Source organism: Sapajus apella, unplaced genomic scaffold, assembly GCF_009761245.1.
Source record: "Sapajus apella isolate SASKATOON/1434 unplaced genomic scaffold, GSC_monkey_1.0 scaffold62, whole genome shotgun sequence".
NCBI lineage: Eukaryota > Metazoa > Chordata > Mammalia > Primates > Cebidae > Sapajus > Sapajus apella.
The window spans coordinates 2754271-2823604 of record NW_022437002.1 but is presented as its reverse complement, the minus strand read 5'-3'; the positions used below and the strand labels follow the sequence as shown (position 1 = coordinate 2823604).

Below are 69334 nucleotides of genomic sequence, written 5' to 3'. Positions count from 1 at the left end.
CATCCCTGAGAGGTTGGTGGAGAGGAACGGGAGACCGAGAAGATCTATTCTCATTTTACGTATCTCAGAATTCTGTTCAGTCCTGTGCAGCATCAGGAGGTCATGTGGTGTGGTGGGAAGTACACAGCATTTCATGCCTGAGCCCGATGTCTAAATACTCTCAGCAATCCTCAGTTTCTTAGGCTGTAAAATGGGGCAACACAGTGCCTCATTCACAGGGTTACATTCATGCTTTGTCATGCTGCCCTTCAGCTTTCCCAGGCATCACCATGACCCTCTGCCAGCCCTGGGAACCCCCTCTGGGTCAGGTTCCCTCTCTGCTGCCCCCCCAGACAGGAGACACAACCACATTGCTTAGCAAAGCAGCCGAGGTGGAGTGGAAAATGTCAGCATCAGATAGCACCATGGGAAATGGCATGCTTCTCCAACCGCAAACGCCCCCACGCTTCCCTCCAGTATTTGGGGGAGTAGGGTGGGGCTGAGGCTGGTGAGGCCTTTATACCTTCAGGCCTTGTACCCCTAAGCTTTCTTGGCTGAGGCATCCTTGGGTGGTGGAGAGTGCACAGCAGAGGCTTTGGCCCTCTTGGCTGCCCTGCTCCGTGGGACCCGGGAGAGGAGCTGCATGTGGACTGTGCTTCAAAGCAGGCCTTGGCTTCTCTGGAGAGCTTCAGACAGAGTGCCAGCACCTGATTAGTGGGAATATTCCAAGGCTCAGTTGTCTGGCTATGACTCTGCAGGCCATAGGGAGCCATTGAAAGTTCTTGAGCCAGGCAGAGCTTGTTCCGAACAAGACTTTTGGAGGTATGGTTGGCAAAGGGGAAGGTGACAAGTTGGGGACCACCTGTCCAGTCCAACTTCCTCATGGTTATCTTAATCTTCAAAGTAATTCTGCAAGACGGGCTGACTTATTGTCACCTCCATTTTACAGTTGAGAAATCCGGAGCCGCCGAAGGTGGTGAGGTTGGCTGTTGGTCACACAGCCCGCCAGGGGCACAGCTGGGATGTGAGCCAGGTTTGTCCCCTCAGGGTCTGTGGACTTCCCCTACACCCGATACCTCCGTGGAGAGGGGCTCGCTATTTTTAGCCCACTGGTGTCATCTCGATCGTGCTTTTGACTAAGAGAAGGCATTGCTACCCGGCTTCTCTTGTGACGCTGTCACTCACGTTGTGACTATTACTGGCCTCTGCCTTCCCCATCTGGAGTCCTTGGGGCTGCCACCTGCGGCCCCAGCCTCACCCAGCCCCAAGGCAGCCTGGACTGGGGAGGGAGTGTGGTTGGAGGACTTCTGGAGCGGGGCACAGGGGATCCGGTGGGCACCCTGTGCAGATGGCAGCCCCTGCAGCAGGGCTGTCTTGGTCACTGCTCTAGGGCCTAGCACAGTGCGTGGCACATAGCAGGCACTAGAGACATTCTCGATGCTGCTTGGGTAAGTGAATGATGCGGTTGCCTGGCAGATGAGCGTATTCACACTGTCTCCCTGGAGGAGGCCAGATCAGACCCAAGCTCCCTGATGACAAGGCTGCTGTGTGCAGGGCCACAGGGTCCCCACACATGCATCCCAGTGGGGGCACCCTCACAAGCACAGGGGGCGGCTCCAGGCACCTTGCAGAGCTGCTCTGCGGGCAGTGAGACCTGTCAGTCGCATGCATGGCCTAGCTGGTCTCCTCATTTGTCAAAAGGCTTTAATTGTTCAAGTACATATATAGCTAGGTGTGGTGGCTCATGCCTGTAATCCCAGAACCTCGGGAGGCTGAGGTGGGAGAATCTCTAAGCCCAGGAGTTCGAGACCAGCCTGGTCAACAAAGTGAGACCCCTATTTCTACAATATAAAAAAATTAGCCAGGCATGGTGAGCCCCCATTTCTACAGAAGATGAAAACCTTAGCTGGGCATGATGGTGCATGCCTGTGGTTTCAGCTACTTGGGAGGCTGAAGAGGGAGGATTGCTTAAGCCTGGGAGGCTGAGGCTGCAGTGAGCTGTGACTGTAGCACAGGACCCTGACTCAGAACAAAGAAAACAATTATATATGTATCTATATTCTGAATTTGCTGGTGGCCTAGACCTCCTGCTCTTTGGCCACTTGTTGGAGGACAGAGGCCCGGAGCCTCAGGTCCGATAGATCCCAGCCCTCCAAGCCCCTGGGCCAAAGAAACCCTTTCCCTGCTGGGTGGAGCAGCGTGGCTGGCCCAGGCAGCAGCCCCTGCAGCCTGGTTGGTCCAGGTCAGGCCTCTCCTTCTGCTCCCCACCTTTCGCCACAGCGAAGTCTCAGGTGTGGAGTGGGGCGGGGGGTTGGACTGGGCATTCGGGGTGGAGGAAGGCAGAAAGATTTGGGAGGTGAGAGGGAAGTGGAATCCACAGGGCTTGGCGGCTGGGAGGAGGTGGAAGTGAGGCTGAGGAGAGAGAGGAGGCTCTGCTGTGGTCTCTGGCTGGGCAATGGGGAGGTTGGGGTCAGTTTGAGATGTATGGTGTGCATGATGGGTGCAGGTGTGTGTGTGTGTGTGTGTGTGTGTGTGTGTGCACGCGTGCATGCCATGCAGGGCTGCTGAGACTCAGTGGCTGATCTGGGCAGGGGCTAGCCACAGCTGGGGTCCCCAGAGTAGGGATGGTGGCCCCAGAACAGCAGGGATGGCCCCCTCATGGCCTGGCCCTTCTGACTGCCCTGTGCCCAGCACTGGCAGGAGAAACCTGAGTCACAATTGGGCTCTTCAGCCTGCAGCCAGCTGAAGATTTACGGGTGTCCCTGAGACGGGTGCAGTCAGGAGGCCTGGCTGGCTGACCAGGGCCGCCCAGCTGTTTACCAGTGCCAAGGAATTCGAGGGCAGTGACACTGGAGGGGGTCCAGCCTCAGTGCAGCTGCTTGGAGTAACCTGCCTGGTGCTGGGGCCTGGCTGAGGGGGGCCAGGCCTCAGACAGCATGGCTTTGGACTCGTCCTTAATGTTACAGACAGGAAAACAGAGGTTAGAGTCGGGAAGTGGCTATCCCGAAGCCCCACAACAACTTTGTGCTCCAATCAAGACCAGAAGCCAGGCTAGGAAGGTAGCAGGGGGACGGGATGGAGAGCTGTCACTTGCTGAGATGCTCTTGTTCACTTGTGTCCTTGTTCACTGCCTCCCCCACTAGGATGTTCCCTCCATGAGACCAGGGACCTTGTCTATCTTGTTCACTGCTATTCCTGAGAACCTAAACAAAGCTCTTGTTGCAGGGATGAAGTCAGTAGGCCTGAGCAGGCCTTTTTTATTTTCACATTATAAGATGTCTGGAGACATGAGGTTCAGGAGTGGTGCAGAGGTTTCCTGATGCCATCTGGGATCCTGGCTCTTCCTCTCTCTCCTCTCCATCTTAGGGTATGGTTTTTGTCCTCATGCTCCCCAAATGGCTGCTGTGCCTCCAGGCATTGCACCTACATTTCCAGAAGGTAGAAGGGAGTTTGGACAATGGGTAGAAGACATGTGCTTATGAAGTCTGCCCCTTTCAAAATAGCAAAGTTGCAGCTTTCCTAGAAGCGACTAAATAGCACATTGGCTGAACCATATGTAGTAGTTCTCTACCTTGCTGCTTCTTTTTTTTTTTTTAACCATCTAGAGCCTGGCCCCAGACTCGGTCCTCAGTGGGGCCTATCGCTGTTGTTTGGTGGTGGTTGTTTTATTTTTTAAAATAAAAATCCCCTAGCTGGGGGAATGCCCTAAGGAGAGATAACGCTTACTTTAATGGCAGACGTGCTATTCTAGCTGCCAACTTCTTAAGGTGCCTGGGTCTCTGAGGTTTTTCCTGAGGATGGAGTCAGCAGCAGGGAGGAGGGGCTCTGGCAGAGGCTGCTGCTTAGGAGGGAATTACCTAGTCCTCACAGCTGTGGATGCGCTATGACAATCCCCACTCTACAGCTTGGAGTGAGGCAGAGGCTGGGTGGAGACCGGAGCCAGGAGGGAGCTGGCATTCCCATCCTCCCATGGACAGCACTGGCTGCACCCGTGATCTGAAATGTTCCATCCTAGGGTGTGCCCAGAGCTGATATTCAGCTGGAGGGTGCTGGCTCAGCTATGCAGGCTTTGCAGCCAGTGCCCCTTCTGCCTGCTGGTCCCATCTCCCTGCAGCCCCCTGCCTGCAGAGCCTGTGGCAGCAATAGACTGGGATGTGGTGTCATGGTGCCCCTGGGTGCAGCCAGGGACCTCCGGACTGCCTGGCTGAGGGAGGCCTCCTTGGGGTGTCTGGCAGACAGCCAGGGTCCCCTGCCTGCCCACTGGACTGAGCAGGTGGTCATCGGAAGGTCTGGTAGTCCCCAGGCCCCAGGCCTGTGGGCTGTCAGGCTGAACCTCCAGGCTGACCCCAAGGCCTAGACCCCTTTCAGAGGCAGGGGAGTAGGGGAGGGACCCTGTGGGTTCATGTGCAGGCCCTGGCCCTGGTGACAGTGCTGGGTTCCGGGCAGGAGACAGGAGAGAATGCTGGGCTGCTTCTTACATTTTTCAGGCCTTTGGCCTTGGGGTTCTAGCCCCAAACCTTCAAGGTAGAAGTGAGATGGGGGTCACAGCCAGGAGGGAGTTACAGGCCAGTGGTCTGGCAGGAAACTGACCGTCAGCCTGGGCAAGCTGCAGGGGGCACCCAGAAGCCCCTCGGGAGAAGAGATCCCTGGAGCTACCTTGCCTGCCACCACTCACATGCCTCCCACGCAGCTGTCCCCAAAGAGGACCCGTGTCCTGGCTCTGCTCTGGACCAGCTGTGTGTCTTGCAGCAGACCACTGCCCCCTCGGGTCTACGGGAGCTGATCAGTGCCTCTCTGCTGCCTTCCTCGGCTAGCTAGGGCTGGGGAGGCTCAGCTGAGAAAGGGTTTAAGGGACAGGAAGACTCATAGTGATAATCCTGATCAAAGTACCTCCCACTGTGCAGTCCTTATCATGACCCAGCCCCTCCTAAGTGCTTCATCTAGGTTAATGGAAAGGACACAAGACTCCCAAACTCTTTGTTTAAATATGACAGCCGGTAGAGTCGTGGGTTTTATTTTTACCTCCAGGCATGTGGGTGAAGAGGGAAGTTCCACTGATGTTCTTTTGACTTAACAAAGAAAGCGTATAAGTAAGTCTGCCTTTGAGGAAACAGAGCTGTCTGTTTAAATATTAATATACCATGGCAACAAATTATTAAGCAGGATAACCAGCCAGAATTATAGGCCTTTGCAGGATTAAAGATGACTCTCTAGGATCTGGGAACCATCAAGAGGGTCTTAGAAGACTTCTTTGCCAGAAATGACATTGACAAGGGCAGTTTTGTAAGTAGATTTGTATCTGCCCTGCTGTGGCTGCGGAAGCATGGAACATTTTCTTTGTCCTTATCTTGATGAGTTCAGAGGGTCTGAAGTTTTTTCAAGAGTTCCGCCACTCAGCAAAGAGAGTATGAAAAGCAATCTGAAGAAGCTCAAAACTTATCGTTTGTAACGGAAAAGAGCAGAGTATAAATAGTGAGCTTACGTGGTGTTACCACCTGCACGTGCAGACAACGAGATGGGCATTACCACGATCTGCACCTTGTGCAGGAGGAAACTGAGGCTCAGGGACGTTCACGGCTTGGCCGGGGTCACACAGCAAGGAAGCAAGGGCTGCATTTGTGCAGATGGGGACTATGGTCTCAGTGGAGTGTGTTGGGCTCCAGCCACAGGGGGCCCAGGCTCTGCTGTGGCCTCCACTGAGCAGCTGTACCCCGCAGTTGCTGTGACAAAGGACCAGAAACACAGTGACTACAGCAACACACATTTATCATCTTATGGTTCTGGAGGCCAGAAGTCAGAAATGGGTTTCACTGAGCTAAAATAAAAGTGATTCCTTTTCTCTAGAGGAGAAGCCATTCCCGTGCCTTTCCAGTTTCCGGATGACGCCTGCACTCGTTGGTGCGTGGTCCTTCCTCCATCTGCAGAGCCGGGAGTGTGGCATCTTCCAGTCTCTCTCCGACTCCGAACTTCCTTCACTTATGGGGACCCATTTGATGACCTCAGGGCCTCCAAATAATCCAGGATAATCTCCCCATCTCAAGATCCTGATTTCATGGCACTTGTGAAGTTCCTTTGCCACGTAAGGCCATGTATGTATGCTCAGGTTCCAGGGATTAGGGTGGATAATTTTTGGGGCATGAGGAGGATTATTCTGCCTATCACAGTGGCTTTGGCCAAAGGGTCTGACCTTTGGGGTGACAGCCATCCTCTCCATAGGGGGTTTGGTGGGAATGAAAATAAAGTGATTCAGGCTTGTATTCCACAGGGAGTGACTGAGGCCTCTGCCAAGGGACCAGTGTGTGCTGGAGGGTGACCTGGTGAGGGACAAATGACTCCATCAGAACTCCTGTTTCTGCCAGGGAGGCAGTGCCCAAGGGGATGCCACTTGTGATTAGTCCCCGACTCAGAATCAGACAGATCAGGGTTTCAGTCCCAGCTCGGCCTCTTCCTGGCAGCCTGAGTGTGGGTGAGATTGGGGAGCAGGGAGGGGCTGGAAGGGAGATAACAGACGCGTTCACGTGACCTCCTTTCTCATTTACCGCAGCCCTGCCAGGCCAGCTTCTGTTCCTCCCAACACTCCCCCTGGCCATTTTGTAGAGGTGGAAACAACAGCTCAGAGAGATCCAGTGCTTTGTCTGAGATCACACAGCTACTAAGTGAGGAGCTGGGATTCCCCATGCCCCGGGATTCCCAAGCTGATGCCGCCCACTCCACCTCCAGGGCTGTCTGCCATGTCTGTGCCCTCCTAGGCTGTGGCTTTCTATTTTTTTTTTTAATTTATCTTTTTGGCTGTGGCTTTCTTTCTTTTTTTTTTGGCAAGCTTTATTTTTTTAATTTTTATTTTTAATTGCATTTTAGGTTTTGGGGTACATGTGAAGAACATGCAAGATTGTTGCATAGGTACACATGTGGCAGTGTGATTTGCTGCCTTCCTCCCCTTCACCTATATCTGGCATTTCTCCCCATGCTATTTCTCCCCAACTCCCCACCCCCTGCCGTCCCTCCCCTATTTCCCCCTGACAGACCCCTGTGTGTGATGCTCCTCTCCCTGTGTCCACGTGTTCTCGTTGTTCAACACCCGCCTATGAATGAGAACATGTGGTGTTTGATTTTCTGTTCTTGTGTCAGTTTGTTGAGAATGATGGTTTCCAGGTTCATCCATGTCCCTACAAAGGACACAAACTCATTCTTTTTTTATGGCTGGGCTGTGGCTTTCTTAATGTGTTAAGTCGACTTACTGCCTTTTTTATTTAAATCCCATCTCTTTTAAAACGAGACTTTATATTACTCCTATAAATGGAAAATCATGGAATTCATGGGCTAGTTATGTATATTTTTATAATGCACATTAAAATGAATTTATCACCATAAAAATGAGAAATGTTCACGCATAGACCACGTACAATTATTCCACGTGCCACCAGTGTGTTTTAGCCCTCTCTTTGGGAGTTGGCTCTGCACCTGCCCTGGTTTCACCAAATCACAATGTTATGAATGGCTGTCATTTATTATGGTGTGAAATCATCAAGTGGCTTCCGTGCACGTTCAAATGCAGACTCCCCAGTGTAGGCCCTAAGGCTATGATCTGGCCTCTGCTTTCCTGATCTCCAGTTCCTCTGGCCTTGCTACTCTTAGACAAAGGAGGACTTCTTTTGTTGCTCTGCCTACCCAGCCAGAAGATCCCAGGCTATGGGCCTGCGGAGCCAAAGCTCTTAACCACTGCACTGTGCTGCCCTTCTATGATGTCAGGCCTCAGCAAGGGTTATAAAGGAACAGAAACAGGCTTGGAAATGAAGTCAGGAAGGGATAGGCCAGGCCTCCCAGGAGCCCCGAGCTTGCAGAGTCCCCTTGGTCTCATTGGCCCATGGAGCATGGCTTGATCAAGTCCACAAGCCAAGTTTTGTGGCTTTAACAGAGCAACTCCTGCCAAGTGGGAGGGGCTTAGGGACTTTTTATAACCTCTCCTGGGGCAGAAATGATGGGCTGCAGCAGTGTCCAATCCTAACTCCATGATCTTCTGGGAGGGCAGGGCTTCGTGGCAGTTCCTGTCTGCTCTTCACTTGGCATCGCAAAGAGGCTCAGCTGTGGGACAAAGCAGGGCTTCTTCCAGAAATGCTGCATGGACTTCCTATTCCCTTCCTTTATTGCCATATGGATAATTTATCATCTGAGGAAGGAGTAGGGATCCCAGGGTAGCTTGCTTAATGGTTGTGGCTTATTAATTCCAACTTTTCCCGAGATCAAGGGGAAATGCCGTCCCTGATTTCGTGTGAGTATAGGAGGGGGTCTTGAGGCCCTCAAAGTGAGGTTTGGGTCTCACAGATTGCTGTGAAGAGTTATTAACCCAGCTGGAAGAGAAGCCTAGCCCAGGGCCTGGCACACAGTTGATGGGTTTGCTTAGTGGTTATTCCTCTGTCCTAGTCTGGAGCCCTGCACACCTCTTCATAGCTTAGGAAGAAATGCTGCTCGTGGCTTGGGGTGGGAAAGTGGGAGAGAACATCAGCTCCAGGACGGCTTCTAGCACCAGTCGGACTCAGTTAAAATCCTCGCAGCTTCATTGACTAGCTGTGTGACCTTGCACCAATCACTACCCCTCTCTGTGCCTCAGTTTCTTCATCTGTAAAATGGGGATCATAATAGTACCTCTCTCAAAGGATTGAGGTGAGGATGAAAGGAGTGAATCCAGGAGCATGGCTAGAAGAGGCAGGGAATGCCTCCTAGACAATAGCTATTTTTGCAGCCGGACAGATCTGGGTTTGGATCCTGCCACCAGTGCTAACTACTGTGTGATTTTGAGCAAGTGCCTTGACCTCTCTGCACAGCTGTTTCCTCATCTGGAAATGGGCTTGGTAACAGTCCTGGCCTCCACAGTTGGCAGTGTGCTTCTAGTAAGCAGGACGTATGAAAGGGCAGAACCCCCGCCCTGGTGCAGAGTAGGGCCTGACGACGGCGTTAGGGTCCGTCCTCCCCAGAGGCCCCTCCTGGGAATGGCAGAGGGTGGGGGGGTGCTCTGAGGCAGGGTGCCGCCCTGCCCCCGCTCCCCCTCCCCAGCTGCCCCGCCCCAGCTGTGACGGCCTTGTCCCTGCCTGTCTAAGGGGCAGGAAGGAAGTGAGGAGGGCAGCCAGCAGCTTCCCCTTTTCTGCCCTGCTCCAGGCCCTGGGCTCTTTCCCCCTCAGAGCCTCAGCGGAGGGGACGACAGCATCATGGCCCCCCGCCCGTCTGCCGTCCGCCAGACCTGCTGCTGCTTCAACGTCCGAATCGCCACCACTGCCCTGGCCATCTACCATGTGGTGAGTGTGTGGGCCCCGGGTGTGCGTGTGTGTGTGCCTCTGTGTGTGTGCATGTGTGTGTGGGTGTGTGTGTGTGCGTGTGCTTGTGTGAGTATGTGTGTCTGCGGTGACCCCTCATCTATGGAGCCCGCAAATGAGAGAACTCCTGCTCCCCACCTCTCTGGGGGACCCTGGGCAGATGCCTGTCCTGCTCTGGGCCTCAGTTTCCTCCTCTGTCAAATGGCTGGGGGACCCTGGGGGACTCCGCAGGAGTGAGCAGTAGGGGAGCAGGAATCCCCTTTCAGGCAAATGTAGCTGACGCTCACTCCGAGGCTGGCTCCGGCTCCGTTTCTGCCTCTGTGAGAGGGACTGCACCAGCTGGAAGGTTATTTGTGAACAAAGCCAATGGCAGACGCGAAAGCGCTTTGGAAGCCAGGGTTCTCGGGAGGAACGTGGGCTGTGACCGTTTGACCACGATGTGAGGTCCGCAGACACAGCCCTGATTCTTCCCTTGGGTCCTGGACAGACCCTGGGCCACTCCGGGGGACGAGAGGCGGGCAGCTCCACTTTGCGCTTCCAGTGGGGAGGCAGGGGCTGAGTCCTCTTAGCTTCCAGCTTAGTCAAACCACGGCCTTCCACCCACTAAAGAGAACTCCAGACCGGTGCTGATAATCAGGGTAACTCGCCCAGCCTGGCTCTCATTGGGCAACTTGAAGTCGCAGCTGTCACTGGCTCCTCCTTTCCTGGTACTCACAGTGTGGTCGTGGGCAAGTCCAGCGTCCTGGGGCCAAGGCTCCCCCTCTGCCTGGGGTGGCTGAGGGTCAGGGTCCTTGTTCTATCCTGCCTAGACCCACCCCGCCCCCAAACTCCTGGCCAACCGGTCCCCTCCAGACTCAGATAACTTCCTCCTGGGGCAGCTCAGGGCCTCTAGTTAACAGTGTTCCCATGAGTCTGGAAGGCTTCCTCAAAATGAGCCTAGATTCACATGCTGCAGTGGCGGCTGTGAACTTAGACCTGCCTGCCTCTGCTTCCTGTCACAGGCAGAGCAGGCAGAGCTGTGGCAAGAGCCTAGCCTTCAAGGGGGTGATGCTGTTCAATGGTTAGCACACGGCCTCTGGATCCCGACTCCTGCATGTAAATCCTGGCTTCCCTGCTTCCCAGCTGTGCAGCCTTGGGTGATTTACTTAACCTCTCTGAGCCTCAGTTTTCTCATTAAAAAAAAAATGGGGATGTGAATAATCATACCCATCTGATAGGGTCTGTTGTGAGGCTCAGGGAGTTGATATACACAGAACATGCAGAACTGTGCCTGACGCACAGGTGAGTGCTTTATTATTCGTTGTGCATCAGACATGGCACCTGCTGTCAGCATTCTTTGAGTCAAGCTGTCAGATTCAAGGACTCTAGTTTTGATGGGAGCAACTCAGAGGTTGTTCTGCCCAGCTCCCACCAGGGCAAGAGCTGAGAGAAGCAAAGTACCCTCTGGGTGTCCATGTACCCTGTCTTTGAGGACTTAAGCTCTGAGACTATGCAGCATTCTTGGGAGGACAGCGTGGCACGCAGGGACATCTCACATGTAGCAAGTTCCTGGGTCCTCACCCCAGCTCTGCCACTAACTGGCTGTGTGGCCTTGGACAAACCTTTCTCTGGGCCTCAGTTTCCCTTTTATAAATTCGGGGTAAGGTGATGTTGACTGGCTCAGAGGTCTCCAACTCTGACGCCTCCAGGGTCGGGGCAGGACGTGTGAGCGACAGCAGGGGGCAGATGGGCCTGCAGTGACCTTGGGAGCCCTTACTTGGCCCACTCTGCAGCTGCTCTCTGTTTTTGCTGATTGTTGCCACGAAGGATTGTGGGTCCTGGTGGCCACTCTTCTGATGTTTAGAGAATAAGGAGCAGGCTTATTATTATTATTATTTTTGAGACAGAGTTTCGCTCTTGTTGCCCAGGCTGGAGTGCGATGGCACAATCTCAGCTCACCACAACCTCCGTCTCCTGGGTTCAAGCAATTCTCCTGCCTCAGCCCCCTGAGTAGCTGGGATTACAGGTGCGTGCCACCACGCCCAGCTAATTTTGTATTTTTAGTAGAGACGGGGTTTCTCCATGTTGGCCAGGCTGGCCTCGCACTCCTGACCTCAGGTGATCCGCCTGTCTCGGCCTCCCAAAATGCTGGGATTACAGGCATGAGCCACTGCACTGGGCTAAGAGCAGGCTTTTGTGTCACATCTTCTGATGTTTCAATGGTAGCGATTGAGGCATGGTAGAAAAAAAATCTCTGTGCTGGCCAAGTTGAATCCATTTGCAGGCAGTGTGGGCCCAGAGGCTGCCCTGCAAACTGCACTGTGAGGCTGTTAGGTTTTCTTGTTGATCGTGCCATCCGATGTCCTCACCCGTAAATAGTGTTGTGAGATACAGTCCCTGCTCACAGAGCTGAAGAATGTGTGGGCCCAAGCAATCAGGGAAGACTTCTTGGAGGTGGTGTGGGAGGGAGAGTTTGGCTGTGGGCAGGATGGAAGGGGAGGAGAAACAGGTGAGCAACGGTATATGTTTTTGGCTTGTACAGGGACATAAATGAGACCAACCTGGAGTTTGGGGAGGAAGTGATAAAGGTTTTAATTGACAGGCTAAGAATTTGGACCTTCCTGTACTGCACCATTGATATTTTGGGCTGCATAATTCTTTGCTGTGGGGGACTAAATAATGCGCTAGAGGAAGTTGAGCAGTATCTTGGTCTCTACCCGCTAGATACGAGCAGCACTGTCCCTCTCCCCACCCTGCCAGTTGTGATAACCAGAAATGTCTCTAGTTATGGGGCCCAGCCTCTCCCAGTTGAGAACCAATGCCTATGAGTGATGAGATGTTCTAGAGCAGGAGAAGGCATAAGAACAGAGGGGTGTCCTGCAAGCTGTGTGCTCAGCCCAGGTTATCTCCAGGCTGTGGTCCTCGGTTGACTCCAGTTGGAGGTTACCTTCCTGCTCTGCCCCCAAAAGAGTCCTCTCTCCTTCCCAGAAAGGGCAGGACCTGGGGGTTTTCCCATAGCCTAGCAGTTGGTAACAGGTGCGCTGACAGGACTTTGAGCATCAAGATGGAAAAAGAAGCTGTGGTCCAGATGTGTCAATAGCGCATGCTGGCTGTCATCTGGACCCAGCCATGGGTGACGACTCTGCACATTATGAGCTATTTGTGGACTTGACACCTCTGGGGAGGGAGGGTTAAATTGGGCCCTTGCCATCCTGAGACAGTGCCACGCTCTCCTGAGTTATGGGGACATTATTACAGGAGGACGCTGTCCTGTCCAATGAAGGAAGCCTGATCCGTGGCTTTGGGCTTGGGAGCCTTCCTTGGGATGTCACTCGGTTTGTGCAGAGGGTTCTCTGGGTCATCCAAACTTGCAAACTTTGGGAAGCCGGCAAACTTTGTTTCTTTTTAAAAAATTTGTCCTTTTTTCCAAAGTTCAGTAACTTGCCCATCTTTTGTTGTTTTTGTTTTGTTTTTAAGATATGGGGTCTTGCTCTGTCACTCAGGCTGGAATGCAGTGGTGCCACCACAGCTCACTGCAGCCTTGAACTCCTGGGTTCAAGGGATCCTCTCCCCTCAGCTTCCTGAGTATCTAAGATCACAGGCGCACGCCACCATGCCCAGCTAATTTTTAATATATTGTTTGTAGAGATGGGGTCTCACTATGCCCAGGTTGGCCTCAAACTCTTGGCCTCAAGTGATCCTCCTGCCTTGGCCTCCCAATGCTTTGGGATTACAGGCATGAGCCACAGAGTCCAGCCTAGAGAAATTTCTTAAATTGGTCTCTTGGATCCTGGCTTTTTGTCAACCTGAAGCATGTCCTAAGTCAATGGCAGAAAGTGGGCACCCCCAGAAGACCCTTTTGCCCAGCAATGTCTCCCTCCCTGACCCCTCTTCCCCAGGGTGCCTGGCATTCCACTGTTAGAAATGCATTGTCTGGATTAAAAAACTTAACACCTGCTATGATTTCACCAGTGTAGAAACAGGATACGTCAGAACAAGGCCAGGAGGAAATGTGGCTGCGTCTGCGTTCTAGGATGGCGAAAGCTCTATTGCTTTTAGTTTTTTGTATTTTCCATATTTGGTACAATGAGCACGTACTCAGAACGGTTTTAGATTTACGAAAACACTGCAAACAGAGTACAGATAGTTCTTGCATCCCCGGTGCCTGGTTCCTCTATTGCTAACATCTCAACGTTAGTGGGGTACGTGTGTCGCAATGGGCCAATGAATATTCGTGGGCTGTTAGGAACCAAAGTCCACGCTCTGCCCCTATTTCCCCAGCTTTCCTCCTACATTCTTTTTCCGTTCCAAGATTGCATCCAAGGTGCCCATGCTTCATGCTTCCTTAGGTTCCCATCGGTATGATAGTTTCTCGGGTCTGTCTTGTTTTTAATAATCTTGACAGTTCGAGGAGTAGGCGTCAGGCATTTTGTCAAATGCTCCTCAGTTGGGACCTCTGGCGGTTTTCTTATGATTAGACTGGGAACGTGCTTTTGGGAAGAAGACCACAGAGGTGACATGCCAGTCTCAGAACATCGTACTAAGAAGGGTTCTGCCAACTTGACTCACCACTGTTGCTGGTAACGCTGAGTCCCGGCTGAGGTTGCTCCCTTGTAAAGTTACTGTTTTTCCTTCCTTTCCGTGCTGTGTATTTCAGGAGGAAGTCACTGTGCTGCTCCATGCAGCCCAAGTTTGATAAATGGGGAGTGCGGCCCACCTCCTTCCGGGCAGCGTAGCTACATAAATTACTTGGAATTTCTCAAGGAGATTTGTCTGTTCTCCCAGTTTATTATATAAATAAATGATTTATTTATGTCACAGGGACTCAGGGACCTTTATTGTATGCTTTTGGTTATAATCCAATGCTACTTTACTTTGTTGCTCAAGTACGCTACTTTTAAATTGGAAAAAAAAGTAAGGCTGGGCATGGTGGCTCACACCTACAATCCCAGCATTTTGGGAGGTTGAGGCAGGTGGATCACTTGAGGTTAGGGGTTCAAGACCAGCCTGGCCAACATGACAAAACCCCGTCTTTACTAAAAATACAAAAAATTAGCCAGGCGTGATAGCGGGAGCCTATAATCCCAGCTACTCAGGAGGCTGAGGCAGGAGAATCACTTGAACCTGGGAGGCGGAGGTTGCAGTAGGCTGAGATCGTGTCCCTGCACTCCAGCCTGACGGAGTGAGATTCTGTCTAAAAAAAGAAAAAAGTAAGGCATTTAAACCATAGTATTTGAAGAAGGGGTCTCTATTGCCTGACACGGTAGAGATACGTACTCCCATGTCTTTCTGTGCTCAGCCCCAGGCCAGGATACAGCCCTGATTCATTCAAGGCATCTGTCCTTGAGGGGTCAGTTTGCCAAGGAAAAACTGTGACAAGGACAACGATGACACTGCTGGCTATGATGGGGCACAGATGTGGGGCTGGAGGTTGGGATTCGGGAACAGCTTCTTGGAGGAGGTCTGAGTCCTAAGGATGAGTAGGGCTTTGCTTGGGGAAAGAGGCCATGCTGGGAAAGAAAGAGGCCACGCGGGCAGGGGGAGTAGCATGAACACCGGCTTGAAGGGGAAGGACCTGCGGTGCTTCAGAGACCTAGGAAGTTTGCCAAGCTGAGCTAGGAGGGGTGGCCCACGTGGTGTGTGGGGGAAGACGGTGGAGTGGTCCCCAGGGGTGAGACCTGCCCAAGTCCTTTGCCTTTTTTTTTTTTTTTTTTGAGACGGAGTTTCACTCTTCTTACCCAGGCTGGAATGCAATGGCATGATCTCGGCTCACCGCAACCTCTGCCTCCTGGGTTCAGGCAATTCTCCTGCCTCAGCCTCCTGAGTGGCTGGGATTACAGGCACACGCCACCATGCCCAGCTGAATTTTTGTATTTTTAGTAGAGACGGGGTTTCACCATGTTGACCAGGATGGTTTCGATCTCTTGACCTCGTGATCCACCCGCCTCGGCCTCCCAAAGTGCTGGGATTACAGGCTTGAGCCACCGCGCCCGGCCAGTCCTTTGCTTTTGTAAGCTTCATAGCTAAGAAGCTGGATCTCTGCTTGGCCCATCTGCCCATTTTACAGATGAGAAAACAGGTCCAGCAGGGATCCTGACTTGCTCCCAGACACATGGGGAGGTGGGGCAGGAGCTTGCTTCAGGCCCTGATGCTGGCACATAGGTGTGTGGAATGATCCAGAAAGTGGGCAGATGAGCTCCTTCTCTGGCCCATGGCTGGGTGGTGTGCCTGTCTGGGAGCCCCTGCCCTCATCCAACCCCACCATTCATTTCTTCTTTATGGTCCAGTTCACAGGAAGCTTCCTTCTCCAGGAAGTTCTCCTGATTTGTCCTCCTTAGAACTAATGGGGCTCCTTTCTCTGCTTCACTTTGGGTGCAGTGATTCGTGACTGAAAAGAACACAGGCCCATCTCCATTACTCACCAGTGATGTGACTGGCGCAGGCGGGCACCTTTGTTATCTGAGCCTTGCTTTCTTCATCTGTAAATGGGGACAATGGTCCCTGTCTCAAAAGTGATCATTTGGAGGAAGCCCCAGGGAAGCCAGGTGGGGGGCTCTCGAAGTTAAGTACCTGAAGTGGGCTGTGGAAGAACACGAGGCCCCCCTCCCTTTTTTTTGAGAGTGAGTCTCGCTCTGTCACCCAGGCTGGTGTGTAGTGGCATGATCTCAGTTCACTGCAACCTCTGCCTCCCAGGTTCAAGTGATTCTCATGCCTCAGCCTCCCAAGTAGCTGAAATTACAGGTGCACGCCACCACTCCTGGCTTTTTTGTATCTTTAGGAGAGACAGGGTTTCGCCATGTTGGCCAGGCTGGTCTCGAACTCTTGACCTCAAGAGATCCACCAGGCTCGGCCTTCCAAAGTGTTGGGATTATAGGCATCATGCATCATGCCTGGCCCCTCTTCCCTGTTGAAAGTTCATCTCTTTGGGGTTGGAAAAAGGGCCCCAACTGCCAGGTGCAGAAAACCCTGGGTGAGAATCTGTTAGAACCCCCAGGCTGGACACAGAGGCCGTGCTCTCTGCCACCGCAGCTATGTTTCCTTCACGGAGGGGTGAGGAGGCTGGTGGGGGAAGGGTGGGAGTTGTAGACCCTCCTCAGCATCAGAATGAAGCTGTTCTCACCTCAGGGGTGTGAACCCAGCTCCTAAAAACAGAAGGCCCCATGGCCTATCTCCTTGAGAGTAGCTGCCGGGCCCAGCCTAGCCTGGCCGAGACTTCTCTGTTGCCATCCTGGCCCCGAGGCCTCCAGGAAGTGTGGCTTTTATTTTGAGGCTAGAGCAGCGGCCTGGAACCAGGACTTTGCTGTGAGCTCACTGTGAGGCGAGTGTTGGTTTCCCAGGGGACCCCACCCTGCCAGGGGAAGTGAGGCCAAGCACCCCCTCATGAGGCAGGAAGCAGCGCCTCTGCCCTGTGCAGGGGTTGCTCGGGACAAAGCACCCCTCCCCAGCCTCAGTTTCCTCCCCTGTCAAGTGGGGTTCAGTAACCCCCATTTGTGGCACCTGACACATGGCAGCTGCCTCCGAGGCCTCCATTTGACAGATGAGGAAACCAAGGCTCAGAAGGGCAAGCGACTCTGCAGCCTGTGTTAGATAAAGAACCGGAACGGAGCCCAGGTGTCTGCTTCAGGCAGAGGCAGGGAGGGCAGGCTTCCTGGCAGCCACGGGATGGGTAGGGGTCGGTTCTGCCATCCCCAGAGCCTTGTTCTGAGAAGCACAGAGCTGATTTCAATTTTACCTGTAACATCAGAAAAATGTGGGACTAATGTTAGAACCTGTCTCATGACACTGGCACAAGGGTGACCTGAGTGTAGGGTTGGTCGGCACTCCCCATCTGCAGGTTCCACATCCTTGGATTTCGAATTGACATACTCAAATGCAGGACCTGCGATACAGAGGGCCGACTGTCTATGTTCAGAAAAGGACCTGGCATCTAATAAATGCACAATACTAATAGTGTCAGTATTTATTGTCACTGTGGTGGGTCTTTACCCTGAAGATGGAAGTGATGGCTTTGGGGAATCGTTTGGGGAGTTGAGGGTGCTTCCCCAGATATCTAGGAAGTGGAGGGTGACAAGGCCTTGGGTTGCACCTGGAGGCTAATTCTGAGCCCCCCACCAGCTGCTCCTAAAGGGAGATTTGGTAAGCTACCCGCCAGCCAGACTCTCTCTGCTGCTGGGATTCACTGGCACCGTTTGCCTTTGTGGCAAAGTTAGCCCCTAGAGCTTGGTCGCAGCCGGTGCTGCAGGTGACAGCCTCCTCCGGCTCCACCTGAGCCGTCTGAGCCTTGGCTCTCTAGGCTTTCACATGAGCCGTCACGTTTCCTGCATGCTCTTCCCCTTTTCCCTCCATCCCCAGAGTCCCCACCCCTGCCAAACCAGGGGATCCTTGTGTTCTCCCAGGACCTGCTGTCATTTACTGAGGCCAGCTGCGTGTTGGGCGCATGGATGACCCCAAGGTCATGTTCCTTGCAGGAAACTGCAAGGAACGGCTTGCAGTTTCCTGAATGCATCTCACACACACTGACCTCTGCTCATGCCCTTTCCTCTGCCTGCAGCACTCTTCCCATTGCTCTTTGGGGGAAATCTCCAAGATTCACCTCCTCTGAGAAGCCCTCCTTGACTCCCACCGTTGGACCCTGAGCTCCCAGTGTTGATGCAGAGCCCTGTGTGCTGGGTCTCTGTGAGTCATGCTCTCTGGCCTGGGTGCTCGTTTGGGTCTTGACCCAGCCTGATTCATCTTCACGGTCCCGTGGAGCCTGGTACAGTAGAGGCCAACCAATCTCTATTTTGTTTTATTTTTGCAAACCTTTCCTTGATGTATAATTTACCTATAGAAAAGCACAGTTATCATAAGTGCACATCTTGGTGAGCTCCTACAAAGTGAACACACCCATGTGACCTCCACCCAAACTAAGAAATCAGACAGGACAGGCACCCAGGGCCCCGTGACCCCTCCTCACTGGTGCCCCACCCGCACTGACTTCTGCCCATATGTGTTGTTCTAGAGCACATGCATCCGTAGAACTACGTAGAAATGAAATTCTGCGGCACGTGTTCCTTTGGGAGGGCTTCTTTCTCTCAGCGTTACGTTTGGGAGCTTCGTCCTTGTGGTTGCGGGTCGCTAACTCATTTTTTCCATTGCTGTGTGTACTCCATTGTATGAATCTACCACAATGCATTTGCCTGTTTTCCTGCAAAAGAATGTTTGGGTTGATCCCAGCTTGGGGCTATTATAAATCAGGCAGCCGTGGCCACCAGGCTTTGTGCTGGGTGTCCGCACACAGGCGCCTCTGCTGCTCAGTTCATCTTTCTGAATCATCATCTTTGGCGATTTACTTCTCACACCCACTCCAGGAGGTGGATGGATTCTTCTCTCCCTTCTACAGATGAGGGAATGTTACAGATGAAGTAACGTGGCCAGCCCAGGATCCCACAGGGGATCAGCAGATGCGCCGGGGTTCTCACTGAGGTCTGGGAGCCCCAGAGCCTGGTGGAGGGAGGAGGGGATGAGGCAGAAGTGGGAGGGAGGACGAGGACTGCTGAAGAGTGAAGAGAGAGAGAAGCCAGGCTCTGGGGAGTCGGAGGCAGAGGGGCTGGGCTGCTGCTGGGTGCATGGCCGTGGGAATGGGGGTGTCTGGTGGTATCTGGGTTGGCTCGAGAGGCGGGTGGGGAGACAGTGCTCTTGGGGGGCTGGCCCCCACTATGCCACGCCATAATTGGTGACCAGCAGCACACGGTGGGGGAGGGAAGCTTTCTCTTGACACATCTGACTCCCTCTGACATCCTCCTCCCAGAGAACCCAGGGAAAACAGGGTGGGCAGGTGAGGTTGAGGGGACTGAGCTTCAGGGAGGGGCTGTTCTAATAGTGATGATGGTGGAGTATGAGGCCGTAGGACCCAGGGTCAGGGTGGAGCAGCTCTGAGGGGGAGGGACAAGGGAGGGCTGTGGCACTTGGGACCCATTTGGCAAACCGCATTGTCTGTTGGGAAAGGTTGAAGACAAGCTTGGACCTCACTTCTGTGCAACCTCTGCCCTGGGCGTTCGCATTGGTGGGAGGAGCCAGTGAAGTGAATGGACAGGAGAGTGTCCATACTCCCACTGGCACGATGCTCACTGACGCTGGGTCCTTCCTCTGTGACCTTCACCCCCTGAAAATCTCAGAGGGTGGGGCTCTGCCTGTCTGCTTCTGAGACGGTGAGTCCTGGGCCTCAGAGACTGGGAGAGAGTGAGCCTGCTCTCCTGCAGAAGGGACTGGTCTTTGAACCCCAGAATCGGGGGTTCTGGTGTCATCACCACCATCCACCTCATCTTCCTTATCACCGTCCTATCCTGATGTCCCCACTGCCATCACCTCCATCGCTGTCATCAACATCAACAGCAGCATCTCTGGTCATCACTGGCATCACCATGCCAACTCCAGCAACATCCCAGCAGCCACTCCCCGCCTCACGGGGTCACATGGCCAGTCCCCCGCGGGCAGCACCTGCTGTGCTGTTTTCCCGCCTACCCTCCGACGTCGCCGTCCTTATTGCCCTGCCATGTTCAATACTGCCCCACCTTCCCTGGTTTCCCTCCCACAGCCCCTGGCCCCATTCTTTTAGCTCGAGCTGTTGCTTGCCGCCAGGAAAAGAAACAGAACTCCTCCCGCCCCCTGGCCACTTCCCTGCTGGCCAGCTTGGGGAGGCTGTGTTTGTCATTAAGAAAGAAGGGCTGGGTGCAGATGGCCATGAGAACTGAAGCCAAGGAGGGGCAGAAGGAAGAGGTGGAAAGCGGGGAAGCAGAGTGGGGGTGGGAAGGTGGCTGAGCATGGCTGGGACTGCAGCCTGAGCCCTGCTTGGAGGCAGGAGGACAGAGCTGAGTTTGCTGCAGCAGTTTTGCTGTGTGACCTTGGCCTGGTCACTATCTCTCTCTGGGCCATACTTTTCCACCGGTAACATCCTCTCTCTGAGGGAAGAGACACCCCCATGCCTTGTGAGTTTCCCTGAAGGGACTGAGACACACCTGCACCGCCAGGCCTGTGGCCTTTGCACTTGATGTCCCCTCTTTTGGAATGCTTTCTTCTCTTCTGTGTTGGAAAACTCCTATTTATCCTTCAAAGCCACGCTCGTGGGTTTCCTGTTGGTGAAACTCTCCCTAAGGTTTTTAGACAGCGATGCTCTCTCCCTCATCAAGGACCCCAGCCCCCTGCGGTTCTCTGTTGTGGCTCTGAGCACACCATTCGAGCACCAGATTCCCTGGAGACTGCACACCAGGGTCAGGGCTCGTCTAGACAGAGTCTGGAGGCGGCAGGTGCTCAGAGAGTGGTTACTGCCCACAGGTAGCAACCACCACCCAACTGTGCTTGCTTATGGCGCGCCTGTTGTGTGCCCGGCTCTGTGCACAGCACGATGCTATAGACCTCAGCAATCCTGTGAGGCGGGTCAGTGATTATCCACATTCCTCAGATGAGGAGCCGAGGCCCAGAGAGGTTAGTGGCTGGCTCAAGGGCGCAGAGCTTGCTGGGGGACCTGGGACATCTGACTGCGGCACTCAGCTCTTATCTTCACGATCTCACCAGCCTAAAATGAAGGAACAGTGGGTGAAAAGACGCTGTAATGGGGGGACAGGTGGGTGAGGGCATGCTGTCTGCCTGGGCATTGTGGGAGGACAGAAGGCCTGTGCCTGTTGTGGGATGGCTGGGATCCTGAGGTCACGGCCCAGCCGGGCTCTCAGAGCTTAGGGAGAAGACAGCACTGCATCCAGGTGGAAACGGGCATGAGGGGACTGCAGGGGCTGGGGGCCTGGAAGTGCTGACTTTCTGGGTCTCCAGGTCTCGGCATACTCTGTAGGTCGGCCAGGCACTTTCCAGGAACTAGTGACAGCTGTTGGTTAGGGACGTGGGTGGGGCAGCGAAGGCCTTCTGGGGGGCAGGGTGCAGGCCCTGGGGTGGCTGGGGTGGGGAACCATGGGTGGCCTGGGTGAGACATCCTACAGTGGGTAGGAGCTCCACCCTCCCCGACCCTCCTGCATGGCCCCAGGGGAAAATGAGGGTGACTCTTCTCATTGACCAGCGGTGGCAACTGAGGCCAGGGAGAAGCCAGAGCCTGGCCAGGGCCACATATCACTCAGGCAGTGGAGGAGGCCTCCTGCACACCCGCTGCTGTCTCCTGAGCTCTGAGTGGCCGGGGCTGGGGCTTGGCTGCCAGGGAAGTGTGGGCAGATGGCCAGAGAGATCCTGGAGCCCCAGGGCAGCCAGCCCAGCCTTGTGGGGAGCCCTGGACCCCAGGAGAGAGGCAACAGGGTTCCAATCCCAGCTGGACCACGTGACACAGGACACACGAGTTCCCTCTCAGCCTCCATTTCCTCATCTGTAAAATGGGAAAATGTCTCTTTTGTAAAATTTTGGGAGATTGCAGTGCAAGCCTGTGTGTATACAGGTCTGAGCACACAGTAGGTGCCAAATATATGTGAGTTCCTCTCCATCCCATGTCCTAGAGAGCCACGTGCGTTCTCGGAGCCGAGCTTCCTCCCTTTCTCCTGGGTCAGAGACTGGCATCTTCATGGAAGGTTGGGATCCCACATAGAGTCTGAATCAGGCTTTGAGGCTGCCTCGCTCTGTGACCGTGGGCCGGTCCCTGCCCTCTATGAGCCTCGTGGCTCTCATACAGCAATGGGGACAAAGTCTTCCCCCATCCCCCTCCGTAGGGTTGTTGAGAAGGTGAAATGGGGTGAGGGTGAGCCTGGGTTTTAAGTGCAGGTGGTTTTCACAAAAGTAGAAATACCTCTGGTGCCAGGTGCTCAGGCTGAGGGGAGGGAGAGGGGAGCGCAGAGGGAGAGGAGATGGGGGTGCCTCTCTGCCTCCACTGAGGTGCGGCGGGGAAGGGTCAGGCCTCAGGCAGAGCTGGGTGGCCAAGAGATGCTGGGTAGCAGAGGGAATTGGCCAAGATTTGAACCCTAGCCCTACGTATGACCAGCTGACCAGGAGGCCTTGGGTAAGGCCCTGGGCTTCTTGGAGCTGCACTTTCTTCATCTGTGAAATGAGAGTGAAAGTCTTAAGAATAGTCCCTTTGCTGGGTAGTGGGACGATCACCCAGCATGGAGTTCGGCTGTACAAGTGCCCCCTTCTTCCCCTGGGGTGGTTGGAGGGGCCGCAGGGCAGTAAGGGAGGCTTGGAGGAGAACAGAGGAGTTTTGGGGTACTTGGGGATGAACAGAGGTCTCTAAAGCCGGGTAAAGGTGACCTCAGGGCCTCAGGATGACAATATTAGAATTTCTAAATTTTTCAATCATATAATTTTTTAATTTCTGGAAACTTTTTAGTAGATGTTTTATGAGGTTCATGATAAACTAGGACACTAACACATGCGTGTCATTTAGAAATGAAGAAAAATAGAGGCATGTGTTCAAAAGGTTTTACCGACATAGGGGCATGATCAAAATATCTAAGTCCTCCAGGGTTCAGGCTAGCAGGCTTTGAGGCATTTTGGGGGTTAGGGGAATGGGAAGGCACCCAAACAGCACTTGGGGACTTGAGCTGTGTCCTCAACTTGCTATGTGTCCTTGGGCGAGCCACTGAACCTCTCTGAGTTCATAAAACAAGCCAAGGGAGCTTCTAAAACAAGTAGGTGTAGGCTCCTAGCAAGCGGAGGTTGAGAAGGTCTGATTCTAAGCTTCGTTCCAGACCTCAGATAATCCTGGAATCTTGGGACTTCAAAAGTCTTCTCATATCACAGCTGATAGATGCTCATGGTCATTTTCTAAGCCCTGCAGCAGCTCCCCGTGATCTGCTTACATACTCCTAGGAACAGGGAGCTCAGCACTTCAGGTGACACCCAGTTGTGTGTTGGACGGAGCTGTCATCTGCCTCCCTTTCTCCTTCTCTCATTCAAGGTGAAACTGAGAGGACAGGGGCTGCGGCTTGGCTTTTAGGGGCAGAGGAAGGAGTTTTTCCCTCTCAGGGCTGTTTCCTGTGAGTGTCAGCCACAGCCCTCCCCACACCTACCTTCTGCTCTGGGTGGTCTCCACTTTCCCGGTGAGGCAAAGCCTTTCCGGCTCGCTCTCCAGCAGGTAGAGGGGGCAGTTAGAGCATGCACCCTGCTCCTGGCACTACTGCCCAAGCACATAAGCTTGCGCCAGCCAAAAGCAGGTTCTCTTTGCTGAGCACCCCTGCCAGTCCCTGAGCTCAGTGCTTTGCAAATATAATGCAATTTAATCTTCACCAAATCCAGAGATTGTAATTTTCCAGATGAGGAAACTCAGAGAGGTTAAGTGACTTGCTCAAGGTCACACAGTGACCTGGATTCAAATCCCTTTTGATCTGACTCTGGAGCCCAGCTCTTCATCACTTTTCTGTTCAGTCATTTTCCACGCCCCTAAACAGGATGTAATGTGGCAGGAAGACAAGTTGAGACCTGTGTCTGAGCTAAAAAAAAAAAAAAAACCAAAAAACAGAAAACCACACAGTCAGCAAGGGGGAAACAGATGGTGGTGGCTGGTTGCCTGTCAGCTGAGCATAAGTTACCAGTGCAGGGCTGCCTAGAAAGCCAACGTAAACTTAGGGTTATATTAATAGAGATAGGGCACCCACTAGAAGGGAGGGGACAGTTTTCTTGTTCTTTATGTGGTCAGAGGGTACCTGGAGAACTGCATGTTTGTCATAGGGGAAAGGTGGAGGGCTTGCTACAAGGACATGAACACACATAAGGTGTGTGTTCCCCATGGCCGGAAGCATTTAAGTAGAGGCTAATGGCATAGCATTCCTGCATTGGTTGATGGGAGGCATGGACAAGGTGTCCTCCAAGATTCTTCCAAGCTGCAGCTTTGTGGCTGGGCTTAAGTTGTTTCTAGGGCCACCCAACACAGGCCTATCAGATTCGCCTCTTCCCCATCATTCTTAGCAAGGGTCCTCTGAGGGTGTGGGGTTCATTTGTTCACTCATTCATTCATTCCGCAAATACAACAGCTAGGGCAGTGAACAAGGAGACACACAGGCTTTCCCTGCCTGGAGCCTATAGTCGAGTGGGGGTAATGGTAATAGCAATAGCCCAGGTTGAATGCTCACGATCTGCCAGGTACTTTGAGTGAATTATCCCATCTGGCCCACCACAGTCCTATGAGGGAGATCTTATTATTCCCCGAGGGGTCATGGGAGTTGGGGATTCAGGGTTAGATGCTCTCCAGGGCCCTCCTGGGCCTGTGTTGATGATTCCGGGAAGCTCCAGGGTGCTCTCTGATCCCCAGAGCCTGTCATTACAGAAGGCTGCAGCAGAGGGGCATTCAGCTTCTACCCCTCTACCTCACTTTTTTTTTTTTTTTTTTTTTGGAGACAGAGTCTTGCACTGTTGCCCAGGCTGGAGTGCAGTGGCACAATCTCAGCTCACTGCAACTTCTGCCTCCCAGGTTCAAGTGATTCTCCTGCCTCAGCTCCTGAGTAGCTGGGATTATAGGCGCTCACCGTTGTGCTGGCTAATTTTTATATTTTTAGTAGAGACGGGGTTTCGCCATGTTGGCCAGGCTGGTCTCGAACTCCTGACCCTGTGATCCACCTGCCTCAGCCTCTCAAAGTGCTGAGATTACAGGCGTGAGCCACCATGCCTGGCCCACTCCATCTCTTTAATTCTGACCTTCGATAGTAATAGCTACCACTCTTACTGAGAACCGGGCCTAAGGGCTCTCCTGAGACAGTCTCATTTACTCCCCACAGCAGCCTCTTAAGGGAGCTTACCAGCATTATCCTCATCTTGCAGATGGGAAAACCGAGGCACACACAAGTCAGGTAGCTTGGCCAGGGTCACACAGCTGGAGAGAGGCCGACCCAGGATTCTGAGCATGGGCTATGTGTGTATGAAGGCCACTCTTTTGTCTGGGATGCCCTACTGAACTGGCATGCCATCTGCTCCAGGATCCCCACTACTGGCTTCCCTGCTGTTCACCACTAAAGTGGGAGGCGCCGGTGGGGGGCGTGGTGCAGGCCCAGCTAACTGACTCTTTGCTCTGTCCCCAGATCATGAGCGTCTTGTTGTTCATCGAGCACTCGGTGGAGGTGGCCCATGGCAAGGCGTCCTGCAAGCTCTCCCAGATGGGCTACCTGAGGATTGGTAGGTGCAGGGAACACCGGTGGGGTGGCGGTGGGAGAGCCCTGGCCAGGGATAGCCAGGCTGGGGTTGGGGGTTCTGCTACCTCTGCATGGGCGATGAATGACCGCTGGCAATTTCATCTGCAAATGAGGATGTTTCACCTGACCCCACCCACTTCTGCAGGTGGTGAGAGCCTATGGAATGGTGCTTTGCAATCCCCCACCAGCTGGTAGACAGCCTATAGTTCTGCCTAAAGCCGTCAGGGGCTGCTCATGACACTAGAATAAAGTGGAAACTCCTCACCATGGGATGTGGCCCCTGCCCACCCCTCTGACAGCATCTCCCTGCAATTCTTCCCCCCACACCTTGCTCCAGCCACACTGACATCACCCACCCTGTCCCTGCCACACTGACCTCACCCACCCTGTCCCTGCCACACTGACCTCACCCACCTGTCCCTGCCACACTGATCTCACCCACCCTGTCCCTGCCACACTGACCTCACCCACCCTGTCCCTGTTACACTGACCTCACCCACCCTGTCCCTGTTACACCGACCTCACCCACTCTGTCCCTGCCTCAGGCCGACTCCTCACCACTCTCAGGCCAATCCCCAGGGTTGCCTTCCTCGGCCTCGCCCTGGCTGAAGTGGACCCCAGCCTGCACCTCCAGCCCAGCCCCCTCTGTCACTTCCTCTTGTGCTACCTGCGATGCTCTGCTTTTGTCTTTGGACCCACTCCAGACTGAGGACTGCGTTAGGGCAGACCTGGGTTTTCCTGTGCATCCTCATGTCCTCACGCCAATGCTTCCCCAAGTGTGGTCCTGGGAGCCTGACTGGGGTCCCTGGGGCACCCCGAGCCCCTCACTGCTGTCCTTGCCTTTCAGCCGACCTGATCTCCAGCTTCCTGCTCATCGCCATGCTCTTCATCATCAGCCTGAGCCTGCTGATCGGCGTGGTCAAGGTGAGGGCTCAGGAGCCCCACTACCCCCTGCTCCTTCCTGTTATTCACACCTGCTGGGGCAGTGCTGGGTGCCGAGAGGGTGGGAGGCGGCTATGTTAGGAGGTCCCACCTGCACGCTGGAGATCGTCACAGTTACCTTTTGGAGAGCCACGTTTCTCCCTGAGATTCCCTGGGCTGGTGGCCTCCGTTTCCTGGTAACATGAGCCACCTGTGGTGGGCTATGCAGGTCACCCATGCTTTGGTGAGAACTAGCCGACAACCCGCATCCTTTTAAATGGCACATGGAAGCAGGGATTTTGAGAGTGAAAGAGGAAGTGTTGTTTTTGGGGTGAGGGAGGGGAGAGAGCACTGGATTTTGTAATGGGTGAGAGGAGCCGAGGCAGAGGAAAAGTAGGTTGCCCGCAGCTCCATCGGTGCAGTGACGGGCGCCAGCACCCTGAGTGGGACCCACGCCCTGGAAGGCCCCCAGGGAGCTCCTGGTCTGATTGGGGAAGATGGGCCCTCGGAGAGTCAGGGACAGTCTAGTGTGACAACGAGAGGCGCCCGGGCCCGAGGCAAATCTGGTGGGAGAGTTGAGACGAGCTGCAGCTCAGGCCTGCAGAAGAGGAAGCCGCTGTCCCTTGGCCCCCCAGAAAGGCAGGAAGCCAGGGTCTCACCACATAGCCATGGGAGTAGGAACCAGAAAGAGGGTCCTTCCTGTGCAGACAGGGGCCTGGCTCTTGCAGGGCTGGAGGAGTGGGGAGGTGATTTGGTGCTGGTTTGGAGTGCGTCTACCCTGCCTAAAATGCCACCGCCCACTCCCCTTGCTAACGCCCACTCTCTCGGAACCCAGGCTCCCTGGCATGGCCATGTGCATGGTGCGGGGTGGCTGCGGGTGCTTGTGCAGACACTCAGATGGTTCAGCTAGAGAAATGGAGCAGGTGGTCCCTGAAGACTCTGAGATCAGCCAGGGTTGTTCTGGCTGCCTCTTGAGTGATTTCAGATGACCACATGAGACACCAGGAAACTGTGGTTTGTGTGTTTTTGTCTCCAGCTGTGGGTGCACAGGAATGAATACTGGTCATGGTGGTCACTTGCTTTCAGTTGAAGGAGAGGGACTTCAGCCTCATTCTGGCAGGGCCTCTTACCGTGACTTTGCCCTCCTGGGAGTGGCCCATGGAGGGAGGTTCGACTGTGTGCAGAGGCAGGGGAGCTGTCTGCTGCCTCTGGGCCTTCACTTAGCTGGTCCTTCTGCCTCCAGTGCCCCGCCCTTCCCTCCTGCTCCATCCTAGTCTCCTTCCCTGATCTAGCCCTGGTGTCCCCACCTCCAGCAAGTCCTCTCTGATCCCTTCTCCTTTGTAAAAGTGCACAAAGCCCTTCCTTGCTGGGTTCTTGTGAACAAATTGACCCAAATCCTGCTATTGAGCCCCAACCGAGGGGTATGGTCCCCTTATGTCTCCTGGGACACCCAGACTCTTCTCATTTAGGGCCTGGGTCTTATCCACTCCCTGTCCCCAGAGTGTCACTCAGAGGAGGGTGACCTCTACTGAGGAGGGCAAGGAAGATTTGGGAGAGGGTGGGAAAGGCTGCCTGGGGCTATCGGGCTGGGTGGAGGAGTGTTGGTGCACGCGGGGATACCTGCCAGTGCTGGGCTTACCTTCCAGAACCGGGAGAAGTACCTGCTGCCCTTCCTGTCCCTGCAAATCATGGACTACCTCCTGTGCCTGCTCACCCTGCTGGGCTCCTACATCGAGCTGCCTGCCTACCTCAAGTTGGCCTCCCGAAGCCGCTCTGTGAGTACTCAGCCCCCGCCTCCCACCTGGCCAGCAGAGCCCCGGCCTGGCGTGGGAGGTGGGAGGGGGCCAGACACGGGCCCTGGGCTCAGGCGGGGGGAGGGTAGGAACCCTCTTCCTAGCTGGTGTCCTACCCTGTCTCTGAGCCCCTCCACACGGCCCCAAGTTTCTTCCTCTGTGGAATGTACCTGCAACCGCATCTCATCCACATGCCTCGTGAGGGTTGGCATCAGGGGTGCTGTCCGTGGTCAGCACTCTGTCAGTGCCGCTGGGAGTGGATTGACGCCCGGGGAAAGGGCACGTGTGCTTTCCGCCCACCCCACCCCCGTCCCCAGTGTTATTTCTTCTTTGGAACCAAGTTGGAGAGAGAAGGAGAGGATGGTTCATGCCAGTGATGAGCACCCACTGTGGGGTGCTGTGAGTGCTGCTGCCAGCCAAGGACAAGGTCCCCCAAAGCTGCTTTTCACATTTCCCCCAAGTGTCCTTGAAGAGACTGAGGGACTACATCGTGGAAGGGCCCTGGCCTGGGAGTCTGGAGACCCTGGCTCTAGTCCTGGGTCTGCCACTGGCCCTTGGTGTGAACATCTGGGTGTCCGCGCCTCTGTGCACAGGGGACGAAGGTCGCTGATGTCTGTAGCTGAGACAGTCTCTCAAGTAACTGGGACTTTAACTGCTGCTCCTTATTCTTCCTCCTCGTATTTGTCCTCCACAGGGCCCCTCCAAGGTCCCCCTGATGACGCTGCAGCTGCTGGACTTCTGCCTGAGCATCCTGACCCTCTGCAGCTCCTACATGGAAGTGCCCACCTATCTCAACTTCAAGTCCATGAACCACATGGTGAGTCTGGGGCAGGGGTCCATGCTCATTTGCTGGCTGCATGGCATCCAACAAGTTATTTCACCTCTCTGTGCTTCAGTGGTTTGGGCTGGGTTCCCTGGAGGTGGAACGTTGTGAGGAGATTCTTGTGCTGGTGATTTATTGAGGGAGCCCTCTCAGGAAGAAGCTTGTAAGGAGTGAGGAAGGCAGGTTCGAGAAAAAGAGGAAGCCAAGCAAAGGCGCGGCTGTAGGAGCAGCCTGCATGATCCCAGAGAGGGGCTTGGCATGTGAATTGCAACGCAGAAGTAATATCAAGTTTTATTGCTGTCTAATGAAGTATCCCTAAACATCATGTGTGAAAGCAATAAGCATGTATTATTTCACACAGTTTTGAGGATCAGGAGCTTGGGAGTGGCTTAGCTGGGCTCTTCTGACTCAGGGACTCTGGTGGGGTTGCACCCAAGATGTCACCGAGGGCTTGATTAGATCTAAAGGATGCACCCCTGATGGCTCACTCACAGGGCGTGCGTCCTTTTCCTAATTCCTCAGCACGTGGACCTGTAGGAGTGCTGCTTGAGTGCCCTCCTGACATGGCTGCTGGCTTCCCCAGGGACTGGTCTGAGGGAGAAGCAAGGAGGAAAGGCAGTGTCTTTTACATCACGTCTGCCACATTCTGTTAGTTAAAATTGAGCGCTAAGCCCAGTCCACACACAAGGGGAGAGGAAATAAACACTACCTTTAGAAGGGAGGAGTCTCAAAGAATGTGTGGAAGTATTTGCAAATGACCAGAGGCAGTCTCACCAGGGCGAGTTCCCCGGCATCAGTCACTGGTTTCAAGCTGCCTCTAGGGGAGGGGATGTCACCTCCCAGGTATTAGTGGATTAGGTGGCCCTGATCAGCCAAGATGACCTTCTAGAGAAGGGCATACGTGTGGCCCGTGGGCAGCCAACACCCGCCAGCTGGGGATGGGCAGGTGCACCCACCTGGGAAGCAGATCTGGGAGGCAGTAGCCCCTTCGCTTTTCTTGGTTGGCCCGTCAGTGGGATGGGGCTGAGGGTAGACCTACTTCCTAAGGCTGTTGTGGCAGCCCACCAAGGTGACGGCTGTGCCACACCGCACTCCTGTGTGTGTGGAGGGTGGGATCGTTATTCCTGGATGTGTGGGTGCTGTTAGAATTCCTTAGGGCCAGAGATGTTGATGTGGCTCCCAAATCTGTTGCAGAATTACCTCCCTAGCCAAGAGGGAATGCCTCACGACCAGTTCATCAAGATGATGATCATCTTTTCCATCGCCTTCATCACTGTCCTCATCTTCAAGGTGAGTGGCCCCTGCCCTGCGGCTCTGGGAGGGGTGGTGAGGCTGTGCTGGGCCCAGGCCTGCCTGTGCCCAACTGTCAGAAGCAGGGCCACGTGTCCCCATGCCTCCTCCCCTGCTTTTAGCTCCTTTCTCTTGCTTTCCCATGCCAGCTCCTCTGACTTTACTTGGGATCCTCTGGGACAGCCCATTCAGGGAATGTGAACCTGTGAAGGCCACCTGCGTTCAGGTGTCTAATTCCAGCTGTCTGGAATTAGATGTGGACTGACCTGGGCTTGAATCCCAGCCCCACTGACACTAGCTGTGTGGCTGGTCTTTAGCAAGTCACTTCTCTCTGGACCTCAGGGGCATGATGAGTCTTGCTTTGCCTGTGTTACAGTTGTATGTGATTCAGGCATCAAAATGTACCTGAGATCATGTTAATAGAGGTTTGGTGATGAGAAGGAGGGAGGGGAATGGTCTCATTCTTCTCTGGGGTGGTCAGGCCCAGAGGATACGGTCCAGTTTCAGGTCCCAGGTCTGGGTGATGGTGAAGCACTGAGTGTGTTCATAGCAGTGCAATCAGCAAAGTGAAGAGACAAGAAAATGCTGCCACCTTAGGAAGTCAAACTCCGTCCCCCGCCACCCCCACAGCAAAACCCAGCAAAGACCAGAGTGCTATTCAGCATGGAAAATAGATGACTCAAGGGGGACATGCTTGCTGTTTCTTAACACCTGAAGAACCCTCATGGGGATTTCTCAATTACTTGAGGCTAGGGGTTCAAAACCAACCTGGGCAACATAGCAAGATTCTGTCACTACAAAACATAAAAAAAAAAATTAGTCGGATGTGGTGGTCCGTGCCTATAGTCCCAGCTACTAGGGAGGCTGAGGCGAGAGGATCGCTTGAGCCTGGGAGGTTGAGGCTGCAGTGGGCCATAATTGTGCCACTGCACTCCAGCCTGGATGACAGAGTAAGAATCTCTCTCCAAAACAAAAACCAAAAGCCAAAAAACTACGGATAAGTAGAGAGAAGGCAATCACTTCGTCATCTACACCCTACTCAGAGACCGTCACTGCTGACAGCCGGGTGCATTTCCTCCCAGCCTTTCTGTGCTGGTGGGTGGGCATCTGCAGACCCCAGCTGCTGCTTCCATTAGGTGAGCAGTGTCTGCTGTCACCTAATGCCACCTGGAAACAGAAAATAGCCCCTTTTAACATCTTCTCCAAGAACTGACCTAGCACAAATGCGCTAGTGAGTGTGCAGTAAGAATGCCCCTGCAGCTTCCTGGGGAAGTCAGTGTTGGGTTTCCATGACACTCTCTACTGCAGGACCCCTCCCCAGGCTCCACCACACAGCTCCGTCACACAGCTTCCCTTCTTTTTTCTTTTTTTGAGACAGAGTTTCGCCCTTGTTGCCCAGGCTGGCGTGCAATGGCGCGATATCGGCTCACCGCAACCTCCGCCTCCTGGGTTCAAGTGATTCTCTTGCCTCAGCCCCCCAAGTAGCTGGGACTACAGGCTGTGCCACCATGCCCAGCTAATTTTTAAAATATTTTTAGTAGAGACAAGAGTTTCTCCATGGTGGTCAGGCTGGTCTTGAACTCCCAATCTCAGGTGATCTGTCTGCCTTGGCCTCCCAAAGTGCTGGGATTACGGGCGTGAGCCACAGTGTCCAGCTCCACTTCTGTTTTTTGTCCTCCAGAATGAGGGGATTCCCTCTTTGACCCTCATTCGGCCTTGCTGGCCTTCATACCTCATTCTTTGTCATTCAGTAGCTCCCTATGTCCCCCTGCCCCACCTATGCACCCATCAGGGACTCCATCAGACAAGACCTTCCAGTACGGTACCCTCTCCTCCTACTCAGGGGGGATTTGGGGGTTTCCTGTTGTTTCTTGAGCTCGCCCCTTGGGATTTTATGCCCCACCCTGAAATCTTCTGCCCAGTTCTTACATCAACTTGCATCAGCTGATGGATATTTGCTAATTGTTCCTCCTTTGTAAACATGGACCGATACTGCATGGGCTGTTTTGTAATCTGCTTTAGAAAACGACATATCAGAAGCAGTTTTGAAGAGAACGTGTCCCACCACCAGCTCTGTTTCAAGATAGGCAGGGCTGTCTCGGGAGGTAGTGAGCTCCCATTTGCTGTGGGCAGTCAAGCAGGAGCTGTGGGACTATTGCTGGGGAAATTGGAGGGTGGGCAAGAAGCCCCCCAAATGCCCTTGCTCTGTGATGTCTACGGGGCAATGAGAAAGGCAGTACCTGGACTATTCTGGACTGGCTGGCGAAGAACCCTAACCAGAAGGAGAGGTCTGAGCAGGAACAGCTGGATGCTGCTTCTGGAGAGACTGGTGGCTCCTGGCTGGCATTGTCCCAGGCCTGCGGGAGAGTCAGAAGGATGCTGAGCAAAGCACAGCCTGACCTGCGCCTTCTTCCAGGTCTACATGTTCAAGTGCGTGTGGCGGTGCTACAGATTCATCAAGTGCCTGAACTCGGCTGAGGAGAGGGGCAACTCCAAGATGCTCCGGAAGGTGAGTGTGGCTGCGGGTGGATCCCGGCCCTGCCGTTCACTCCCTGTGCCATTTGGGTCAAATCTCTTTCCCTCCCTGGGCCTCGGTTTCTCTATTTGTAAGATGAGGGTTGGATCAGAAGAAATGTGACCTCTTTCAGTTCTGATAGTTTAAGATTCTATTCACTCACTCACTCATTCATTTATTCATTATTTACTGCTTCTCACTCTTGGCTAGTCTTATATCTATTCCAGGGCGTGCAGAGAAAACTAAGATGCCACCTCTACCTTAGAGGAGTATATAGTCCAGGGTGAATTCAGACACATAGATACAATTACAACTTGGTGCGAAGCACAGGGATAATAAGCACTGGCTTCTTCTTGGGCATCAGGGAAGGCTTCCTGGAGGAGATGACAGTTGATTGGTCTTGGAGGGTCAATGGATATGAGATAGCTGGGAAAGAAGGGGCTTTCCAAGAAGAGAGGATGGGGTGTACTTGGAAGCTGCTTATTGGAAAGTGATGGTTTAAATTTCTGGTAACTTACTTTCGTCACCTGTAAGGTGGAGGTTGCATTAGTTAAGACACTTTTGGTTGCAAGTGGCAGAAACCCAACTCAATCTGACTTAAGTAACAGAAGGAATTTACTAGCTCACAGAACTTAGCAGTCACACGTAGGTCTGGCTTGGGCCTGGCGGAGTCCTGACATCAGGACATGATCTCATCCTCTCTATCTCTTGACTCTACTTTCCTAGATGTTGGCTTCATTTTCAGGAAGCCCGTCCCTCGTGGTGGCAAAATGGCTGCCAAAACCCCTAGGCTAACATCCCATCCTCTCAGTAATCCCAGCGGAAAGAGAAGGTCCCAGAAGTATGTCTGATTGGACCAACTTGGGCCATAGGCCTGTGCTCAAACCAAAGACTATAGCCAGGGTGATAGAATTCTAACTTGAGTGGCCAAGTCCGGCCACCCTACTGGATCTGAGGGATGGGGCCAGTTCTTCTGAAGGTATATGGACTGTAAATGTTTTCCCAAGGAAAATGGCGCACTGCTTTCAAAATAAGGGGGTCTTCATGCTGAACAGGCAAGTGTGTCCACCACTGGGAAGTGTACCTAACTCATGCGGGCAATGTGTAGCACATAGTAGGTATCCAAGACCCATCCTCATCCTCATCATCATCATCATTTTGCCAGAGGTGGGAGTTTGGGTCCCATGATCCCAGGCTGGAATTGCGGGTTGTTCTTGACCATACTCAGCCCTCATCTCTCTGTCTCTCCCAGGTGGTCCTGCCGTCCTACGAGGAAGCCCTGTCTTTGCCATCGAAGGCTCCAGAGGGGGGCCCAGCACCACCCCCATACTCAGAGGTGTGACCCTCACCAGGCCCCAGCCCCAGTGCTGGGAGGGGCGGAGCTGCCTCATAATCCGCTTCTTTGCTTTGGTGGCCCCTGTGGCCTGGGTGGACCCTCCCGCCACGCCCTGGCTGACTCCAGGACAATCTGCTTGTGTCTCCCTTGCTGGCCTGCTCCTTCTGCAGGGCCTATGGGCTGCTCACAATTGGGTCAACGCTATAGGCTGAATCACTCCTCTGATCTCTCAAAAATTCAGCCCCCAACAATGCTTGGTTTATTTCCATCGGCTCTGACACTTGTTTAGATGATTGGTCACTCTAAAGTTGGTGAGTTTGTTAAGTAACTATGAACTTGATCAGACCAGGCAAGCAACTGACACATCAAAAACCTACTTGTCAGTTCAGTAAAACAATTTGGTCAAACAACAGTTTATTGCATTGATTTATAAATAGCTGCCAGTTCAATAGCAATTTAATCAAGTAATCATCAGTTAGCCGGCCCCCATACATAAATATATATGTAATCAATTTCTTCAAGTAGCTTGCTTAAATGATAATCAATTAGCCAAGCATGAGTCGTTTAGAATACCGATAAATAGAATACATAGACTAGTGATAAAATTCAATTTTAAAAATCAAGTTAGCCTCTAAACCATTTAATTCAAATGAACCCATCAACTGGCTGCCACCTCTGTCCAATGTAGGACCTCTGAGTGGCTGTATAATCGTTAATTCAAATGAAATTCATTTAAACAGTTGACAACCTGTCATTCAAGGTTAGCTCCAGGAAATAACAGTTGTTTCAATCATAAAGCAGCCCCTTCAAATGCGCGATTCTTCGGCTGACGAGCTGTCATTAACAGTCCGGTGCTCGCCCATTCAGTCCCTCTGTGGTAGTGCAGCTGCAGAGCAGTGGATTCCATGGAAGGGGTCAGCTCAGTCACAGTCATTTCAGTAAGGAGCTGCCGTCCATTCCCAGGCCAGGCCATCACCGGCCGTCCATTCACTGGATTCAGTCATAGGCGAGTCAGTTCTGCCCGAGGCTTGTGGTCAAGCAGAAATTCAGCCCTGAAACCAGGCACATCCTTTCACTGAACTAAACCCACAGGTTAGTTCAGTCAAAGCAGGCAACCCCCTTGTGGGCACAGACCCTGCCACTCGGGTCACGGCGGTGGTGGCAGCTGGGGAGGTTTGGCCCCAATGGCCCTCCTGTGCCTGCTTCCCTGTGTGCCGGGGGGAGCTGACCTGAGGTGGAGACCACGGAGGCAGGGTCTCTGGAGTCTGTGGGCGGGGGCGGAGCACAGAGGGAGCAGCCTCTGCAAGAGCTCCCCAGCAACACCCCCTTGTGTAATTGCTTTGTGTGCGACAGGGAGGAAGTTTCAATAAAGCAGCAACAAACTTCTCTCTGGCTCGTGTGCTTCCGGAAATACAATGTAGGGAGGGTGGAGACCTGCCTTCTACCTCCACCACTCCCAGGACTCACCCATACCCTACACCCACATACCATCCCTACACTCACGCCCCCAACACCCACACGCACCAACACACACATGCAAATCTCCCATACCCACATACCATCCCCACACTCACACCCCAACACCCACACCCACGAACACACACACAACACCCCATACCCACATACCATCCCCACACTCACACTCCAACACCCACACCCACGAACACACACACACAACACCCCATACCCACATACCATCCCCACACTCACACCCCAACACCCACACCCACCAACACACACACACAACACCCCATACCCGCATACCATTCCCACACTCATGCCCCCAACACCCACAGCCACCAACACACACACAACACCCCATACCCACATACCATTCCCACATTCACGTCCCCAACACCCACACCCGCCAACATACACACCCACAGCCCCTATACACTCACCTGTACCCACCCTCTCACCCTCACATCTACACCCACATACACACCCCTGCACTCACACCCCTACATGCCCTCACCCCTCGCTTCCACCCCCTCACACATCCACACGCCTGCACCCTCACACCACATACACATCGTATACATATCCTCACCCCCACACCCCCCCACAGATCTACACCCACACACCCATATGCACACATCGACACATATTTGCGTCCCCACACATCCCCCACACCCACACACACATCCACATACACAAGCACATATACATCAACACCCGCACATACCCACACACATTCACATCCACACACACCCACATACCCCCATCCCCTACCCTCTCACACCCCACACCCATATACTCCCCACACCCACACACACATCACACCCGCACACTCAAATTGACACGCACTCACATCTACACACACACACTCACACTCCCATCCCCCCACAAACACATCTACAAACACACCTATGCACACACCCCCATCCCCCGCACCCACCCCCCACACCCACATAAACACTCACACCCACACCCACTTACCTGGTTGTTCAGTCCAGAAACTCCTCCCATGGGCCATGCTGAGTGCGGGTGGTCATGACCCGATACCATTTCTGATCATGAATCACAGCCCTTGATGAAGCACCCTGATGTCTCCCACATCGGGCATGTGCTCCGCTCCCCGGGCCCAGGTCCTGCTCTGGACACTGGGGTGACCTCAGCAGGTCAGGCTCATCTCCAGTTCCCCCCAGTCTGGTGTAGGAGGGACAGATCCGCAAAAGGGCTGCCACCATAGAGAAAGCCTGGGGGACCTCTGGCTTGAGTTCCAGAGAAGGCCTCTTGGAGGGTGTCACCAAGTGGCCTGAAGGATGAGAAGGCAGCAGGAAGCAGAGTGGGAAGGGTGCTCTAGGCCTAGGCAGAAGGACATGCAAGGACTCTGTGGCATGGGGAACAGAAGCTGGGGCCAGCAGCTCGGTGTGGCTGCATGTGGGGAGGGGAGGGAGAGGAGGACAGCCAGCTGTTGGGGCCTGGGTCAGGAAGAACGTTTGCACACAGTAGGGCTGTTTGGCTGCAAGCTCACCTGGCTAAGTTCAGCCAAGAAGGGAATTTACAGGAAGGACATGGTTGCAACTAACAGAAGCCTTATGAGCCAACTTTATTATGAAAAACATAAAGGTGGTTCACGGTGTTTCTTGGCTCTCATATAAATAAAAAAATCCAGGGATTTTGGGCTTCAGGTATGGCAGGATCCAGGACTCCAATTCTTTAATAATGTCTCTTTCTCTTTCTTTCTCCATCCCTTATCTTTTTTCCCCTGGTATGGCAAAGTGGTTGAGGGCTTTCCTGAGAGTAAAGTTAATAAAGAGACCAGGGCTGTTTGAATTGGGATCTTTCACCACTACCAAAGAGACCTCATAGAGCCTTGAATGTCATGCCAAGGAACATGGACTAATCCTGAGACAGGCACTTTGAAGGATTTTGGGCCAAGGAGTTATGAGGCTTGGGTTTGAGGAAGGAAAAGCCCAAAGGCAGGGTCCCCTAAAAAGGCTTGGGGAAGTTGTCCTGTGGGGAGGCAGGGACGGGGATAAGTTTGAGTGGCATTGTCAACCTTCTGGTGGCATCAGCTTTTCTTGGAAATGGCAGGTTTCTTCATGGATATTACCTGCTCATTATCAGATCCACAAGCAATCGGTGCAGCGTGACTCGCAGAAATGGAAAGCGAGCTCCTGTTCACACTTGAGGCAGAGACCCAGAGACATCAAGTGATTTTCCTGAGGCCACACAGTGGTCAGAGATGAGACCAAGAGCCTTTCTTTTCTACTCCAAGTGGAGGCTGTTAGAGGAGCTGGGGCCCCAGTCTGTGTGAGCTGTTGCTTCTTGCAAAGACCCACAGGAAGAGGACCCGCTGAGAAGCCCCAGCAAGTGTGGATTGGGAGCAGAGGTCGTGGGAGGAGAGAAATTGGCCCAGCTTTGCATCCTATCACAAGGAGACTGAAGGGCTGTGGCTACGTGTGTCACAAGGACCAGGAGGCCCTGAACTGGCCGACATGACTCTCCCGTGCTTCCCGCCTTCGCCGACTTCCACCTCTGGCCCGGAGCCGAGGAACAGGCGGGGCTCTGTAGTGGGATTGTGTCCTGTGGCCAGGCAGCTGGGAGGGGGCCACCCGAGGGACAGGAAATAGCTGGATTTGGGGAAGTCGCATGGCCAGCCAAGCCAAGCGAGCCCACGACCGCCTGGGCAGCCCTCAGCGAGGCTGATCAATGCCCCGTTTCAGGCTCACACAGGGGTCCTTTGACAGGGCTGCGATGGTTTGGACCCACTGAGAGCGTCTGTTTGAGCTTCATGCTTGGAAGGGAGCCGGCCCCAGGATGGAGGGGGCCTGGGCAGGTGAGGGCAGCCTGGACTGGCTGTCTCTTGGAGGGAAAAAAGAGCTGGTAAAATTAAACCTGGGGTGCTAAGCGGGGCAACCTCAGGTTTTTCGGGGGCTGTGATGGTAGCAAGAAGGGTCCCTGCAATTGAGCGGGCCCTTCAGTGTGCTGGCTCCATGGACCTCCCTGCGGCCTCACGCGGCAGGTGCTGGGTGGGGCTCATTCCTGAGGTTCAGGGAGGGGACTGCATCTGCCCAGAGTCACGCGCCAGCCAAGGGGCAGAGCTGGGTTTGGACTTCAGTCCACCCAATTGGACCTGAGCTTGTCCCTCTGGACCTTTCTGGGTAACCTCGCCCTTGCTCTGGGTCTTTCCACCTCACAAGGCCCTCATTCAATCCCTCTGCCAGGCTGTGAGCCCTCTTGGGAGGGCTCGGAAATAAGGGGGAGGCCTCGGGGGCAGCAGGGAGATTGTGGCTGTTGCAGGCCCCGGGATGGTGGTGCCCAGCTCTGAGCAGAGGACATGGAACGGGGGATGGAAAAGGATGCACTGAGTTTGGTTGGTGCTGGATTCGTGCTACCTTAGGGGACGAACTCCTAGGTGCTTAGGAGGCAGCTGGGTCTGTAGGTCTGGAGTTCAGGAGAGCGAGGAGGCAGGGAGGGAGGGAAGTTGAGTTGTGAGTGCTACTTGCGGACATGTGGGTGGGATGACAGGTTTAGGCGGGTGTCACCCAGGTTCTCAGAGGTGTTAACCCATCAGCAGGATGTGCTGCTGTGCCATGACCACCCCGGACAGGTCCACAGATGAAAGCACACGCCTCCTCACCCTGAATGCCAGCTTGGTTGACCGTGCGTAGAGCCTGAGGCCAAGCACATGGGAGGTTTCATGAACCACATGTGGCACCTTGGATCACAGGGACTGTGGCCTGAACGGGGTCTGGGCAGGAGGAGGAGCCCAGCTGCACTGCAGGCTCCTGGGTGGGAGAATAAGGATGGCCACTTTTCGGATGAGGAACCTGCCCTGTGCCTGAGGCCACCCCACGTTCCTGTGTCTCTGCCTGAATTTTGGGAAGACCAGAGATTCACGTCCCATCTGATACTCTGGCAACGTCTCCAATTCGCTGTGAAGCCGTTTAAGGGTGAAGAAAAGCAGTTCCAGGTTAAAGGAAGTCAGGAGCAGGACCCACCTGGGGTTCTCCTTGGCTCTTCGGGTGGCAGCACAGCCCCTGCGGAGGGCTCAAGAAGCAGTCACTGTGTGTATCCACAGCCACAGGCCTTGCCCACTGCCTGCTAGGACGGGTTCTCAGGGAACCCGTGCTCACATTCCAGCCTGTCTGCTGGGTCTCCAGGGGGAAGCCACCCCAATTAGCCACCAAAAGCGCTCTGATGGTCTGTGGGCACGGTGGGGAGCTGCTGGCATGAGGGAGCCGCGGTTCTAAATGCATAAACAGCATCCTCCTGGGACACAATGTTGCTGCCATGTCAGTGGCCCAGATGGTAGAACAGGACACTCGCCTGCCACTTCCTCTGCTCCACGTACTGTGGGGACATGCCAGGCTGGAAAACAGCAGGGCCAAGGCCTGGGGATGTGGCCAGGTAGCCTGAGAAAAGGACTTGGGTGCAGGTAGCTTATTTGGGAAGTGATCCCAGGAAATACAGTGAGGGGGAGTGAGGTGGGGACAGGATAAAAGCTCATAAAATGTGCATTAATAAGCAGGTCACCTCTGTGGGCAACCAGGCTCACTCCTGCTGGGGACCTTCTGAGGAACAGTGAGGAGCAGGTCTCAGAGAACTGTCTGGTGGGGGATGGGGGCTTTGGGGTCTTCTGATCCCTCCAGGCTGCATGTTATCCCTGGGGATGGTAAAACCCCGGGCTACCTGGCCCCCTGCCCGAGTCCCTGGGAACTGCCTGCTGCAGCTGTGGGTGAGCTGAACCCATGGTGGGCTGAAGGGCCATGGGTCAGGGCATTAACTGGGCCAGCTTGAGTTCCCAGTGCTAAACCTGGGCCCACTCCTCCAAATGCTCATTTCTTCTTCCAGTGTGATTGACCGTAGGCGCATTCCTCATGGGAAGCTCTCAGGCACTCCTGGGGTGAGGGCTAAAACTCTGGCCCCGAGAAGGCCTGTAGCAGGGATGCAACTTGTATTTTTAACAACCAGGTGAGTAGCGTGGGTGGCCAGGTGTAGATGTCCTTTGAGTTTCCTTCAGAGCCTGAGCTTCAGGGTTTGACATTTCCCCACAAATAAAATGGGCCACCATGTATTGACGGCCCAAAGTCTGCTAGGGTGTTGGTGGGAGGGCTGGAGTCTATCTGGGAGGCTCTGAGGACTGGGGAGGAGTGACTCACTCTGTGCTAGAGAAGAGAGGGAGATGGCGGGAGACAAGGAGAGGGAGAGAAAGAGAAAGAGTGACAATGGCCTGGCAGGGGGAAGGAAGCTGGGTGGAGAGCTTTAAATGCCAGCTAAGTCTGAATTTCCATCTAGAGGTGATACCGGGCTAATAAAGGCTCCCCCTCCTCCCGTCCCAGGGAATGGTGACAGAGTGACAGAAACTGTCACAGTAACTAAATGCCCATATCCTGCCCCTGGGCATCCAGGTAGAGTCAGGTGATGTGTACTTGTCTGAGGCAGTTAAGAGAGATGCTTGCTGTCTCTTGTCCACATGGCCAGAGACAAGGACTTGGAAATGGTGGAGGCTGCTTTGGAGAGGGCCTATGTGGGGTCACCTGCCTGGCACTGGACGGTGCCATGAGAGAGAAGCAAACCCTGTATTAAGCCACGGTGATGTGGGGGCGTGTTTGTTATGGCAACGTAGCCTATCCTAGCCTGACTGATGTAAGAAGGTGTTGTAAAAACAATAAGCATTGGCTGGTCGTGATGGCTCGCACCAGTAATCCCAGCACTTTGGGAGGTCGAGGTGGGCGGATCACTTGAGCTCAGGAGTTCGAGACCAGCCTGGGCAACATGGTGAAACCCTGTCTCTACCAAAAATATAAAAAATCGGCTGGGCACGGTGGTGAACACCTGTGGACCCAGCTACTCAGGAGGCTGAGGTGGGAAGATCACCAGAAGCCAGGGGGTCAAGGCTGTAGTGAGCCATGATTGTGCCCCTGCACTCCAGCCTGGGTGACAGAGTGAGATCCCATCTTAAAAAAAAAAAAAGAAAAAACTAAAACAAAAAACCCAATAAACATTGATGTAGCATTCACTGCATCTCTTCCTTACAACTTTCCTGTGACATTAGCATTAGGGTTCTGGCGCTACAGACACGAAACACAGGCAGAAAAAGGAGGGATTTACCGGAAGTCACCACCGCTGGCCTGTGACAGACGGGGACTCAAGCCCAGCTCTCTCTGATTCTAAAGCTGTTCACATCACAAGATTCCTCAATGTCTGGTGTGCATGCCACTGGCAGAAAACAAGAAAATTTTCGGTGATATGCGTATGAAAAAGCTAAATTTAATTAGTTTTGAATTTATTTGAATTTTATATGGAACCAATCTCTATTGGAATAAACAAACAGTACATCAAACCAGTGATTTCATGGCTATTATTTCTTAGAAGGCAGATAAATTTTTGGTTTTTTTTTTTTGAGACGAAGTCTTGCTCTGTTGCCAGGCTGGAGTGCAGTGGCGCGATCTTGGCTCACTGTAACTTCTACCTCCTGGGTTCAAGTGATTCCCCTGCAGCAGCCTCCAGAGTAGCTGGGACTACAGGTGCGTGCCACCACACCTGGCTAATTTTTTTTATATTTTAGTAGAGACAGGGTTTCACCATCTTGGCCAGGCAAGTCTCGATCTCTTGACCTTGTGATCTGCCCGCCTCGGCCTCCCAAAGTGCTGGGATTACAGGTGTGAGCCACCGCGCCGGGCCCCAGAGAAATTTTTAAGAAGTGAGTTGGTTTGGAGTGACTTAAACAAAAAGATTAAATAAATACTACTAAAGGCGTGTGTGGATACAGCCAAACTGTGATGGTGGTGGGCGCAGAATGAAGGGGGCGGGCTGCCCCGGCTGACGCTGCATCTACGTTAGCTAGGTTATTGCGAGATAACCATGTTTGCTCTTTAGGGGAAGAGGTCCTGGGAGCACTGGAGAGGGAGTCCTGTGTGCTTTCCACTGAACCACACTGCCCGGAGGCCTCTCCGTGGATCACAAACTCTCTCTCACATTAAACACTAACGGCTTTAAGTTTCTGGACGCCCGAGGGGTGTGAAAACAGGGCGAGGGAACAGCAAAGCCCTTCACAGCTGCCTGTCCGGCTTGCGAGCAACCTCGTAGAAGTCCCGCTCATGTATTTTTTTCTTCTGGCTCATACCAGACACACTGTTCTCAATTTTGAGTCTTGGGGAAAAATGTTTCACATTTTAAAAACACAAATATTGATTTTCTTTCCTTAATGTATACGTTGCGCCTCCAGGTCTCCTCTCCGCCGCCACCCCCGGGCCTTGCCCTGCTATAGAACGCCAAAGCTGCCCTTTTTTTTTTTTTGGTGGTTGGGGGACCCATCTCTGTTCCTGAAAACTTACCTGTAGTGTATTTCTGCAGCTCTGCTAATGAGCAGAGAAGCGACACAGAGAAGGCGTCTGTGTTCCTCCGAGGAGCCCACAGAACTGCCATTGAGAGGTGGAGCTGAAAGGGCTGTTTCACGGGCCAGCTGCTGTCCAGCTAATGGAGCCTTGTGCCCTGAGCCCCGGACACAGCCCCGGGCATCAGGGTGGTGGGGGGCGGGGGGTACAGTTGGCCAGGAGACCCCAGCTCACATTCTCCTCGTTCACCTCCAGCATGCCACAAGGACAGCACTGTGCCTCTCTCACCGCTGGTCACCATTGATGGCCCTTCTGTGACCCTGGTGGTTTACAGGGAAGTGGAACTGGTTCGTAGTTAGTTTTTTTCATTCATTCCTTCATTTGCTCACCAGATATCCTGTGCCAGGCACCACGCTGGGTCCCGGGGATTCAGTGACTGAGACAGGGAAGCCCCCTGCTCGGAGGGAGCGCACGTCCTCTGGGGGAGACGGGGAGACAGGTCACACCTTTACGACACCATTTTTGGAAGGGAGAGGCACCGCCATTGCTGCATCCGCCGTGCAGCATCTCTGGAGGAGAATTAGACTTCAAAGTTGTAGGGGACAAAGGAATCAGCAGCTTCAAGTGGTTTTTGGAATTGGGGAGGGCTGTGAATTAGGCACACATGAAATGTACAAGGAAAAAAGTCAGAAGGAAATGCTCTTAACCCCTTCCTTCTCTGACACTGGTGCAGAGGGGAATGAGGCCTGAGCTTCAGGCTTGGCTCTGCCTCTACACTAGCTGGATGGCTTCGGGTAAGTCAGTGAACCTCTCTGGGCCTCAGTTTCTCCATCTGACATGGGCCAACAGACTCAGATCTGCTGACCTCACAGGTTTATTGGGAAAGCAAAGGAGATAGAGCACTAGTGTGAGTAACTGTGCCATGTCAAGGGTGGAAGGCATCGTTGTCATTAGTGCTGAGGAGTGTGGTAGCCGCGAGTCGGGTCTGCTGTGCCTGGCAATCACTTTTTGTCTGTACATTTCCTTTGACTGAGGTAGAATTTACACCGAGTGAAGTGCATAGGTCCAAAGTCTTAGGATTCTGCCCCCGGAGCCGTGACAATCCTTCAACCCATCTCCCCTTCTGTCCTCCTATTGCCCCTCACATGGTCCCAGTGAGGCAGGCAGACCAAGAGCTACCATTCCCACTGCACCACAGCAAGCTGAGGCTCAGAGAGGTTAAGTCACCAGCTCCAGGTCACACAGCCAGTTAGGAGCAGAAGTGGCTTCGAACCTGGATCTCTCAGGTAGCCAAGCCCATGCTCTTTCTGCTCTATCTTATGAACTACTGGACCCTAATGGAATGAAAGGGGTCGTTCCTGGTTATGCCTCTTTATTTAAAAGGTTTATCTTGGCCTTCTCTGCACTGGGCCTGATGCAGAGATGAATCCACTGGTTCACAGGTGAGGTGGGCCAAGCAGGGATGCACACGGGGAGGAGGTGCGCATGGAGAACGCACCTCCATCAGGCTACACCGAGACAGCGGCGTGGCTGAGAGCACGGGCCTGGAGCTCTGTACTGGCAATAACACTTCTTAGCTGTGTGACTTCAGACAAGTTACTTCACCTCTCTGTTCTTTAGTTCCTCTGGGAAATGGAGGTCATAACAGTAGCTGCTTTACAAAGTTGTCATGAGGATTAACTGAGAAACCTCATCTAACTCCTTTGCTCCTTGACTGAACCCCAGGAAGTAGGCGCGGTCACCATGCCTGGTTTCCAGATGAGGAATCTGAGACATGAGAGGTGAAGTCACTTGCCCATAGTCACACAGGTAGTTTGCTGGCACAGCAGACTCAGGTAATGTGGCTCTAGAAATTCTGGGCTCTTAGCCATGGTTTCTACTGCCCTGCCCATGCTGAGTGAAGGTACGTTAGCCCTCACTATGACCTTGGAAGATTCTGCAAGGCAGAGAGTCAGCGAGGGGTAAGGACTCTGGGCAGATGGCCCTGCATGTGTGATGGCCTGGAGGCCTCTGAGGAGAATCCAGCTGGGGAGCAGGGTGCGCGTGGAGAGCAGGGCACAATGAAGCCGGGGCAGGGGCAGTGCATTTCATGAGAAACTTGGGGTTGTGGGTGGGGGAAGGATTTGGGTGTGGGATGACGGTGCAGGGCTGGGCCCTTGGACTCAGGTATGCCTGGGCTTGGGGTGGAGCTTCAAGGCAGTGCTGGCTCCAGCCCCTGGAGGAGCCACCCCCTCCACCCACCTGAGATTTCCCAAATTCCAGCTGCGGCTCTGGTTGCTTCTACAGGCAAAGGAGGCCTTGTGGTCGGAGGGGCCTCTGGAGCCCGGGCCAGGCGTTCCCGCCCTCTCAGGGCACACACACCTCCATTCAGCCTGAGCCCCGCCCCTGGGGGGCTGGGGGCCAGGGCGGGCTGCCCCCACGTCAGTCATCAGTTGGGGGCCGCCTGACCCGGAGGCTGGGCGGGCAGCGGGGTTGATAAGACCTGGACCCCACTGGCCCCCACCACTGTGCCGGCTGCTGTCCGTGCTGCCAGAACCATGAGGGGCCTCTCTGGTCCCAGCCTCGTGCTCTGCGGCCTGCTGCTGCTGCTCCAGGCTCCGTGCAGCCCCGGCCTTGCCCCCCAGTCCAGAGGTGAGGGGGCCTGTGTGAGATGGGGACACTGAGCGAGTGCGCCCTGACCATCAGCACTGTGGGCTGGGTACTGAGATGGCAGGGAGCAAATGGGATCCAGGATGGGGAGGGGAGCAGGGCGGCAGCTTGGGCAGCGGGCTGATGCCGGAGCAGACGGGGCTGGTGGTGCTGATAAGGGGTGGGGCAGGGGTGCTCCTCAGCCCTCAGGGACCATGCACGTGGCAGGGACTGTGGTCTTCCAGGGCTCTGGGGAGCAGAAGATATTCAGAGAGCTGGCTGGCCTCTGGAGCTGCACCAAGCCCAGGGCGGAGTCCATGGCTCTTTGATGAGAGCAGACCTGGGATGCCAAGAGCTCATGCCCCCTTTGTGGGTCCTTCCAGCCTTGGGCTCCCTCGGGGCAGCACCACCCTCCAGAGTTTCAGGTTTGGGCACTGAGTCCTGGAATGCTCATTCTTCCTGTACAGATGGGGAAACTGAGGCCAGAGAGGGCCTAAGACCACACAGTGAGATAGCCCCAGAGCCTCTAGGCTCCTATCTACTGCTGTGTGGTGTGGCCAATTCCCTTTCCTTCTTTGGGTCTCAGTTTCCTCATTTGTAGCCTTAGCTAGTAGAGAGCAGGGAACCAGTTGCAGCATGGTTTCTAAGGTCTCCTAAGGAACTCTGATGCCCAGAGTCCCAGTCCAGCGCACTGTGAGATTCCACAACTTGGGGGTTGGGACGGCCCTGCCCTTTCCTCCTTTGGATCAGCTCTGCTCAGTGCAAACTTAGCACGGGATGGGGAGGGAAGGGTTTTTGCCGTGAGCCCCTCCTGACTGCAGGCCCAGGCCAGTGACTGTCATGCAGTAGCTTTATTCTTTCCACTGGACATGTGAGATCACGGAGGCTCAGAAAGGTGCAGTGATCTGCCCAGGGCCCCGCAGAGTGGCTGAGCTAGGATCTGAGCCTGGGCCTGAACTCACTTCCACCCTGCATACCTCCCAGCACATGGCACTGCCTTCTTGGGTCTCTGGGGGACACTGCTCCTTGGGGGCATGTCTTGGGGTGCACCTGATCAGGCTGCCGAGGTGGCCACCAGGATTTCCTGCTCCCTGGCCCTGTCTTTGGCAACCCGCCAGCAGGCGCTGCCAGGCTGAGGAAACTGGTTCCAGTTTGGTGATTCACTTCGATGCTCACATGAAAGAGGCCATGTTGACGGGGCACTACTTTGGCTCTCAAGGTTGTGCCCATGCCCAGAGGGCCCTTCCTTGGTGCCCTCCTGCCCAGCCAGGAGAAATAGCTGCCCTTGTTTCTGGCAGCAAGTCTGGGCTGAAACCTAAGCGTGTTTTCAAGGCTGCAGGGTCCTCTGCCACTCCTGGGTACTCACTGAGTGCCTGGCCCTCTGCTGGTTCCTCAGAGCATCCTGTGAGGATGGATTGCCAGCTCACGGTACAGATGAGGAAACTGAGGCTGTGAGAAGTGAAGTGAATGGCCCAAGGTCAGGACTTGGCCCTCTGTGTTTCTGAGCCGGGGCTTTGGCAAGATGCTTGCTGAGTGTCCGCACGTTGGCAAAAGGCCCAGCCAGTCCAGCTGATGTCCGCAGCCTACTGGGCCTGAGGCCTCGCACCTGGACCTAAGAAGCCTCGTTCTGCTCCTCGGCCTAGAGTGTCTTCAGGCCCAGCCCCTCACCTGTGCCCCTGCTCTCTGCCCTGTCCCTCCTGCCCCGCTCCAGGTCATCTCTGCCGGACGCGGCCCGCGGACCTGGTGTTCGTTGTTGACAGCTCTCGCAGCGTGCGGCCTATAGAGTTTGAGAAGGTGAAGGTGTTCCTGTCCCAGGTCATCGAGTCGCTGGACGTGGGGCCCAATGCCACCCGGGTGGGCGTGGTCAACTATGCCAGCACCGTGAAGCAGGAGTTCCCGCTGCGGGCGCACATCTCCAAGGCCGCGCTGCTGCAGGCCGTGCGCCGCATCCAGCCGCTGTCCACAGGCACCATGACCGGCCTGGCCATCCAGTTCGCCATCACCAAAGCCTTCAGCGATGCAGAGGGCGGTCGTTCCAGGTCCCCCGACATCAGCAAGGTACGTCCCCGCCACCCTGCCAGGATGCTGCTGCTTGAAGGCTCCCGCTAAGAGTTATAAGCTTTGCCTGCATACACCTGAACTCGCATGATGCCCCGTGAGGTGGCCATTTTGTAGCTGGGGAAAACTGAGGGTCAGAGAGGGGTGGTCATTAGATGGAGGTCACCAGCTGCAAGTGGCAGAGCTGGGATTTGAAGCCACCTTTACCCAGCCTTTCCATCCCAGAAGCTCACAATCATTTCAGTTTAGTTGACCTTGGCTCCCCGACCAGTCAGCTTCTTGAAGACATCACAGACAGGCCAGATGCTTATGGGAGGAATGAAGGTGTGGATGCCACCACCAGCCTGTCTGGGTTCATGCCCTGCTCCACAATACCTGTGCCCCCCTGAGCAAGTGACGTCATCTCACTGGTCCCCAGTTTCCTCACCTGTAACATGTGAGTAATGACAACACCTCTAAGTGCTGCTATGAGGGCCGAGTTCGTAAGCGTAAGACACTCGGAACAGCGCCTGGCAGCGAATAAGCCCCATCATGGCATTCGCTAATTTTTAATTTCGGAATCCTCTGAGGGCAGGGGCTCAGAAATGGAAGCGCTGTGCTGCCACCTGCACTGGCAGTGAGGACTCCAGGGAGTGGGCTGAGCACTTCGCAGGCCTTGTGCCCTCACTGTCATGTTCAGGGCTCAGCACAGAACCTGAGGTTGAGCCAGTGCCCTCTTTTCCGGTGGCACCCCACAGGCTCCAGAACTTCCCCACCACAGCCCTCGTCAGCCTGAGTCAACACTTCCCTGCCCAGGGCCCCAGCCCAGGGAGGTTCTCATACCACACTCTAGCACGCAGTGGATAAATGAGCACGGTCCTGCTTGGAGGTGGTATCCCCATTTTACAGATGGTGAAACTGATGCATAAGGGGCTTAAGCAACTTGCTCAGCCATTAAGTGGGAAAAGTGTTCACAGAGACAGCGGCATATAATCCCAGCCATTAACACCCCTCAAAGAAATGATGCGTCAGGCAGCCTGTTAGTCTTGGGGTGACTGAGAAATTTCAGCATGGGGTGTTGTAGATGAAGCTGACGGTTGAGGTGGTGAAGAGGGTGTGCTGGCCTGAGGCAATCCTAATGGGAGAGGGTGAAGAAGATGGGGGGATGACTGCAGCGGGTACATTCTCCAGAGTTAACCAGTTCACCCCAGTTCAGACCTGTGGCCTGGGGTGGGCGAGTGAGGAGAGAGCTCCTCCAGCAGGTGACAGAGGGGCTGGGGGCACTGGTGCCACTCCAGGTGTTCAGCCTGGAGTTCGCGTGTGGGGGACCCAGAAGGGGGGGAAATCTGAACACTGGGTTGCAGGCGGAGAGTAGGGGCTCGGGGAGGCAGTGGGCCTTGGGATGTGGCAGTGAATAGTCACAGCTAGGTTTTCAGTACCAGGAACCCAGGCCCCTGGAGGGGAAGAGATTGTGCAAGATCACTCCCCAGGGAGCCCAGGGTAATGAAGGTAAAAATAATAGTTGCCTTTTGTGGCTTCTAACCAAGAGTGTTCTCACTCAACCTCACTGCAACCCCTTTTTACAGATGAAGAGACTGAGGCTCAGGAAGGTGATCTGTAACTTGTGGAGCTGCATTTCTAACCACGGGCTGTCTAAACTGCATGCCATCAGGGCAAGGAGTCAGGGCCTGGGGCCAAGGATGGGACCCAGGAATCAGAAGCAGACCCAAGTCAGAAGCAGAGAAGCAGCAAAGGGGGCTAGGTGCCTAACCAAGACTGGCCGAGCTAGGTGCATCCAGCTTCAGGGCGGATGCAGGCAGGGGGTCACGAAGCTGGGTCTCAGCGTCGGAGTACCCTGCTTCTCTCTCTTTCCAGGTTACAGACCAGAGGAGTCTAGTGGGAGGAGAGCAGGCAGATTCTTTCCCTCTCTGAAGGGGCATGCATCATCCTGGGGAGTGGAGGAGGAAAAGGGCGCATCTTCCTTGGGTTGGTCCCTTGGGCATCCAGTGGGAGTGGCGCTCCGTCTGGTCCCGGGTCCAGGGTTCTGGGGCTTAGAAGCAGGACAGCGCAACGGGAGACGGCGGCCCCATCCCTTAGCCTCTTCTGCCATCTGGTGGTCAAAGCTCAGAACTGCACCATGTGGGACTCGCAGGACTACATCACGTGGGGCCCACAGACCTGCACCAAGTACAGCCAGGGGACTCTCGGACTGGCCTCTCCGGGGCACGAGGGGCGCGGCACGGCTCCCACAGCCATCAGTCTAAGGAACCTGCCCTCAGCGGCCTCAGTCTGAGGGGAAGGCATGGCCCTGACCTTAGAGGGCCCAGTTTGGCGATGGGCATCACATCCGGGCATCTGGGAACTGCCTGCCCCAGGGAGGCGACGCAGAAGGGAAGCCCCTCGGCCACGTCTCTCAGTCAGAGGAAACGGGTCTCCTTTATGGCCAGCCAGGTCCTCTTCCCCGGGGCGCCGCCTGGCTGTGCGACCCCGGCAGTCCCTCCGCCCCCCTGACCGTAGCCTCCTCTCCTGGACAGTCCGGTGGGCTTCCCAGAGGCCCGGCGTCACACCGCCCCGTGTGTCGCAGGTGGTCATCGTGGTGACGGACGGGCGGCCCCAGGACAGCGTGCGGGACGTGTCTGCGCGGGCTCAGGCCAGCGGCGTCGAGCTGTTCGCTATCGGCGTGGGCCGCGTGGACAAGGCCACGCTGCGGCAGATCGCCAGCGAGCCGCAGGAGGAGCACGTCGACTACGTGGAGAGCTACAGCGTCATCGAGAAGCTGTCCAGAAAGTTCCAGGAGGCCTTCTGCGGTGCGCGGGCAGGCTGGGACGGAGCCAGGGCAGGGGCGGAGACAGAGAGCGCGGCGGGGTGGGGCCAGGGCAGGGGCGGGGCCGAGGCGGAGGCGGAGACAGAGATAGTGTCAGGGAGGGGCAGGGGCGGGGCGGAGGCGGAGACGGAGGCGGAGAGAGTCGGTGCTAAGGCGGAGCAGGAGCGGGGCCTAGGCGGAGTCGGAGGCGGAATTAGTGACGGGGCGGAGCAGGGGCGGGGAGAAGGTGGGGCCAAGGCAGGGGCGGAGACGGGGAGAGCGGTGGGGCGGGGCCAGGGCTAGAGGCGGGGCCGAGGCGGAGGCGGAGACCGCGAGAGTCAGTGCCGGGGCAGGGCAGGGGCGGGGGCGAGGCGAAGGCGGAGACGGAGTCAGCGCCGGGGCGGGGCAAAGGTGGGGCCAAGGCAGGGGCGGAGACGGGGAGAGCTGCGGGGCGGGGCCAGGGCTACGGGCCGGGGGGTGCCGAGGCGGAGGCGTAGACCGAGAGAGTCAGTGCCGGGGCGGGGCAGGGGCGGGGAAGAGGCGGAGGCGGAGGCGGAGACGGAGAGCGTTAGCGCCGGGGCGGGGCAAGGGTGGGGCCGGGGCAGGGGAGGAGACGGAGAGAGCGACGGGGCGGGGCCAGGGCTGAGCTGGAACGTAGCCATGGCAGGGGCGGAAACTGAGAGTCCCCGCTGAGGCGGGCCAAGGCCAGGGGCGGGGCTAGGGCTGAGGTTAATACAGAAAAAGTCAGTGTCAGGGGCGGGGCCGCATCAGAGGGCGGGGTCTAGCCGGGGCGGTAGCCTATAAAAGGGCGGGGACTGCGTTACATGGCAACATCAGGGCGGGGCCAGGGCTAGGGACTTTTTCTAGGTGGATTGGGGTAGAACCTGGATGAGACTGAGGTAGTGCCAGTACCGGGGTTGTGGCCGTAGCTGGGGCGGAGCCTGATACGGAGGAGGTTCTCCAGCCCCAGGTTAAGGGAGTTGGGGAGAGACGATGTTAAGACCCCTTTTATGTGGCGGAATCCTGGCAGGGACTAAGGAGGGCCTGGAGCCCAGGAAAGAGAGCGCCCAGAAAACCTACACGTGTTGCTGTGTCGGGAGTTTTGCGTGTCGGAGTTTTGCGTGTCAGAGTTTTCTGTGATGCGGGAGAGTTGGAGGGGCCTGGGTACTGGCAGAAGGTTCAGAGCCCTTCTAGGAGGGGAGGTGTGTGTGGGGATCTTTGGGATGTGGCCAGCAGGGGCGGGGTGTCCAGTAGGACAGGATCGGGGCCAGGGCAGGGACTTTACCCATTTATAAAATGGGTCTAAAAAGAGCATGCACGTTAGTGCTCTGCCACGGGCTCTGAGCACGTTATTGCTAGGATCATTGTAGGTATTTGACAGACATGTGCTGTGTTCATTGTTTGCTGTTCTAGGCACTTGGGTATCTTGATACAGGAGTGAATTAAACAGATTAAAGTCCCTGACCCTTGACCTTTACCTTTTTAGTGGGACTTGTAATTTTAATCATCAGTATTATGACCTTCTTCAGGGATCTAGGCCCTGGTGCAGTGACCCCAGACCTGGGCTGAAAGTCGGGGGCCTGGGCCCAAGTACGTTGGAGGCCTTAGTTTCCCTGAGTCTGGAGGGGGGCCTGGTATCCACAGTCAGTGACGGACAACCTGTCTGAAGTGCCCAAGGCTCTGTGATTGTGAGATCTGAGCTACCCCTTGTCCCCGCAGTGGTGTCAGACCTGTGTGCCACGGGGGACCATGACTGTGAGCAGGTGTGCATCAGCTCCCCTGGCTCCTACACTTGTGCCTGCCGCGAGGGCTTCACTCTGAACAGCGATGGCAAGACCTGCAATGGTCAGTGGTGTGGACGCAGGCTCGCCCTGGGCAGGGTGTGGAGGGATGGTGGTGAGGTTTCAGCAACTCCCCAGGGAACCCATTCGAGCCTCCCTGCACCTTACCTCTGAACCCATCTTCAAAGCAGACAGTTGCCTTTCAGAGTCTGGTGAGAGACAGATGCCTTTGAGAGTTCTCACCTGACTTTTGTCCCTATTTTCAACACAATGGGTGGTGGGTTTAGTGTGGTGGAAGGACTCACATAGTCTCAAAATCAAATCCTGGTGCCACCACTTCTGAGCTGTGTGATCTCACAGCTGTTGGAGTTTCAGTTTCCAATACTGTAAAGTGGAACCAGTCACCTTGGCTTTATAGAAGCAGTTCTGAGGGCAAAATGGAATGATCCTCAGCATGGAGCTTGGTGTGTGGTGGGTGCCCAGCCGGGGAGCAGGATGGATGACTATGTTTTTCAGCTTCATCCGCTCGTCTTCCTGCCCTTCCCAGTCTGCAGTGGTGGTGGTGGCAGCTCGGCCACTGACCTGGTCTTCCTCATCGATGGATCCAAGAGTGTGCGGCCAGAGAACTTTGAGCTGGTGAAGAAGTTCATCAATCAGATCGTGGATACGCTGGACGTGTCAGACAAGCTGGCCCAGGTGGGGCTGGTGCAGTACTCAAGCTCTGTGCGCCAGGAGTTCCCCCTGGGTCGCTTCCATACCAAGAAGGACATCAAGGCGGCTGTGCGGAATATGTCCTACATGGAGAAGGGCACCATGACCGGGGCTGCTCTCAAGTACCTCATCGACAATTCCTTCACTGTGTCCAGTGGGGCTAGGCCTGGGGCCCAGAAGGTGGGCATTGTCTTCACTGATGGCCGGAGCCAGGACTACATTAATGATGCTGCCAAGAAGGCCAAGGACCTCGGTAGGTGCTGCCTTCCTGGACCCTGGACACCACTCATGGCCAGGGGTACACACAGGGTACACACATGGCCAGGGGTGGCCCATAGATTATCTTGGTGTCTTCTGATTAGTGCCCTAAATCCAGGTGTGTTTGAATAAGGAGGATTAGTTAGTCCAGTTCTCTCTTACACCCATAACAAAATTGAGGACCCAGAAAGGTAAAGTGCATAGTTTTGATGGTCCGTTTGTAAGTGAAGCTTGGAATTTTTCCAGCTGGATATTCCCAAGAACACATCAACTGTTGGAAGGCAACTCTACTTTGGAATAAGCCTGAGCTTCAGTTTTGCCACCTATTAAATGAGGAAAAAAATAACCACCAGATGGATGGTTATTAGGGTTAAATAAAGCTTGCTGTACAAAGGTTCCAGTACACGAAGTCTGTACAGGGTCTAACACAGAGTAGAACCTCAGTAAATGTTGATTTCCTCATTGTTCTTGTTCCAGGCATTGTGCTTGCAATTCCAGCAGCTGCCAGCAGGAGGTGTGTGGTGTTGGCTGCCTAAGCATTCCCCAGGAGGCTCAGCCACATGGCTGCCCATCCCCACATCCAGCCTTACTTGTCTTGTTCCTCCTGGCAGGCTTTAAGATGTTTGCTGTGGGAGTGGGCAATGCTGTGGAGGATGAGCTGAGGGAAATCGCCTCAGAGCCTGTGGCAGAGCACTACTTCTATACGGCTGACTTCAAGACCATCAACCAGATAGGCAAGAAGCTGCAGAAGAAGATCTGTGTGGGTGAGTGAGGCCAGGGCTGGCATTGATGGAAAGGGCAGGTGGGGCACTGTGTAGGTGGAGCTATCCTGGAACTGGGTGTGGGTGGGGAAAAGCAGGGGCTGAGGCGGCACCAAGAGTTGGCAGAACCAGAAGGTGGGCTGGCGAGCACAGCTCTTACTACCAGCAAACATGCTGAATGCCCATTACGTGGCTGGCACTGTTCTCAGTGCTCTCTGGATATGACATCATCCAATCCTATTTGGTAAGAATGTCATTATCCCCATTTTACAGATGGGAAAAATGAGGCCAGAGGGGTGGAACAACTATTAGTAGCTGGGAGAGCCAGGACTTGATCCCTACTGCCTTTCTGGTCTTTTCTGGTGACCTCACCAGCTGGTTCCTAGTGGTAAGGAGTAAGGGCTTCAGAGTCAGACACGCCTGGGCCTGTGTCTTTGCTCTGACACTGTTGGCCATGGGCAAGTTATTTCACTTCTTGGATTCTTCACTTGTAAAACGGGATTAATGACTGCAAACCCAAAGGGTTGGGGTGAAGTCACTGAGGTGACATCAAGGCCCCTAATGGTGTCCTTCATGTAGCAGGTACAGGGAGGCGCTTGTAGTTCACTCTCAGGGCTCCAAGGGACCAGGAAGACGTTCAGGGCTCACCCCTTTATCACTTCTTAGGGTGATGTCTCAAGGACTATCTATGTCTTCCTGCCTCCTCAGGTCCCCTAAGCCCCTCACTCTTCCAAGACTCCTGAGTCCTGGCCCCGGGCAGTGATGGTCTCCCCTCCCCCTCCCCCTGGGCAACCACTCAACAGTTCCTCTCTCTTTCCCACTTCCCTGTCTCCTGCAGAGGAAGACCCGTGTGCCTGCGAGTCCCTGGTGAAATTCCAGGCCAAAGTGGAAGGGCTGCTGCAGGCCCTGACCAGGAAACATATCCCTTCCCAGAGGTGGCTGGGGCCGGGGAGGGGTGCAGGCCAGTTTTGGCGGGGGGGCATGGCCCAAGTGTGGTTGGTTGGGCAGGCTTCTCTTTGCCTGCCTTCTGCTGATGGGCTGCATTCTGGCAGAATAGGCTGAAACCAACTTGGGGGCAGACCCTGTCAAAAACAGAGACTCCTAGAAGGTAAACAGAGAAATTGAGGCAGAAGCCAAGATCTGGGGACTGGACACACACCAGAGTCCTGGACATGCTCTGAAGAACATGGAGCCTGTGGATGCCCCATTTCTCAGGCTCATGGCGATGTGCCTGACCCCAGTACCCCCTCAGAGGTGGGGCTGAGCCCCAGGCGTTTCCCTTGGCTCAGCCAGGACCTGGTGGGGGACCCAGCAGGGCTAAACCTGCAACTGAGCAGGGCTGGGCACTCAGGGCTCACAGTGACTGGCTGCACTTTTTGGAAAGCACCATTCTGAGGACAGTGGATGGGTAAGTTCTGACAGAGGGGAGAACGCACGCTGTAGTGGGGTGTCGCAAGGTAACAGGAAGCAGGGGCCTGAGTGCAGGGCCACACCCATCCCTGCCCTGCTCTGGCCAGCATGCACCTCTCCTTAACTCTGAGTCCACTGGAAGCTGTGAGTAAGCGGCTGGCCATCCTGGAGAACACAGTCGTCTAAGGCTGCCTGTTGCCACTACAGCCTCTCCATCTCCTCACCTCAAGTGTGGCTCCAAGCGTCCTGTGCGTGTCCCCTGTAGCTTCCCTGTAGCTTTGCCATTTTAGTGAGGGAGGCCAGCCTGGGAGTGGGAGGGGGTGTGTCTGGGTGTGCTTATTGGGAGTGTGTGATGGCATCTGGGAGCACCTGTGTGTGCATGTGCGTGTGTGCCTGAGGATGGGCATGAGTCCGGAAGCCAGAATGTGAGTGTGAGAGTGACAATGCAGGGGTGAGTGTGACAGGGACTGCGTTTGCATTTTTTCCAATCAAAAGCTTAATATATTCCCATTTTTTTTAGTTAACTCTTTGTTGACTCTGAGTGCTGTGAATTTCTTTACTGATTTCTCTATTCTCTGATGAGAAACAATGAAATGTGATTTAACTTAAGCACTGAATGGGGCTAGAGGCAGTGTGGTTATTTGGGGACCAGGGAAAAGGATGGATGAAGATGCTGTGGGAGGGGATGGTTGGAGGGATGGCAACAATGATGGTGATGGTGATGACAGCGACCACACCAAAACCAGTGATGTTTGTCCCGACTTTTCAGTTACAAATTCATTTCACTTCCCAGTAATCCTACCCAGAAAAGGCTCAAATCGTCCCCATTACAAATGGGAAAGCTGAGAGTCTGAATGATGAAATGACTTGCTCAGCAGTGGGTCAGTTGGAGAGATAGGACTTGAATCTAGGACCGAAGAACATCAAAAGAAAAAGGCATCAGGGAAAAAGGGCAGTGACACCAGATAGGACTCATTTGTTCATTCATTCATTCACTCATTCATTCAGGTACCACGTACTTACAGAGCAGTGGGGGGGATGGTGGCGTATGAGACAGACATAGTCCCTGCCCACAAGGGACTTAGAGTTGAGCAGTGTGCTCATGTCACCCCACCCCAGTTAGAGGAAAAGAGCATGGGTTTAGGTTGTACCAGGGCTTTGTGCCTCCTCTTGGCACCTGGGAGCCCATGGGGTGAGAGTGTGAGTGAGATGATGGGAAGGGCTCCAGCCTGGGCCTGGGCTGCCCTAGGTGCCTCTCCACTCCCGCCCCAGCATGCCTTGTTGGAGTTCTGTTTGTTTCCTATCTATTGGCGACTTCATCCCCAACCCAAAACCCCCAAGACACAGCAGCAGCCCCACCTCAGAAACCACACAAAGGAAAGATTCCTGGCCCCATGTTCCCTTCCTCCAGCCCTACTTGGAGTCTGCAGGTCATACCGTGAGATCTCAGCCACCTCTCCCAGGCCCCTCTGGACCGGTGCCCCTCCAGAATCTCCATCTCTGGCTTCTCAGAAGGGGAGCTTTGGTGACTTTGTGAACCTACTCTTGTTTAATAGAGCATTTTTAGTGTTACTACTAGTTTCACACTTGAGAGCATGTCTAAACGGCTTTTACGAGAAGCTCAGACCACACTGAAAGATCTTCCGCAGAGGCAGTTCAAAGAGGCAGAATAACAACACCAACAGTACCCAAGAGGCACATCAGCACAACAGCACAACGACAGCAGAGTGATTTAACCAGGACATAGCCACGCTCGCCCCCGTGACCTCACTCCACCTCCTGCGCGGTTCACCAAGCCCTTTCTCTGTGCCCATGCCTGGGGTAGGAGTTATTCTGCTGTCCAAGGAGGCTCCTTGTCACAGCCACCCAAGGACTAATTACTCTGCCCATCCTTCCTTCTGAGATTATCCACCCCCTCTCCTCCCCACACAGGTGGGGCAAGGGAGAGGCAGGTGAGCTGGTGTGGACGGAAAAGGCTCAGCAGTGTTTCCCCAAGGAGGAGGAGGGGGTCGTTAGCTGATGCCATGGCCTGGGAGCTGGTGGGCAGAAGCAGCAGATGTCCCTGATGAGTGGAGTGAGAGATGGGGTGGAAGCCCTGTCCGGGAATAGGACCTCGTTCTTCCCTGCCTGGTGGGTGGCGTAGCTGGCAGGACCTTGTCACCAGGCTCCGAGGAAGGCAGGCACCAGCTTCTTGGGGTCTTTCCAACCCAAACTCTTGCCCTTAACTCATCAGTGTTCTCCCCACGGCTACTCCAGGTTCTCATGAAATCCGTCCTGTCCATGGACTTCCCACGTCTCTCTCTGCTCTAGGTCTGATTTACAGAAGGTTATAAATGAATCCCAGAAAGAAAGAAAACCGGCATCTCCCTAGGGCAGCTGTGGTCTACTGACAGATGGCACGTTACTTTGTAAACTATAATTTTGTTCTTTTTTGAATTTTGTATAAATAAACAGGACTAAAGTAATTAGGATTGTTCTTTTCTTTCCTCAGGCCTTGGGCTACAATGGGAGTCTCTTGGCCCCTTAGTGCATTGGTTACGAGGTTTCAATAACGGGTTTGTCTTTGTAATTACAGTTCATTAATGGATTTACAAGGGAGAGAAGATGGTGAATTCTGCTAAGGGGATTGTTTTGCATTTCTCCTCTTTTAATTATGTGGTTTTCTCCTGGACCAGTGATCTTTGAAAAAAGGGGGTGGGGGTGGAGAGTTCTAATGCCCCAGCTGTTCCAGATGTGAATGCAATCAATCCAGGAGAAGACAGGAGCTGCTCAGGGCTTCCTGATACCTGAGGCTGGGCCTGTGTCCTCTTCAGAGACGCCTGTGAGGCTGGCAGAGGGCGGGGGTGTCCTGCTATTCAACCCTGGTTTGCATCAAGGTATGTTGACAAGGGAGGAGACCACTCTGTTCATGGGGCTATGGCAGCCTTGGAGTATTTGGGGTCAGAATCAAGTTTGGGTCACCTACTGAGTTATTGTTTCTGGATGATCACTGTGTGCTGGGTGATATATACACAATTTTCAGTTCAAGCTTCTCAGTGATCCTTTTAATAAACTTGTTTCGCAGACAGGGACCCCAGGGCTGCCAGATGTAAAGTGTCACATGGACAGAAAGCCACTGGGCTGAGATTTAAACCTTGAAATCTCTGCCTCCCGAATCAGGGCTCTTTCCAAAACACCGGCCTCTCTGAAGTTCAGCTCACTATGGTGAAAGGGAGTCCTATTCTTTTCTCCACAGGTTGGGGCTATCACTGGCTAACCAGCCTTCCTGCTTTTGGGCTCTTGTTCTTTAGTCCATTCTGCACGCTGAGACCAGTGTGATGATCCTACAGTGCCCAGCTGATCAGGTCACACCTCTGCTCAAGAATCTTCTTTGGCTCCTTACTGCCTCCTAGATACAATTCAAACTTAGCCTGACACCTTAGGTTCTGTATGATCTGGCTGCCGCATACCTCCTTCTCACTTCTCACTGTGATCTCACAAGGCCGCATTCTAGAAACGCTGAACTATATGAGGTTGTCATCGATACTCCCATTGTAGAGATGGAGAGACGGGCACAGAGAGCTAAAGTCACTTGTGGAAGATAGAACTCCCAGGGATGGAGGTCCTGAAAGGGTGGCACTTTCTAGGCTGTGAAACAGGGTGAGGACGAGGGTGTGGGGGTGTGTGTAGATATCTCTCCACTTGGGTCTTGCTCACCCTATGGTGCTCCAAGAATCCCAGGCTTTGCGATAGAAGTCAGATTGAGAAGCCTCGGGTGGTTTTTTAATTCTCCAAGCTTCCTGAGAACCTGCTGTGTTCAGGGCACAAGCCAGGTGCTGACGACAGGGAGACAGTGATCAACTAGATAATGTCCCCGATCTCAAGAGGCTTCTGGTCTATTTAACACAACAGATGGGACCGGAACACCTGAGCAATGATGGTAATAAAACGACAGCCTCCCTTTATTGATGGCAAATGTTGTGCTGGGTGCACATCGCTGTTCTTACTCAGTGAGGAGTAACAAGTTCTGAGAGGTCAGATAAATTGTCCCAAACTGCACGGCAAGAAGCTGCTCAAATGGGATTTGAACGGAGGATGGTTGGGCTTCAGAGGCTGAACTTTGTCTTCTGCAGTGAGCTCCCCCTGCTCTGTGATTATAATGGGGGAAGGGCTAGCGGGCCAGGGCCAGGACGAGACACAAACGGGGGAAGACCCTGGAAAGAGCTGGAGATGTCGAGACCAAAAGCAGCTACCAGTAATAAGGGGCCAGTGTTTATCGAACACCTACTATGTGCCAGACATCGCTTTGGGCACTTTTCATGGACTAGACCTCGATTTGATTAATTCTCACTGTAATCCTATAAGGGCTTACTCTTAATAATTCCATTTTACAGATGGGGACACTGAGGCATGGAAGGTTTCAGTAGCATGTCACTGTGCCCCTTCTAGTCAGCGGTAGAGCTGGGACTAAACTGATCTCACAGACTCCTAAGTCAGGTGCTCTCAACCACAGCACTCACCGAGCTGACCTAATGCAGCTGCGCATTGACAGGTAGATATGATGTTAAAAAGGAATAACGGCATAATTGAATGTGAGGGGGACCAAAAGTAAATCATTCATTGCTTTACTCATCCAGCAGTGATTTACTGAGCACCTGCTTTGTGCCCAGCACCGGCTCAGGCCCCAGGGCCCCAGCCGTGAGCAGGGTGTCTGTTTCTGCAATCACAGCCCTGCTTTCTCACAGAAGCCTGACTACGAAGCAGGGGGCAATGAAGTGTGGGGGCGCTGCAGACACAGAAGTGCTGAAGAACATAAAATGAGGGTGTACGGGGGACGGGTGGGGTGGGTGCCCTGGCTTTGGTCCTGGGGGAACCCAGTGTGAGCGTGGCGCAGGCCTGTGGTTTCCAACTTGATTGTGATCTAGTGCGCAGTGCGGGGTGGGGCCTGGAGTCAGACAGGTGGACCTTCCTTCACAATCGTGATGGCAAAGGCTTGCGTGCTACTTAACAGTTCGCAAACACCAGGTGAATTCAGTATGGTTATCAGCCCCATTTTACAGAAGGCACATAGGCTTGGAGACGGGAAGAGACTCACCTGAGTCATGCTGCAGAGGAGCTGGGATCTGAGGCCGAGGCTGTTGGACTCTGAACTTCCTGCTGTCCCTGTTCACCCTTTGCTGTACTTTGGCTGATGCTTTCTGAGCCCATTTGCCCATCTGTGAAATGGGCTCCGGACGCGGGGTAACATCACCTCAGGGACTGCCTTGGACCTTGGAATTATGGATTGAAAATTTTTTTTTAAAATTTACTTATTCTTTCTTTATTTTGTCTGGTCTACATTGAAGGTGTACAGCTTGGTGTTTTGATATACGTAGTGAAATGATGACTGCAGTGGAACGATGTGATTTGAATGGGGCCCGAATGGCTGGCTTTGAGGCTGCTAGGGAGGAATCTGGCCATAGGATGGCACCATTGGCCCAGGAATGGGGTGACCGGGCCCTGCTGGGGGATGGGGTTCGAGTTTGGTCACTGAGAGCTGGGCTAGTCCCTGTCACTGTGGCACCTGTCGCACTTAATCTGTTTAATCCCCTCCTTCCCAACCTCCCTCCCAAAGCTCCTGAGGGGCCGGTGACGTCTCTTATGGGGACGGTTGTACCCCCCAACTGCAGCCTGGCTTTGCTATCCCATCCCTCACTCTGATGTCCTGGATGGGGCCTGGCCAGAGGCTTTGCTGGAGCAGGGGGTGGCTGCTCAGATCTGAACATTGGGGTGCAGTGGGGGCCAGGCAGGAGCACCCCAAGGAGGTATCTTCCTGTGCCCTACCCTCCCTCGTTCCTATGGGCAAACTGCTGAGTGCTTTGTCCCCAGATCAGAATTTAAGTGTCTTCAAGCCAAAAAAGCTGCAGCCTGGTGGGGGAGGGGGATGCTAGAGACACCGAACAGGGGTGTTGAAGGGGGCCCACCGCAGGCACCTTGGAGAGACCACCGACTGTGCCGTCCAAAGCCCTGGCGTGGTGGGCTCCGTCCCTGGAGTGTCCTGTGGCCTTGGCCACGTGACTGCAGCTCTGGGGCTCAGTTTGCTCCCCTGGGAGATGGGGAGAATGATCCCCCTCACTGAGGTGAGACTGTGAACTGAGGGGACGGGTGCAAAGTGCAGAGCACGGGCCGGGCGCCATCGCTGGTCAAGACAAAGCTGCACCTTTGTGGCAACAGCAGCACAGGGTCTGCGTGCAGACTTGAGGCTCAGGTCACAGGTTCACACCAGGGCTTCAAGGAAGAGGAGCCTCTCCTCCCCCATGGAAAACCTACACCAGGTCAAAGTGTCTCCCTTCCCATCACCCCACCAGGGTGTGGGGTGTCTCACGTGGCTCTCTCCTTCCCCCTCCTTGTGAGGTGCAAGCAGCTGCCCTGTCCTGTGAGGGTGGTGAGGGTGACAGGGAGTTTGCGGTTGGGGGAGTCAGGGGGAAAGTCCAGGTAGTGTCTAGAGAGTGGTATGAGGGTGGGTGGTAGGGGGCATGTGCCAGCACCCAGACCAGGGATGGGAGAGCAGCTGGGCTGGGGTGGGGGCACTTAAGGGGCGGAGGGGCTTATTCAGCACAGGACACGGGGCCTGATTTTCACTGTGTGGTCAGCAAGCTGGGCCATCCATGGGACTGGGCAGAGCTCCTGGCTCCATGCTGGGTGCCTGAATTTTGGAGACTCGGTGGGGAGGTTGAAGTTCCCCTCACCTATTCTCTGCAACTGGAGTTCCCTCTGTGTTTCTCCAGTGCAGACTGCTGTGCCGAGGAGGCTTTCAAATGCAGAGTCCCACGCACCCTGATTTAAGGAGTCTCCAGGGGACTGTGCCCAGACCTGGGTGTGACATGTGGCTCCAAACTCAGGCCCTGAGTGACCTCGGCAAGTCCCGGTCCCTCTCTGAGCTCTGTTCCACTGACAGCACAGCTGGCTGTGTCAGGTACTCAGAAGGGATTTTGTCCACGCGGACTGAGCCTGGCATTCCAGCACCAGCTGTGGGAACTCCGCCAGCCGGTGTTCGCTGAGTCGCACTCAGCCTCTCCTCAGTTGAGGCAGCTCTGCTCCCCAGGGGCTTGACAAAGATACATAGTGAGTGAATGAGTGAAAGCATGAACCTGCTCTCCCTGCTTTCCCTTCTGTGGTAGTAATTTATAAGTGGTGATTTATAATATAGTATCTACATAGTAGAGACTACGTAAGTGTATATACGTATGTGCAATACTTGTATATTATAGAATAAACAAATAAAGCTGGGTGTGGTGGCTCACGCCTGTAATCCCAGCACTTTGGGAAGCCAAGGTGGGCGGATCACCTGAGGTCAGGAGATTGAGACCACCAGCCTGGCCAACATGGTAAAACCCCATCTCTACTAAAAATACAAAAATTAGCTGGGTGTCATGGCAGGCACCTGTAATCCCAGCTACTCGGGAGGCTGAGACAGGAGAACCACTTGAGCCAGGGAGGTGGAGGTTGCAGTGAGTCAAGATTGTACCACTGCACTCCAGCCCACCTTGGGCAACAAAGAGAGAAACTCCGTCTCAAAAAAAAAAAAAAAAAAAAAAAAAAAAAAAAAAAAAAAGAAATAGGCAGGACAATCACTTGAACCTGAGAGGCAGAGATTGTAGTGAACTGAGATTGTGCCACTGCACTCCACCCTGGGTGACAGAGCGAGACTCCATCTAAGATATATGTACATATAATGTATGTTGTTATTTAATAGTATACTTGTGGTATATTGCATAACTAGTAACTAGTAAATATAAATTTATAAACAGCTAACACATTTTAGTGCTTATGATGAGCCAAGCATTTTTCCAAGAAAAGCCTAACTTTCTTTATTCCTCACCCCTACCTCGGGAGGTAGGGCTGTTTCTGAAATGCCTGCGGTCTAGGTCCTGCCATTTGCTGCACAGAAAGTCAATCACTGAGACAGCGAGTGCTGTCAGAGAAGGCGGCTTTAATTGGGTGCTGTAGCCCAGGAGATGGGAGATTATTTTCAAATCCTTCTGCGACCAACTAAGATCGGGGCCTTCTACAGCAGGGAAGAAATGTACCTACATGCAGGAAAATAAGAATTAGGGAGGGTAAGGAGGGGAAATTGGTCAACAGCATGCAGGCGGTCACGGAGGCCAGGATGATGGGTGAGGCATCTGGCATCTCGTTGTCCGGATGCAGTGATCAGGTGAGTTTCAGCTCCTCGATACTATCTGGGGGTCCTGATGGTTGGTTTCCTGAGAAAGGAACTTTACTAAAACAATTGTAACATTCTCGAGTTTTAAGACTGGGAGGGTCAATTCTATGTCTCTTCAAAAGAAACCAAAAACCTCAGTTCTAACAGACAATCGGGCTGGTTTCGGGCCTACCCCAGGTTCACAGAGGGGGAAAGCAGGCTGACGGGACAGAGGAACCTGCAGCAGCAGGTCGGGGCTGGCGCTGGGACCCAGGCCTGTTCACCCCACATGGCCCCTGGGTCTTCCTTTGTTGCCTCAGGTGCTTTTTGGGGCACCTCTGGTTCACGGGCTGGGGTCTCGCCCCTGCTGGCTTCATCATTGGGCCTGCTGCCGTGCGGCCAAGTCCCAGCTACAGAGCAGGCTGGAACAGACCCCTTTCCCAGCCTGGCAGCCTTCACTCCTGCCGGGAGGCCTGTCTGCCTGCCATCCTCCTCCCCCCATGGCTGGCACAGCTGCTGCTTGGGCAGGTCGCCACAATTGGAGAAGGATTTTCCTCTCTTCTTGGTATCAGATTTTCCCTTGCAGTTTCCTGCCTTCGTTCCTGGCAGGATTCCTTCGCCTGAGGACTGCAAGTGCCTTTCAACCACTCTCCTGTGAGTGGTGCAAAGTGAGAATTCTGTCCCATGCTGAGGGCTTTTTCCAGGAGTTAGGAGTATTGGGGAGTGCATGTGGAGAGCACCCCAATGTGCAGTCCATTCTCAGGGGCCCTTGGGTCCAGCACAGCCCTTGATCCCTCCGGCAATGGGCCTTCCCGCATTGGGCCCATTGTCAGCTGAGCCCCCTCCAGCTGCCACAGAGTTTCCTTTGCCCAGCCTGGGAGCAGCAGGCGTGGGTGGGGCCTCCCTAGGAGGGAGAAGAACCGGCCTTGCCCTGGGCTGGGTTGGGCTGGGCTGGGCTGGGAGAGGCCGGGCCACGTCCACTCGGGATGCTGCCTCCTCCCTGGTCTTGCCGCCTCTCCAGCAGCAGCTGGAGCGGCTCAGGGAGTGGGGTGTGCTCACTGCGATACGAGGTGACCATGGGCTGTGCGTGCACCAACATTTTATATTTCATACTTTCCCAGTCATGTATGTATTTTATAGTATCAGGAAAAAACCCACCAGCAATTAGCGCATTGAAGCCTTGATTTCATGGATATCATTGCTCAGGGTGAGACAAATGGAAAACAGAGGGCCTATTTCAAGTGGATTAAAGGAACGATTGAGTCAACATTGTGCAGGGGGAGGGGACAGCAAAAATCATGAAAGTGTCAGAGAAGCTGCTCAAGTGTGAGGGGCGCCGATGAGGCCTCTGAGCCCCAGAGTCAGTCACCCGGGGCCAGCCTGGCTCTGCCTGGGGCTGAGAGGCCTTGGGCAGGTCACTGCACCTCTGTGGGCCTCAGTTTCCTCATCTGTGATATGCAGTGAGCAGTAAGCAGCTCGCAGGGTTGCGGCGAGGGTTGATGAGATGAGGAGGGTGGCGTGCTGGCAGGAGCTTGGCACAGGGTCAGCCCAGCCAGGGCAGCGGAGGTTGGTGTGATCATTATGATTGTCATCAGCACTGGCACCACTGTCTTCCTCAGGGGCTTTATTCTGGGTGAGGTGACTGACGGCTTTCAGAGGGGAAGGGGCCGAGAGCTTGTCACCCCAATCCGCAGCAGAGCTCCATGAGGGCCATCCCCATCAGGGCTCTCTTCCTCAAACTTCATAGCCCAGGGCCAGGCAGGCCTTGGTGTGGGACCCACTTGGCCACCCACTGGGTGATGACACAGCTTCTTGGAGCCACCATGTCCTTGATTGTAGGCTGACACCCCAAGGCCGACTTCATGGGGGTGACCAAGGAGAGGCAGGCCAAGTCCCTGGATTGCTGCAGGGCTTTTTTCTCTGAGATTTTGTCCTCCATGGGGGAAAGATCTGTTGGTCTGGTGAGGACAAGTTTGGTGTAATCTCTGGGGCATCTGTCCCTGCTCTGATTTTCAGATATGTAGTCTGACAATTAAGCCAAAATTTCATCCTACCCATACTAATCATCATTATTTACAAGGTTCTTAGATACCCTGAGGCTCTCCAACATGTCTACTCACAAGACGCGAGCTAAGTAGCGCTGAAATGTAAATTTAAATCAACAAATATTAATGGAACATTTGGTAAGTCACATTCATCCATCCATTATCCACCCTCCCATCCATATCCATTTATCATCCATTATCCATCCATCAATTCATCCATCCATCATCCATCATCCATCATTCATCATCCACCCCTCTATCCACCATCCATCATCCATCCATCATACATCATCTACCATCAATTCATCCATCCATCTATTTATCATCCCTCCATCCATTTATCCATCATCCATCCATCCATCCACTAAATGGCAACTGAGTATCTACTATGTGCCGGTATGGTGGAGCTGAACAAGATGCCCAAAGTTTTTGCCAGCATGATGCTTTAGTTGAGCAGAGAAACTGGTGTTGATCACATGTCACCTTGATGTGTAAGGATGGCTGTGGAGGGGAGCACAGGCTACTGGGGATACCCCTGGAAAAAATCAGGGAAACCTACCTGGAGGAAGGGGCATCTGAGCCAGTACTGGCAAGACCAGGAGTTCATGGGTGAAGAGAATTCTTCCTGGTCCTGCCGGTGCTGGCTTAGATGTCCCAGATGAAGGGGGTGTCAGGGGTCTGTCTAAGCAGAGCTTAGCATTACCTGGGAGGTGCTGACATGGGTTGGTGAGATGGGCCTAAATATCAGTGATGTGGCTGCTTGGATTGGGGTGGAGGGGGAGGTGACATCCTAAGTGTGACAGTCGCATGTAGGGTATGAGTGGGGAGGCATATGAGCAGATTTGGGTCTCAAGGTCCCTCTGATCACCATGTGGGTGTGGACAAGACTGAGACAGGGAAGGAGTCAGTCCCGAGGTGGGGGCTGCAATGCAGGCAGGAGGCCGTGGGGCCCTGAGTAGGCTAGTGGCTGCAGGGCTGGGAGAAATGGGCAGTTTGGAGATATTTGGGGGTTTCAGTCTTCACCTCAGTGTTGAGTGATGGGAAAGTGGAGGGAGGCTCCCAGGTTTCTGACTTGGGTGACTGGCTGCTTGGGGGACCCTCATTAAAGCCCTCATGTAGAGAAAGAAGCAGGTTTGGGGTTGGAGATGCTAGATGTGGCTGTATACGTGGATGCCCTGTGGGTGTTTGGGGGCAGGTGAGGCAGGTCCTGAGCTGCAGGTGAAGGTTTGGGGTGATTGGGAGATACATAGATGACAGAAGCTGCAGGGAGTGATGAGCCCTCAGGGGGAGGAGTTGAGAGGAAGATCAGGGGAGAGGGCCTGGAGCGGAGCCTCGTGGTCCCTACGCTTCTGGGACAGGAAGAAGGACCAACAAGGGAGCCTGAGGAGTGGCCAGGGGGATAAGATTAAAATGAGGACGGGGTCCCAGGGACCAAGAGGAGAGAAGAGGAGGAGCAGGCACAGGCTGAGGGTTGCCCGGGGGCTAAGCATGGGCCAAGGGTGCCCACTGCCCGGTCCTTCCAGGAGGTCAGTGCGGCCTCACCAGAGCAGCGTTTTGGGGACAGCATGGGGACTGAGGTGGGCAGAGTGTGTGTGTGAGACGAGCTAGGAAGGACGGCGGGCTCAGGAAGTCGGGCAGTGAAGGAAAAGCGAGAAAGTGAGAGAGTGACAGCTGGGGGAGATGTCAGGTTCGGGGTTGGTGTGGGGTGACAGACCTGAGTGTGATTCAGTGCTGAGGGGAAGGAAGGGGCTTAGAGACAGGGATGAGGACAGACAGGTAAAGAGATTAAACATGCCCCCCTTACCACGGACAGATCCAGGCAGTGGGTAGGCGGGGCCAGTCAGAGCAGGCTGGGGCCCCAGACAGCAGGAGGGGACAGTCTCCATCTTCATAAGGAGGAAGGAAGGACCTTGTGGGGGCCAGGAGTTCGGATATTCATCTTCAAGAAATCTAGCAAGTTCTTACTTTGAGGCTTGGATTTTCTCTGGGCACCAGGAAACCATGTCACCAGCTGAGAAAGACAAGAGATGGGGAGGGAAACTTAGGGAGGAGGAGAGAGGGTAAATCGTCCCCTTGGGGACCTGCGAAGTGGGAGGAAGAGCATGCGTCCTTGTGATGAGGCCTCTGGGGCTGACGGCATCCCAGGAGTGACTCCAGGAATCCTCTGGGCTGCTGTGGGGATGTGTGGCATGCATCTGTGTGTTGAGTTAGGGGCTGAGCTCTAACTCAGCTGGACTGATCCTGGGCCATTGTCTGGCCAGACCCCCACCTGATGCTTGAGCCTGAGCTATTGAACTCTGTGGGTGTCCCTGTAGGTGCAGGTGAAGGGGTGCCAGGAAACCTGCCATGAGAAGACTGCCCTAAAGTTCTGGGTTGGGCCGTGCACCAGCTTTGCAGCAGACCCCCTCGCTCCTATTTCCCCTGAAACTCTTCCCCTGAAACTGTTCACTGCTGCCAGAGAGTGCTCTCAAATATGTGAATTTTATCCTGTCGTGCCCCAGCTCAAGAACCTTCTGTGGCTCCTAACTTTCTGTTGGATCAAGTTTAACCTCCTTGGCCTGGAACTCAAGGCTTCTCAGCCTGACCCCAGTTCTTTCAGGCTGTGTCCTCAACCTGCTGTCTCCACCCACTTCCCTACATGCTGTGCCTGGGTCCATCCATGCTGAGCTGCCTGCTCTTCCTCAGATCAGCCAGGCTCTTCTGCACTTCCATTCCTCTGTATGTGCTGTGCCTGGAATGCCCTTCCTGTCTGTTGAGGCTGGAGATGAACTTAGCCACTCTCTCTTGCAGCCCTTCCTGACTTCCTCTTCAGGTTCGTGCCCTCCCTGTGCCTCCCCCAGGACTCCACCAGAAGGGAAAGAAAGTGGGTGACAGATGGAGGGACCACCAACTTCCTCAGACCTCTGTTCAGGCCTGAACTCCAGTCATCCCTCTGCCTGTTGCTAGGCAGAAAGGGCCTTTGGATATCAGCAACAGTGTCTTGTTGGTCCTGGTGTCCCCTTCCAGGGCTGAGTAGCTCTAGGTTGATGCTGAAGAAATCAACAAGAAGATGGATGGACTGATGGATGGATGGATAGATATGTGGATGGAGGAATGGATGGATATGTGGATGGAGGAATGGATGGATATGTGGATGGAGGGATGGATGGATATGTGGATGGAGGGATGGATGGATAGGTAGATGGAGGAATGGATGCATAGGTGGTGGAGGGATGGATGGATGGGTGGAAGGATGTGGATAGATGGATGGATGAAGGGATGAATGGAGGGATGAATGGAGGGATGAATGGAGGGATGATGGAAGGATGGGTGGATAGAGGGATGGATGGATATGTGGATGAAGGGATGGATGGATAGGTGGATGGAGGGATGGATGGATAGGTGATGGAGGGAGGAATGGATAGATGGATGGATGAAAGGATGGATGGAGGGATGATGGAAGAATGGATTGATAGAGGGATGGATGGATATGTGGATGGAGGGATGGATAGGTGGATGGAGGGATGATGGATAGGTGGATGGAGGGATGGATGGATGGATTGATGGAACGATGGATGGATAGATGGATGGATGAAGGGATAGATGGAGGGATGGATGGATGGATGAAGGGATGGATGGAGGGATGATGGAAGGGTGGATGGACAGATAGAGGGGTGGATATGTGAATGGAGGGATGGGTGGATAGATGGATAAAGGGATGGGTGGATGGATGGAAGGATAGATGGATGGATGGATGAAGGGATAGATGGAGGGATGGATGGATGGATGGATGGATGGATGGACAAACGGATGGCTAGATGCACAAAGCAGCCAGGAGTCAGGAAGCAGGAAATCCCCAGGTGAGGAAGGGGTCACAGCAGAGAGCTCAGAGCCCAGCACAGCCTCAGATCCTGCCTCCGCTCACGTCTGTTGATG

At 54.2% G+C, this 69334-nt stretch overlaps 2 protein-coding genes and 1 long non-coding RNA gene across 3 annotated transcripts; all 3 read left to right on the top strand.

Annotated features, from left to right (window-relative positions):
• Positions 1–9073: 9073 nt before the first annotated feature.
• On the top strand, positions 9074–35418 carry LAPTM5 (lysosomal protein transmembrane 5). Its single transcript, XM_032246660.1, has 8 exons — positions 9074–9269; positions 25244–25337; positions 26202–26278; positions 27922–28050; positions 28763–28885; positions 30086–30181; positions 32598–32690; positions 33949–35418. The coding sequence occupies exons 1-8, from the start codon at positions 9183–9185 to the stop codon at positions 34036–34038; spliced, it is 789 nt and encodes a 262-aa protein (XP_032102551.1). The 5' UTR covers positions 9074–9182; the 3' UTR covers positions 34039–35418.
• A 1007-nt stretch (positions 35419–36425) lies between these two features.
• Positions 36426–41827, top strand: LOC116529149. The gene is made up of 2 exons (XR_004259407.1): positions 36426–40455; positions 41540–41827. It is a non-coding gene; the product is annotated as an uncharacterized LOC116529149 (long non-coding RNA).
• Positions 41828–45358: 3531 nt separating this feature from the next.
• MATN1 (matrilin 1) lies at positions 45359–57671 on the top strand. The gene is made up of 8 exons (XM_032247582.1): positions 45359–45452; positions 47047–47507; positions 50071–50293; positions 52009–52134; positions 52618–53034; positions 53651–53803; positions 54639–54719; positions 55347–57671. The coding sequence occupies exons 1-8, from the start codon at positions 45359–45361 to the stop codon at positions 55394–55396; spliced, it is 1605 nt and encodes a 534-aa protein (XP_032103473.1). The 3' UTR covers positions 55397–57671.
• The last annotated feature ends 11663 nt before the right edge of the window (positions 57672–69334 follow it).

What these genes read in the sequence shown, in the direction of transcription:
- MATN1 (XM_032247582.1), top strand. Translation starts at nt 45,359, where the DNA reads ATGAGGGGCCTCTCTGGTCCCAGCCTCGTGCTCTGCGGCCTGCTGCTG. An exon ending in GGTCCCCCGACATCAGCAAG is followed by an intron (nt 47,508 to 50,070) that starts GTACGTCCCCGC and finishes CGTGTGTCGCAG; the next exon opens with GTGGTCATCGTGGTGACGGA. An exon ending in GCAGGCCCTGACCAGGAAAC is followed by an intron (nt 54,720 to 55,346) that starts ATATCCCTTCCC and finishes CTCTGAGTCCAC; the next exon opens with TGGAAGCTGTGAGTAAGCGG.
- LAPTM5 (XM_032246660.1), top strand. Translation starts at nt 9,183, where the DNA reads ATGGCCCCCCGCCCGTCTGCCGTCCGCCAGACCTGCTGCTGCTTCAAC. An exon ending in TGCTGATCGGCGTGGTCAAG is followed by an intron (nt 26,279 to 27,921) that starts GTGAGGGCTCAG and finishes CTTACCTTCCAG; the next exon opens with AACCGGGAGAAGTACCTGCT. An exon ending in ACTCCAAGATGCTCCGGAAG is followed by an intron (nt 32,691 to 33,948) that starts GTGAGTGTGGCT and finishes TGTCTCTCCCAG; the next exon opens with GTGGTCCTGCCGTCCTACGA.